The sequence below is a fragment of the Oncorhynchus mykiss genome, chromosome 21 (genome assembly GCF_013265735.2).
Source record: "Oncorhynchus mykiss isolate Arlee chromosome 21, USDA_OmykA_1.1, whole genome shotgun sequence".
Lineage (NCBI taxonomy): Eukaryota > Metazoa > Chordata > Actinopteri > Salmoniformes > Salmonidae > Oncorhynchus > Oncorhynchus mykiss.
Window position 1 is genome coordinate 1,314,155 of NC_048585.1, and position 72,089 is coordinate 1,386,243.

At 48.1% G+C, this 72,089-nt stretch overlaps 3 protein-coding genes across 9 annotated transcripts in view; all 3 read right to left on the reverse strand.

Moving 5' to 3' along the window:
• Nucleotides 1-5,066: 5,066 nt before the first annotated feature.
• On the reverse strand, nt 5,067-34,343 carry LOC110511372 (N-acyl-phosphatidylethanolamine-hydrolyzing phospholipase D). Of its 2 annotated transcripts, none has more exons than XM_036956556.1 (6): nt 34,100-34,343; nt 28,777-28,965; nt 28,348-28,546; nt 26,451-27,100; nt 8,996-9,110; nt 5,067-5,804 (listed from the first exon to the last, which is right to left on the reverse strand). In XM_036956556.1, exons 1-6 carry the CDS (start codon nt 34,207-34,209, stop codon nt 5,676-5,678), a joined length of 1,392 nt encoding a protein of 463 aa, XP_036812451.1. In that variant the 5' UTR covers nt 34,210-34,343; the 3' UTR covers nt 5,067-5,675. The 2 variants fall into 2 exon arrangements, with proteins under 2 accessions (XP_036812451.1, XP_036812452.1); XM_036956557.1 differs by lacking the exon at nt 34,100-34,343 and adding an exon at nt 33,221-33,749.
• Nucleotides 34,344-34,444: 101 nt separating this feature from the next.
• On the reverse strand, nt 34,445-42,877 carry LOC110527029 (N-acyl-phosphatidylethanolamine-hydrolyzing phospholipase D-like). 5 transcript variants are annotated; one of them, XM_036956562.1, is made up of 8 exons: nt 41,213-42,877; nt 40,161-40,446; nt 39,849-39,899; nt 39,297-39,479; nt 38,785-39,161; nt 37,932-38,081; nt 35,253-35,367; nt 34,445-34,751 (listed from the first exon to the last, which is right to left on the reverse strand). In XM_036956562.1, exons 2-8 carry the CDS (start codon nt 40,419-40,421, stop codon nt 34,620-34,622), a joined length of 1,269 nt encoding a protein of 422 aa, XP_036812457.1. In that variant the 5' UTR covers nt 40,422-40,446; nt 41,213-42,877; the 3' UTR covers nt 34,445-34,619. The 5 variants fall into 5 exon arrangements, with proteins under 5 accessions (XP_036812457.1, XP_036812453.1, XP_036812455.1 ...); XM_036956558.1 differs by having other exon boundaries at nt 39,849-39,902; XM_036956560.1 differs by having other exon boundaries at nt 39,849-39,902; nt 40,161-40,559.
• A 6,197-nt stretch (nt 42,878-49,074) lies between these two features.
• LOC118942825 (fibroblast growth factor receptor substrate 2-like) overlaps nt 49,075-72,089 on the reverse strand; it is an 83,189-nt gene continuing 60,174 nt past the window's right edge. Inside the window, exons 1-7 of one of the 2 annotated variants that reach the window (XM_036956564.1) lie at nt 65,757-65,995; nt 63,766-63,863; nt 61,603-61,691; nt 58,607-58,793; nt 54,975-55,133; nt 51,321-51,478; nt 49,075-50,695 (exon numbers count right to left, since the gene is read on the reverse strand). In XM_036956564.1, the coding sequence (XP_036812459.1) occupies nt 49,244-50,695; nt 51,321-51,478; nt 54,975-55,133; nt 58,607-58,793; nt 61,603-61,665 (2,019 nt within the window). In that variant the 5' untranslated portion in view covers nt 61,666-61,691; nt 63,766-63,863; nt 65,757-65,995 and the 3' untranslated portion in view covers nt 49,075-49,243. Of the gene's footprint in view, nt 50,696-51,320; nt 51,479-54,974; nt 55,134-58,606; nt 58,794-61,602; nt 61,692-63,765; nt 63,864-65,756; nt 65,996-72,089 lie in introns of those variants that run through there. The other variant, XM_036956563.1, reaches the window with a different exon arrangement.

Consider the following 72,089-nt stretch of genomic DNA (forward strand, 5'->3'; position numbering starts at 1 on the left):
TCTCCATAGGAGAACCCTTTTGGGTTCCACGTAGAACCCTTTCAATGGAGGGTTCTAAATGGAACCAAAAAAAGGGTTCTGTCTCGAACCAAAAAGAGTTCTCCTATGGGGTCAGCTGAATTAACCCCTTGTGGAACCATTTTTTTCTAAGAATATACACAGAGGCGTTGAAAGGAAAGAGTTTTAAGAAGTTATGTCTAGATTTAAAAGATAGCATGAATATGACTGTCTGAAATAGCACCCATTCCCTTTATAGTGCACTACGTTTGACCACTGAAGGCCACTGGTCTAAAGTAGTGCCCTTATGTAGGGAATAGGGTTCCATTTGAGAATCAGACTAGGACTCGTTTTCAAGAGGCCTTTACTGGCCAGTGAGCAGGTGTCAGTTGGTTGAAGCAGACTAGGATTCGTTTTCAAGAGGCCTTACTGGCCAGTGAGCAGGTGTCAGTTGGTTGAATCAGACTAGGACTCGTTTTCAAGAGGCCTTACTGGCCAGTGAGCAGGTGTCAGTTGGTTGAATCAGACTAGGACTCGTTTTCAAGAGGCCTTACTGGCCAGTGAGCAGGTGTCAGTTGGTTGAATCAGACTAGGACTCGTTTTCAAGAGGCCTTTACTGGCTAGTGAGCAGGTGTCAGTTGGTTGAATCAGACTAGGACTCGTTTTCAAGAGGCCTTACTGGCCAGTGAGCAGGTGTCAGTTGGTTGAAGCAGACTAGGACTCGTTTTCAAGAGGCCTTTACTGGCCAGTGAGCAGGTGTCAGTTAGTTGAATCAGACTAGGACTCGTTTTCAAGAGGCCTTACTGGCCAGTGAGCAGGTGTCAGTTGGTTGAATCAGACTAGGACTCGTTTTCAAGAGGCCTTACTGGCCAGTGAGTAGGTGTCAGTCGGTTGAATCATGAACTCTCCCTCTGTTTCTTCCAGGTCGGTTAAGATAAATATTGCACCGTTATACTGTAGCATTCCACAGTACGGTTCCAGATTCCACATGGAGCAAACACAGTATTTTGATACAAAATATTCAGACATATTATAAGATCACTTTATTGAGGTTTAACTGTTGTTCTTCTTTTCCAACATAAGTCGTTTTTCTGGTTTGATTTGACCTTCCTAAAGCCACGTCGGAGAGAGATTATTGTTTACCTGGTATGGATAACAGAACACCGAGGATGAGTAGTTGACTATTGGTGATGAAGAGGGGTTTGTGTGACTATCAAAGTCATAAATAGTTTGGGTGGGGGGGGGGGGGGGGGGTTGGTTAATGTTGAGTTAAAGACGTTGTTTTATTGGTCCGCGTCTCACTTTAAGGCAGCAGTAGAACGTTGTACCCATCAGGTTTAAACAAGTCTGTAATACATTTAAATACTTCAGTAATGCCCTAAATCGTGATTTAGTCAATCATGCACAGAATCAGAAGACTGACTGGTGGAAGTGGAAGGATAGACCACTTTTTGGCAAAGTCGTCTGTCCTTATTGCGTTTATATGTGAAAGAACTACTCACGAGAAACAACAAAAGTAATTTTTTTGTGATATTAGTAGTGGCACTACTGTTAAATGTAGTATTTTAAGAAGAACAGCACTATTTATGGTCATTAAAATGAACTAGAATGTGTATTGTGCATTATGGTAGCTTTGGAGGCAGCCATCTTGTTTTGTATCAATCTCCTCATGCTCAGAGACAGTCACTCACTTCATGTAAGGGGTTCGACTAGTTTTGGGGGAGTTGTTGAGTGGACTTGCCCAAATCCGAGCCCCCTTTTCTCCTTTGAATGACAAGTCTGCATGGTCTCACCAACAGACATTACCCGCCCATTCCCTCGAATCATACTTTTTTTTATTTTCTATAAAGAAAAACAATTCTATTACTTTATTTTTAATTTCTTGTTTCATTCTTTCATTTAAACCAATTTTTAAAGAGAAAGAATACAATAAATACAAATCTGAATATTCAATCACTTTTTCTACTTCTATTTTCAAAATAACTGAGAAAAAAAAACGAAATAAAAAGTTGATTTGTATATAAGTGATGTACAGTTTGTATCTGTTAATGTCAGTCTGTCTTTGGTGACAGAGTCTGTCTTGCTTATAACGCACGCTACCAGTAAATAAAACATGACAAATATATTTAGACTGTACGGTCCTTGAAAGCAAGTTTTAAATTAATCTGATGTATATTCCTGTAACATTGCATTTTTATCTGAGGAATTATGTTATTAAAAAATTGCTAATAAATTGCATTTCCTACAGCTCCTTTTTGGATTCTCTATCTATTCTAGAGGTTTGGGAGGCATCACAATGCAGAAGTGTAAGTCCAATACTTTGAATAAGTTTAGCCAACATTTTAAACCAACTATTTGTTTAATGGTTTCCCCAAAAAAACTGTATTCCACCTGTGGTTACGATGGTCTGTGTGTTGTCAGTGGGAGAATTTAGAACCCTGTGTTCCTGTTTGAATGTTCCTGTTCTCTTCTGGAATTTCCAGGACAGGATGACGACATCGCATCTAGATGAACTCACCTGTTATTCCTGCTCTGTCGAAGCCACGGTCTGACGTGGCACTGGGAATGACTGTCCTGCTGACAGGCTAAACACACACACATGTACATGTAGTGACTGTTGTGTTAGACAGAAAACCCTTGGACACTGGGTGCAACAGTTACAGGCTCCAAAACTGGCCCCACATTGTATAATCAGTTAAAAGAGGTTTATATAAGCCTTGAACACATTTTCCTTGAGGTACAGTATTAATCCAGAGCTCCAGCTTGTGGCCATGCAGGTACTGTGGACTCTGTGGCCATGCAGGTACTGTGGACTCTGTGGCCATGCAGGTACTGTGGACTCTGTGGCCATGCAGGTACTGTGGACTCTGTGGCCATGCAGGTACTGTGGACTCTGTGGCCATGCAGGTACTGTGGACTCTGTGGCCATGCAGGTACTGTGGACATGCAGGTACTGTGGACATGCAGGTACTGAGGACATGCAGGTACTGAGGACATGCAGGTACTGTGGACATGCAGGTACTGTGGACATGCAGGTACTGAGGACATGCAGGTACTGAGGACATGCAGGTACTGAGGACATGCAGGTACTGTGGACATGCAGGTACTGTGGACATGCAGGTACTGTGGACATGCAGGTACTGTGGACATGCAGGTACTGTGGACATGCAGGTACTGAGGACATGCAGGTACTGAGGACATGCAGGTACTGTGGACATGCAGGTACTGAGGACATGCAGGTACTGTGGACATGCAGGTACTGAGGACATGCAGGTACTGTGGACATGCAGGTACTGAGGACATGCAGGTACTGTGGACATGCAGGTACTGTGGACATGCAGGTACTGTGGACATGCAGGTACTGTGGACATGCAGGTACTGTGGACATGCAGGTACTGTGGACATGCAGGTACTGTGGACATGCAGGTACTGTGGACATGCAGGTACTGAGGACATGCAGGTACTGTGGACATGCAGGTACTGTGGACTCTGTGGACATGCAGGTACTGTGGACTCTGTGGCTCTGGGGTTGAACTCCTGCCTTGCACCACAGACCTCAACTCTTACACTTCAGTGTGGATTTCTGCAACTCTCAATGTCAAAAACACAATGAAAAGAGGTCTGAGTGAGAAGGGGTCTGAGTGTGAAGGGGTCTGAGTGTGAAGAGGTCTGAGTGAGAAGGGGTCTGAGTGTGAAGGGGTCTGAGTGAGAAGGGGTCTGAGTGAGAAGGGGTCTGAGTGTGAAGGGGTCTGAGTGAGAAGGGGTCTGAGTGAGAAGGGGTCTGAGTGTGAAGGGGTCTGAGTGTGAAGGGGTCTGAGTGAGAAGGGGTCTGAGTGTGAAGGGGTCTGAGTGTGTAGGGGTCTGAGTGTGTAGGGGTATGAGTGAGAAGGGGTCTGAGTGTGAAGAGGTCTGAGTGTGAAGGGGTCTGAGTGTGTAGGGGTCTGAGTGTGAAGGGGTCTGAGTGTGAAGGGGTCTGAGTGTGAAGGGGTCTGAGGGAGAAGGGGTCTGAGTGTGAAGGGGTCTGAGTGTGTAGGGGTCTGAGTGTGTAGGGGTCTGAGTGTGAAGGGGTCTGAGTGTGTAGGGGTCTGAGTGTGTAAGGGTCTGAGTGAGAAGGGATCTGAGTGTGAAGAGGTCTGAGTGAGAAGGGGTCTGAGTGTGAAGGGGTCTGAGTGTGAAGGGGTCTGAGTGTGAAGGGGTCTGAGTGTGAAGGGGTCTGAATGTGAAGGGGTCTGAGTGTGAAGGGGTCTGAGTGTGAAGTGGTCTGAGTGTGAAGAGGTCTGAGTGTGAAGGGGTCTGAGGGAGAAGGGGTCAGAGTGAGAAGGGGTCTGAGTGAGAAGAGGTCTGAGTGAGAAGGGGTCTGAGTGAGAAGAGGTCTGAGTGAGAAGGGGTCTGAGGGAGAAGGGGTCTGAGTGAGAAGGGGTCTGAGGGAGAAGGGGTCTGAGGGAGAAGGGGTCTGAGGGAGAAGGGATCAGAGTGTGAAGAGGTCTGAGTGTGAACCACTGTTGTTCACAGGAGGGACCCCGAGTATTCACCCCCATGAGTTCTGTCTGTCAACTATCAGCCCAACCAACCCCATGAGTTCTGTCTGTCAACTATCAGCCCAACCAACCCCATGAGTTCTGTCTGTCAACTATCAGCACAACAACCCTGTGACTCATGAAAATCCTTGAGCCACAGGCTATTCACACTTCAAAACACACCTCTTTGTATGTTTGACGTTGAGAGTTGTACAAAAGACAAGTATTGAACACATAACCTGTGGTGGACAAGGTTTATCAACCCATCTGGGAAGATCCGTCCCAATAGAGAATTAAATGCACCGTTCCTGTGTTCTCAGGAGACGGCCTTCATGGTTAAACACTGCATATGTCACCTCAATCATAAACTCCCTTTTAAATGAAGCTACAATACAGATCTTATGGATTGAATTCAGACCTTTAACGTTAAACACAAACATATAACTCCAATCTAAAAGTGGTCAGTATTGCAGAACCAAGTACTGAAGTTGAGGAATGACTCTGGCCCTACCTAATGACCGAAGAGTGTCCCCCCCTCTCACAAGACAAGTCTGTGTCCTTCAGAGAGCAGAGTTTTAATGACAGCTGTAACACGGAGGAGGGTGAAAACCCCCACATACAACAACGTGTTTCCAGACCTACTAAAACATTATTGCAACGTCCAAGTACTTACAGTATATTACACAGGAACTGTTCAGCATTCGATAACTCCAGAAGATTTGGTTACATAACGCTACAAAATGTGATCGGTGAATGTGCTAGACGATGAAGCCATACACATTGTAGTTGTGCACAGAAACAATGTGTGAGTCGGAGCAGAATGACGTGTGGTGTGTCCAGTGTGTAAAATACACACGTTCATCACGTTGACACGACTGGTGACACTGCAGCTATACGACAACACATCATCTGCAAAACATTTTCAGAAAGGTTTCTTCTTGACAGTTCTGGCGTCAGACATTTGGCATAGAAAAACAACGATTGGATAAATGGACAGGGTGTTCATTTCATAGTCGCCATCATTCAGCTCTCTAGTATGCCATCAACTAGACTGTTGACGATGAGAGCTTATACCATTGATTCAGCTGTATGCTTTACGCCACAGTGTTGTTTTAGTCTTCTACAGCTTGTGGGAGGGGCTTAGGCACCATTTTGGTCCAATCATTCAAAGACTTCCTGGTCTGTGTTCAGCACTCTGGATTCTCCATGGTTCAGGACAAAGAAGTGCTCCACATTCAACCCATTCTTCTCCATGGCCTCCCTGAGTCTCACTGGAGGCTCTAAGTAAAACTGAGAGAGAGAGACAGACATATATTATCTACACTACTGGTCAAATGTTTTAGAACAGCTACTCAGTCAAGGGTTTTTCATTATTTTTACATTTAAGAATAATAGTGAAGACATCAACACTGAAATAACACATATGGAATCATGTAGTAACCAACAAAGTGTTAAATAAAAACATGTTATACTTGAGATTATTCAAATAGCCACCCTTTGTCTTGATGACAGCTTTACACACTCTTGGCATTCTCTCAACCAGCTTCATGAGGTAATCACCTGGAATGCATTTCAATTAACAGGTGTGCCTTCTTAAAAGTTAATTTGTGGATTATTTTTTTTTTTTTCAAGAACTTTTAAAGTTTCTTCAAGTGTAGTCACAAAAACCATCAAGCGCTATGATGAAACTGGCTCTCATGAGGACCACCACAGGAAAGGAAGACCCAGAGTTACCTCTGCTGCAGAGGATAAGTTCAATAGAGTTACCAGCCTCAGAAATCGCAGCCCAAATAAATGCATCACAGAGTTCAAGTAACAGACACATCTCAACATCAACTGTTAAGAAGAGACTGTGTGAATCAGGCCTTCGTGGTCGAATTGCTGCAAATAAACCACAACTAAAGGACACCAATAACAAGAATGAGCAATGGACATTAGACCTGTGGAAATGTGTCCTTTGGTCTGGAGTCCAAATAGGAGATTTTTGGTTCCAACCTCCGTGTCTTTGTGAGAAGCGGTGTGGGTGAACGGATGATCTCCACATGTGTATTTCCCAACGCGAAGCATGGAGGAGGTGTTATGGTGTGAGGGTGCTTTGCCGGTGACACTGTCTGTGATTTATTTAGAATTCAAGGCACACTTAACCAGCATGGCTACTACAGCATTCTGCAGTGATATGCCATCCTATCTGGTTTGGGCTTAGTGGGACTATCATTTGTTTTTCAACAGGACAATGACCCAACACACCTCCAGGCTGTGTAAGGGCTATTTAACCAAGGAGAGTGATGGAGTGCTGTATCAGATGACCTGGCCTCCACAATCCCCTGACCTCAACCAGACAGGTTGTAGTTTGGGATGAGTTGGACAGCCAACAAGCAGCCAACAAGTGCTAAGCATATGTGGGAACTCCTTCAAGACTCTTGGAAAATAATTCCAAGTGAAGCTGGTTGAGAGAATGCCAAGAGTGTGCATAGCTGTCAACAAGGCAAAGGGTGGCTACTTTAAAGAATCTCAAATATATCATATATTTTGATATGTTTAACACTTATTTGTTTACTACATGATTCCATATGTGTTATTTCATAGTGTTGATGTCTTCACTATTATTCTACAATGTAGAAAATAGTACAAATAAAGAAAAACCCTTGAATGAGTAGGCGTTCTAACACATTTGACCGGTAGTGTATTTGACTTGCTTGACAGCGAGAGACTCCAGGGTTTAGGAGTGGACAGTACATGTCAGGCTAGAGAGGCTTTTTTGAGCTGCCTCCCGAAGCAGAAACGTCAGAACGACTAAAGGTTATCTCTCAAAGCCAACAGGGCGACTGCTGCCGGGAACCAAACTACCAGTTTCAACACCACAGAACGATGGTCACAGATAACCAACGGTTCTACCAACAAAGCCATCTGCTGAGGCCAAAGCATCAGGGGGAAAGGTTGAACAATGTCACAGATAACCAACGGTTCTACCAACAAAGCCATCTGCTGAGGCCAAAGCATCAGGGGGAAAGGTTGAACGATGTCACAGATAACCAACAGTTCTACCAACAAAGCCATCTGCTGAGGCCAAAGCATCAGGGGGAAAGGTTGAACGATGGTCACAGATAACCAACGGCTCTACCAACAAAGCCATCTGCTGAGGCCAAAGCATCAGGGGGAAAGGTTGAACGATGTCACAGATAACCAACGGTTCTTCTAATGCAAAACACATTCCTCTGCGTTTCCCAACACGTGCCGATTTCAACTGAACGCAGCAGCAAGCTACCTAAATATGAGTTTTCACATCTATTGTGGGATGTTGAACAATCCCACCTTTGTCTTTAGGCTGAATGGTTGAAAGGGTGTCTGACTGCGTGTTTGTTCTCATCACACAAAAGGACACAATGGAAAATATGTGTTTCTCTCTAAACTGAGTCGAGTCTAAAAATGCAGAGGTCAGATCCACGGTTGACGTGTTGTGACAGGGTTGATTTATTACCATGGACCCAAACTCAGATTTAGAAGGGAAGGCTAAAAACCTAACCTCAGATTTAGAAGGGAAGGTTTACACCCAACCTCAGATTTAGAAGGGAAGGCTAAAAACCCAACCTCAGATTTAGAAGGGAAGGTTTTACACCCAACCTCAGATTTAGAAGGGAAGGTTTTACACCCAACCTCAGATTTAGAAGGGAAGGTTTTACACCCAACCTCAGATTTAGAAGGGAAGGTTTTACACCCAACCTCAGATTTAGAAGGGAAGGTTTTACACCCAACCTCAGATTTAGAAGGGAAGGTTTTACACCCAACCTCAGATTTAGAAGGGAAGGTTTTACACCCAACCTCAGATTTAGAAGGGAAGGTTTTACACCCAACCTCAGATTTAGAAGGGAAGGTTTTACACCCAACCTCAGATTTAGAAGGGAAGGTTTTACACCCAACCTCAGATTTAGAAGGGAAGGTTTTACACCCAACCTCAGATTTAGAAGGGAAGGTTTTACACCCAACCTCAGATTTAGAAGGGAAGGTTTTACACCCAACCTCAGATTTAGAAGGGAAGGTTTTACACCCAACCTCAGATTTAGAAGGGAAGGTTTTACACCCAACCTCAGATTTAGAAGGGAAGGTTTTACACCCAACCTCAGATTTAGAAGGGAAGGTTTACACCCAACCTCAGATTTAGAAGGGAAGGTTTACACCTAACCTCAGATTTAGAAGGGAAGGTTTACACATAGTTTCCTTGACCTTCAGTCTCCAGTTTCAGCTGGGAGGCAGAGCAAAATGTCTTCTTCCTGATCATTAGATTCAGAGAATCTCATTGGATAAGCCTTTCATCTCTGATGTGATAGGACTTCGTATTAAGGCAAACAAAACAACACTTGGAGTGATGCGTACAACTGATGAGTGACACCAAAACCCCCTTTTTTTTTACAGCAGGTACATACAGTATTTGCCTTGTAAAAAGAGATCCAGTCGATCACCCATTCAGAACTGTTAATGCTCACCTCGTAAGCTAAAGCGAAGGTTCCCCAGTGAATAGCCAGGGAGTGTCTGGCCTGGATGTCTTTGTGGATCTGCACAGCCTCCTCCGGGTCCACATGCTGTCCACGCATTACATCTCTGAGGGACGACAAACTTGTGTTTTGTGGGTTTGGCCTAATGAAGGCATAATAAACTTACTGAACTTCAGTTGACTTTAATACATTCTAAGTGAATATACAGTTGACTTGAATAAATTCTAAGTGAATATTCAGTTGAGGGAAATCTAATACTATAGTCCATGATCAAACCCTCCTTCTAGAATTCTACTGAGTGTGCAGGCTTTTACTCCAACCCTGTTCTAAACCTGATTCAGTTCATCAAGGTCCTGATGAACAGCTGATTAGATAAAGCAGGTGTTAGAGCAGGGTTGGAACCAAAACCTGCACTCCCAGTGGATCTCCATGGGGGGGGGGTATGGGCAGCCTTGTACGAAAGAAATCACAGCTGTACACTAGTTTCATACCTGGGCAGGACAGCTCTACACTAGTTTCATACCTGGGCAGGACAGCTCTACACTAGTTTCATACCTGGGCAGGACAGCTCTACACTAGTTTCATACCTGAGCAGGACAGCTCTACACTAATTCCATACCTGGGCAGGACAGCTGTACGCTAGTTTCATACCTGGGCAGGACAGCTCTACACTAGTTTCATACCTGGGCAGGACAGCTCTACACTAGTTTCATACCTGGGCAGGACAGCTCTACACTAGTTTCATACCTGGGCAGGACAGCTCTACACTAGTTTCATACCTGGGCAGGACAGCTCTACACTAATTCCATACCTGGGCAGGACAGCTGTACGCTAGTTTCATACCTGGGCAGGACAGCTGTACACTAGTTTCATACCTGGGCAGGACAGCTCTACACTAGTTCCATACCTGGGCAGGACAGCTGTACACTAGTTTCATACCTGGGCAGGACAGCTCTACACTAGTCCATACCTGGGCAGGACAGCTGTACGCTAGTTTCATACCTGGGCAGGACAGCTCTACACTAGTTTCATACCTGGGCAGGACAGCTCTACACTAGTTTCATACCTGGGCAGGACAGCTGTACGCTAGTTTCATACCTGGGCAGGACAGCTGTACACTAGTTTCATACCTGGGCAGGACAGCTCTACACTAGTTTCATACCTGGGCAGGACAGCTCTACACTCGATTCATACCTGGGCAGGACAGCTCTACACTAGTTTCATACCTGGGCAGGACAGCTGTACGCTAGTTTCATACCTGGGCAGGACAGCTGTACGCTAGTTTCATACCTGGGCAGGACAGCTGTACGCTAGTTTCATACCTGGGCAGGACAGCTCTACACTAGTTTCATACCTGGGCAGGACAGCTCTACACTCGTTTCATACCTGGGCAGGACAGCTCTACACTAGTTTCATACCTGGGCAGGACAGCTCTACACTAGTTTCATACCTGGGCAGGACAGCTGTACACTAGTTTCATCCCTGGGCAGGACAGCTCTACACTAGTTTCATACCTGGGCAGGACAGCTGTACACTAGTTTCATACCTGGGCAGGACAGCTGTACGCTAGTTTCATACCTGGGCAGGACAGCTGTACACTAGTCCATGCCTGGGCAGGACAGCTGTACGCTAGTTTCATACCTGGGCAGGACAGCTCTACACTAGTCCATGCCTGGGCAGGACAGCTGTACGCTAGTTTCATACCTGGGCAGGACAGCTCTACACTAGTCCATGCCTGGGCAGGACAGCTGTACACTAGTTTCATACCTGGGCAGGACAGCTGTACGCTAGTTTCATACCTGGGCAGGACAGCTGTACGCTAGTTTCATACCTGGGCAGGACAGCTCTACACTAGTCCATGCCTGGGCAGGACAGCTGTACGCTAGTTTCATACCTGGGCAGGACAGCTCTACACTAGTCCATGCCTGGGCAGGACAGCTGTACGCTAGTTTCATACCTGGGCAGGACAGCTCTACACTAGTTTCATACCTGGGCAGGACAGCTCTACACTAGTTTCATACCTAGGCAGGACAGCTCTACACTAGTTTCATACCTGGGCAGGACAGCTCTACACTAGTTTCATACCTGGGCAGGACAGCTGTACACTAGTTTCATACCTGGGCAGGACAGCTGTACACTAGTTTCATACCTGGGCAGGACAGCTCTACACTAGTTTCATACCTGGGCAGGACAGCTCTACACTAGTTTCATACCTGGGCAGGACAGCTCTACACTAGTTTCATACCTGGGCAGGACAGCTCTACACTAGTTTCATACCTGGGCAGGACAGCTGTACACTAGTTTCATACCTGGGCAGGACAGCTCTACACTAGTTTCATACCTGGGCAGGACAGCTCTACACTAGTTTCATACCTGGGCAGTACAGCTCTACACTAGTTTCATACCTGGGCAGGACAGCTCTACACTAGTTTCATACCTGGGCAGGACAGCTCTACACTAGTTTCATACCTGGGCAGGACAGCTCTACACTAGTTTCATACCTGGGCAGGACAGCTCTACACTAGTTTCATACCTGGGCAGGACAGCTCTACACTAGTTTCATACCTGGGCAGGACAGCTCTACACTAGTTTCATACCTGGGCAGGACAGCTCTACACTAGTTTCATACCTGGGCAGGACAGCTCTACACTAGTTCCATACCTGGGCAGGACAGCTCTACACTAGTTTCATACCTGGGCAGGACAGCTCTACACTAGTTTCATACCTGGGCAGGACAGCTCTACACTAGTTTCATACCTGGGCAGGACAGCTCTACACTAGTTTCATACCTGGGCAGGACAGCTCTACACTAGTTTCATACCTGGGCAGGACAGCTCTACACTAGTTTCATACCTGGGCAGGACAGCTCTACACTAGTTTCATACCTGGGCAGGACAGCTCTACACTAATTCCATACCTGGGCAGGACAGCTGTACGCTAGTTTCATACCTGGGCAGGACAGCTGTACACTAGTTTCATACCTGGGCAGGACAGCTCTACACTAGTTCCATACCTGGGCAGGACAGCTGTACACTAGTTTCATACCTGGGCAGGACAGCTCTACACTAGTCCATACCTGGGCAGGACAGCTGTACGCTAGTTTCATACCTGGGCAGGACAGCTCTACACTAGTTTCATACCTGGGCAGGACAGCTCTACACTAGTTTCATACCTGGGCAGGACAGCTGTACGCTAGTTTCATACCTGGGAAGGACAGCTGTACGCAAGTTTCATACCTGGGCAGGACAGCTCTACACTAGTTTCATACCTGGGCAGGACAGCTCTACACTCGTTTCATACCTGGGCAGGACAGCTCTACGCTAGTTTCATACCTGGGCAGGACAGCTGTACGCTAGTTTCATACCTGGGCAGGACAGCTGTACGCTAGTTTCATACCTGGGCAGGACAGCTCTACACTAGTTTCATACCTGGGCAGGACAGCTCTACACTCGTTTCATACCTGGGCAGGACAGCTCTACACTAGTTTCATACCTGGGCAGGACAGCTCTACACTAGTTTCATACCTGGGCAGGACAGCTGTACACTAGTTTCATCCCTGGGCAGGACAGCTCTACACTAGTTTCATACCTGGGCAGGACAGCTGTACACTAGTTTCATACCTGGGCAGGACAGCTGTACGCTAGTTTCATACCTGGGCAGGACAGCTGTACACTAGTCCATGCCTGGGCAGGACAGCTGTACGCTAGTTTCATACCTGGGCAGGACAGCTCTACACTAGTCCATGCCTGGGCAGGACAGCTGTACGCTAGTTTCATACCTGGGCAGGACAGCTCTACACTAGTCCATGCCTGGGCAGGACAGCTGTACACTAGTTTCATACCTGGGCAGGACAGCTGTACGCTAGTTTCATACCTGGGCAGGACAGCTGTACGCTAGTTTCATACCTGGGCAGGACAGCTCTACACTAGTCCATGCCTGGGCAGGACAGCTGTACGCTAGTTTCATACCTGGGCAGGACAGCTCTACACTAGTTTCATACCTGGGCAGGACAGATCTACACTAGTTTCATACCTAGGCAGGACAGCTCTACACTAGTTTCATACCTGGGCAGGACAGCTCTACACTAGTTTCATACCTGGGCAGGACAGCTGTACACTAGTTTCATACCTGGGCAGGACAGCTGTACACTAGTTTCATACCTGGGCAGGACAGCTCTACACTAGTTTCATACCTGGGCAGGACAGCTCTACACTAGTTTCATACCTGGGCAGGACAGCTCTACACTAGTTTCATACCTGGGCAGGACAGCTCTACACTAGTTTCATACCTGGGCAGGACAGCTGTACACTAGTTTCATACCTGGGCAGGACAGCTCTACACTAGTTTCATACCTGGGCAGGACAGCTCTACACTAGTTTCATACCTGGGCAGTACAGCTCTACACTAGTTTCATACCTGGGCAGGACAGCTCTACACTAGTTTCATACCTGGGCAGGACAGCTCTACACTAGTTTCATACCTGGGCAGGACAGCTGTACACTAGTTTCATACCTGGGCAGGACAGCTGTACACTAGTTTCATACCTGGGCAGGACAGCTCTACACTAGTTTCATACCTGGGCAGGACAGCTCTACACTAGTTTCATACCTGGGCAGGACAGCTGTACACTAGTTTCATACCTGGGCAGGACAGCTCTACACTAGTTTCATACCTGGGCAGGACAGCTCTACACTAGTTTCATACCTGGGCAGGACAGCTGTACACTAGTTTCATACCTGGGCAGGACAGCTCTACACTAGTTTCATACCTGGGCAGGACAGCTGTACACTAGTTTCATACCTGGGCAGGACAGCTCTACACTAGTTTCATACCTGGGCAGGACAGCTCTACACTAGTTTCATACCTGGGCAGGACAGCTCTACACTAGTTTCATACCTGGGCAGGACAGCTGTACGCTAGTTTCATACCTGGGCAGGACAGCTCTACACTAGTTTCATACCTGGGCAGGACAGCTCTACACTAGTTTCATACCTGGGCAGGACAGCTCTACACTAGTTTCATACCTGGGCAGGACAGCTCTACACTAGTTTCATACCTGGGCAGGACAGCTCTACACTAGTTTCATACCTGGGCAGGACAGCTGTACACTAGTTTCATACCTGGGCAGGACAGCTGTACACTAGTTTCATACCTGGGCAGGACAGCTCTACACTAGTTTCATACCTGGGCAGGACAGCTCTACACTAGTTTCATACCTGGGCAGGACAGCTGTACACTAGTTTCATACCTGGGCAGGACAGCTCTACACTAGTTTCATACCTGGGCAGGACAGCTCTACACTAGTTTCATACCTGGGCAGGACAGCTGTACACTAGTTTCATACCTGGGCAGGACAGCTCTACACTAGTTTCATACCTGGGCAGGACAGCTGTACACTAGTTTCATACCTGGGCAGGACAGCTCTACACTAGTTTCATACCTGGGCAGGACAGCTCTACACTAGTTTCATACCTGGGCAGGACAGCTCTACACTAGTTTCATACCTGGGCAGGACAGCTGTACGCTAGTTTCATACCTGGGCAGGACAGCTCTACACTAGTTTCATACCTGGGCAGGACAGCTCTACACTAGTTTCATACCTGGGCAGGACAGCTCTACACTAGTTTCATACCTGGGCAGGACAGCTCTACACTAGTTTCATACCTGGGCAGGACAGCTCTACACTAGTTTCATACCTGGGCAGGACAGCTCTACACTAGTTTCATACCTGGGCAGGACAGCTCTACACTAGTTTCATACCTGGGCAGGACAGCTCTACACTAGTTCCATACCTGGGCAGGACAGCTCTACACTAGTTTCATACCTGGGCAGGACAGCTCTACACTAGTTTCATACCTGGGCAGGACAGCTCTACACTAGTTTCATACCTGGGCAGGACAGCTCTACACTAGTTTCATACCTGGGCAGGACAGCTCTACACTAGTTTCATACCTGGGCAGGACAGCTCTACACTAGTTTCATACCTGGGCAGGACAGCTCTACACTAGTTTCATACCTGGGCAGGACAGCTCTACACTAATTCCATACCTGGGCAGGACAGCTGTACGCTAGTTTCATACCTGGGCAGGACAGCTGTACACTAGTTTCATACCTGGGCAGGACAGCTCTACACTAGTTCCATACCTGGGCAGGACAGCTGTACACTAGTTTCATACCTGGGCAGGACAGCTCTACACTAGTCCATACCTGGGCAGGACAGCTGTACGCTAGTTTCATACCTGGGCAGGACAGCTCTACACTAGTTTCATACCTGGGCAGGACAGCTCTACACTAGTTTCATACCTGGGCAGGACAGCTGTACGCTAGTTTCATACCTGGGCAGGACAGCTCTACACTAGTTTCATACCTGGGCAGGACAGCTCTACACTCGATTCATACCTGGGCAGGACAGCTCTACACTAGTTTCATACCTGGGCAGGACAGCTGTACGCTAGTTTCATACCTGGGCAGGACAGCTGTACGCTAGTTTCATACCTGGGCAGGACAGCTCTACACTAGTTTCATACCTGGGCAGGACAGCTCTACACTCGTTTCATACCTGGGCAGGACAGCTCTACACTAGTTTCATACCTGGGCAGGACAGCTCTACACTAGTTTCATACCTGGGCAGGACAGCTGTACACTAGTTTCATCCCTGGGCAGGACAGCTCTACACTAGTTTCATACCTGGGCAGGACAGCTGTACACTAGTTTCATACCTGGGCAGGACAGCTGTACGCTAGTTTCATACCTGGGCAGGACAGCTGTACACTAGTCCATGCCTGGGCAGGACAGCTGTACGCTAGTTTCATACCTGGGCAGGACAGCTCTACACTAGTCCATGCCTGGGCAGGACAGCTGTACACTAGTTTCATACCTGTGCAGGACAGCTGTACGCTAGTTTCATACCTGGGCAGGACAGCTGTACGCTAGTTTCATACCTGGGCAGGACAGCTCTACACTAGTCCATGCCTGGGCAGGACAGCTGTACGCTAGTTTCATACCTGGGCAGGACAGCTCTACACTAGTTTCATACCTGGGCAGGACAGCTCTACACTAGTTTCATACCTGGGCAGGACAGCTCTACACTAGTTTCATACCTGGGCAGGACAGCTCTACACTAGTTTCATACCTGGGCAGGACAGCTGTACACTAGTTTCATACCTGGGCAGGACAGCTCTACACTAGTTTCATACCTGGGCAGGACAGCTGTACACTAGTTTCATACCTGGGCAGGACAGCTCTACACTAGTTTCATACCTGGGCAGGACAACTCTACACTAGTTTCATACCTGGGCAGGACAGCTCTACACTAGTTTCATACCTGGGCAGGACAGCTCTACACTAGTTTCATACCTGGGCAGGACAGCTCTACACTAATTCCATACCTGGGCAGGACAGCTGTACGCTAGTTTCATACCTGGGCAGGACAGCTCTACACTAGTTTCATACCTGGGCAGGACAGCTGTACGCTAGTTTCATACCTGGGCAGGACAGCTGTACGCTAGTTTCATACCTGGGCAGGACAGCTCTACACTAGTTTCATACCTGGGCAGGACAGCTGTACGCTAGTTTCATACCTGGGCAGGACAGCTGTACGCTAGTTTCATACCTGGGCAGGACAGCTCTACACTAGTTTCATACCTGGGCAGGACAGCTCTACACTCGTTTCATACCTGGGCAGGACAGCTCTACACTAGTTTCATACCTGGGCAGGACAGCTCTACACTAGTTTCATACCTGGGCAGGACAGCTGTACACTAGTTTCATCCCTGGGCAGGACAGCTCTACACTAGTTTCATACCTGGGCAGGACAGCTGTACACTAGTTTCATACCTGGGCAGGACAGCTGTACGCTAGTTTCATACCTGGGCAGGACAGCTGTACACTAGTCCATGCCTGGGCAGGACAGCTGTACGCTAGTTTCATACCTGGGCAGGACAGCTCTACACTAGTCCATGCCTGGGCAGGACAGCTGTACGCTAGTTTCATACCTGGGCAGGACAGCTCTACACTAGTCCATGCCTGGGCAGGACAGCTGTACACTAGTTTCATACCTGGGCAGGACAGCTGTACGCTAGTTTCATACCTGGGCAGGACAGCTGTACGCTAGTTTCATACCTGGGCAGGACAGCGCTACACTAGTCCATGCCTGGGCAGGACAGCTGTACGCTAGTTTCATACCTGGGCAGGACAGCTCTACACTAGTCCATGCCTGGGCAGGACAGCTGTACGCTAGTTTCATACCTGGGCAGGACAGCTCTCCACTAGTTTCATACCTGGGCAGGACAGCTCTACACTAGTTTCATACCTGGGCAGGACAGCTCTACACTAGTTTCATACCTGGGCAGGACAGCTCTACACTAGTTTCATACCTGGGCAGGACAGCTGTACACTAGTTTCATACCTGGGCAGGACAGCTCTACACTAGTTTCATACCTGGGCAGGACAGCTGTACACTAGTTTCATACCTGGGCAGGACAGCTCTACACTAGTTTCATACCTGGGCAGGACAACTCTACACTAGTTTCATACCTGGGCAGGACAGCTCTACACTAGTTTCATACCTGGGCAGGACAGCTCTACACTAGTTTCATACCTGGGCAGGACAGCTCTACACTAATTCCATACCTGGGCAGGACAGCTGTACGCTAGTTTCATACCTGGGCAGGACAGCTCTACACTAGTTTCATACCTGGGAAGGACAGCTCTACACTAGTTTCATACCTGGGCAGGACAGCTCTACACTAGTTTCATACCTGGGCAGGACAGCTCTACACTAGTTTCATACCTGGGCAGGACAGCTCTACACTAATTCCATACCTGGGCAGGACAGCTGTACGCTAGTTTCATACCTGGGCAGGACAGCTGTACACTAGTTTCATACCTGGGCAGGACAGCTCTACACTAGTTCCATACCTGGGCAGGACAGCTGTACACTAGTTTCATACCTGGGCAGGACAGCTCTACACTAGTCCATACCTGGGCAGGACAGCTGTACGCTAGTTTCATACCTGGGCAGGACAGCTCTACACTAGTTTCATACCTGGGCAGGACAGCTCTACACTAGTTTCATACCTGGGCAGGACAGCTGTACGCTAGTTTCATACCTGGGCAGGACAGCTGTACGCTAGTTTCATACCTGGGCAGGACAGCTCTACACTAGTTTCATACCTGGGCAGGACAGCTCTACACTCGTTTCATACCTGGGCAGGACAGCTCTACACTAGTTTCATACCTGGGCAGGACAGCTGTACGCTAGTTTCATACCTGGGCAGGACAGCTGTACGCTAGTTTCATACCTGGGCAGGACAGCTCTACACTAGTCCATGCCTGGGCAGGACAGCTGTACGCTAGTTTCATACCTGGGCAGGACAGCTCTACACTAGTCCATGCCTGGGCAGGACAGCTGTACGCTAGTTTCATACCTGGGCAGGACAGCTCTACACTAGTTTCATACCTGGGCAGGACAGCTCTACACTAGTTTCATACCTAGGCAGGACAGCTCTACACTAGTTTCATACCTGGGCAGGACAGCTCTACACTAGTTTCATACCTGGGCAGGACAGCTGTACACTAGTTTCATACCTGGGCAGGACAGCTCTACACTAGTTTCATACCTGGGCAGGACAGCTGTACACTAGTTTCATACCTGGGCAGGACAGCTCTACACTAGTTTCATACCTGGGCAGGACAGCTCTACACTAGTTTCATACCTGGGCAGGACAGCTCTATACTAGTTTCATACCTGGGCAGGACAGCTGTACACTAGTTTCATACCTGGGCTGGACAGCTCTACACTAGTTTCATACCTGGGCAGGACAGCTCTACACTAGTTTCATACCTGGGCAGGACAGCTCTACACTAGTTTCATACCTGGGCAGGACAGCTCTACACTAGTTTCATACCTGGGCAGGACAGCTCTACACTAGTTTCATACCTGGGCAGGACAGCTCTACACTAGTTTCATACCTGGGCAGGACAGCTCTACACTAGTTTCATATCTGGGCAGGACAGCTCTACACTAGTTTCATACCTGGGCAGGACAGCTCTACACTAGTTTCATACCTGGGCAGGACAGCTCTACACTAGTTTCATACCTGGGCAGGACAGCTGTACACTAGTTTCATACCTGGGCAGGACAGCTGTACACTAGTTTCATACCTGGGCAGGACAGCTCTACACTAGTTTCATACCTGGGCAGGACAGCTCTACACTAGTTTCATACCTGGGCAGGACAGCTGTACACTAGTTTCATACCTGGGCAGGACAGCTCTACACTAGTTTCATACCTGGGCAGGACAACTCTACACTAGTTTCATACCTGGGCAGGACAGCTCTACACTAGTTTCATACCTGGGCAGGACAGCTCTACACTAGTTTCATACCTGGGCAGGACAGCTCTACACTAATTCCATACCTGGGCAGGACAGCTGTACGCTAGTTTCATACCTGGGCAGGACAGCTCTACACTAGTTTCATACCTGGGAAGGACAGCTCTACACTAGTTTCATACCTGGGCAGGACAGCTCTACACTAGTTTCATACCTGGGCAGGACAGCTCTACACTAGTTTCATACCTGGGCAGGACAGCTCTACACTAATTCCATACCTGGGCAGGACAGCTGTACGCTAGTTTCATACCTGGGCAGGACAGCTGTACACTAGTTTCATACCTGGGCAGGACAGCTCTACACTAGTTCCATACCTGGGCAGGACAGCTGTACACTAGTTTCATACCTGGGCAGGACAGCTCTACACTAGTCCATACCTGGGCAGGACAGCTGTACGCTAGTTTCATACCTGGGCAGGACAGCTCTACACTAGTTTCATACCTGGGCAGGACAGCTCTACACTAGTTTCATACCTGGGCAGGACAGCTGTACGCTAGTTTCATACCTGGGCAGGACAGCTGTACGCTAGTTTCATACCTGGGCAGGACAGCTCTACACTAGTTTCATACCTGGGCAGGACAGCTCTACACTCGTTTCATACCTGGGCAGGACAGCTCTACACTAGTTTCATACCTGGGCAGGACAGCTGTACGCTAGTTTCATACCTGGGCAGGACAGCTGTACGCTAGTTTCATACCTGGGCAGGACAGCTCTACACTAGTCCATGCCTGGGCAGGACAGCTGTACGCTAGTTTCATACCTGGGCAGGACAGCTCTACACTAGTCCATGCCTGGGCAGGACAGCTCTACACTCGTTTCATACCTGGGCAGGACAGCTCTACACTAGTTTCATACCTGGGCAGGACAGCTGTACGCTAGTTTCATACCTGGGCAGGACAGCTGTACGCTAGTTTCATACCTGGGCAGGACAGCTCTACACTAGTCCATGCCTGGGCAGGACAGCTGTACGCTAGTTTCATACCTGGGCAGGACAGCTCTACACTAGTTTCATACCTGGGCAGGACAGCTGTACACTAGTTTCATACCTGGGCAGGACAGCTCTACACTAGTTTCATACCTGGGCAGGACAGCTCTACACTAGTTTCATACCTGGGCAGGACAGCTCTACACTAGTCCATGCCTGGGCAGGACAGCTGTACGCTAGTTTCATACCTGGGCAGGACAGCTCTACACTAGTTTCATACCTGGGCAGGACAGCTGTACACTAGTTTCATACCTGGGCAGGACAGCTCTACACTAGTTTCATACCTGGGCAGGACAGCTCTACACTAGTTTCATACCTGGGCAGGACAGCTGTACACTAGTTTCATACCTGGGCAGGACAGCTCTACACTAGTTTCATACCTGGGCAGGACAGCTCTACACTAGTTTCATACCTGGGCAGGACAGCTGTACACTAGTTTCATACCTGGGCAGGACAGCTCTACACTAGTTTCATACCTGGGCAAGACAGCTGTACACTAGTTTCATACCTGGGCAGGACAGCTCTACACTAGTTTCATACCTGGGCAGGACAGCTCTACACTAGTTTCATACCTGGGCAGGACAGCTGTACGCTAGTTTCATACCTGGGCAGGACAGCTCTACACTAGTTTCATACCTGGGCAGGACAGCTCTACACTAGTTTCATACCTGGGCAGGACAGCTCTACACTAGTTTCATACCTGGGCAGGACAGCTCTACACTAGTTTCATACCTGGGCAGGACAGCTCTACACTAGTTTCATACCTGGGCAGGACAGCTCTACACTAGTTTCATACCTGGGCAGGACAGCTCTACACTAGTTTCATACCTGGGCAGGACAGCTCTACACTAGTTTCATACCTGGGCAGGACAGCTCTACACTAGTTTCATACCTGGGCAGGACAGCTCTACACTAGTTCCATACCTGGGCAGGACAGCTCTACACTAGTTTCATACCTGGGCAGGACAGCTCTACACTAGTTTCATACCTGGGCAGGACAGCTCTACACTAGTTTAATACCTGGGCAGGACAGCTCTACACTAGTTTCATACCTGGGCAGGACAGCTCTACACTAGTTTCATACCTGGGCAGGACAGCTCTACACTAGTTTCATACCTGGGCAGGACAGCTCTACACTAGTTTCATACCTGGGCAGGACAGCTCTACACTAGTTTCATACCTGGACAGGACAGCTCTACACTAGTTTCATACCTGGGCAGGACAGCTGTACGCTAGTTTCATACCTGGGCAGGACAGCTCTACACTAGTTTCATACCTGGGCAGGACAGCTCTACACTCGTTTCATACCTGGGCAGGACAGCTCTACACTAGTTTCATACCTGGGCAGGACAGCTCTACACTAGTTTCATACCTGGGCAGGACAGCTGTACACTAGTTTCATCCCTGGGCAGGACAGCTCTACACTAGTTTCATACCTGGCCAGGACAGCTGTACACTAGTTTCATACCTGGGCAGGACAGCTGTACGCTAGTTTCATACCTGGGCAGGACAGCTGTACACTAGTCCATGCCTGGGCAGGACAGCTGTACGCTAGTTTCATACCTGGGCAGGACAGCTCTACACTAGTCCATGCCTGGGCAGGACAGCTGTACACTAGTTTCATACCTGGGCAGGACAGCTCTACACTAGTTTCATACCTGGGCAGGACAGCTCTACACTAGTTTCATACCTGGGCAGGACAGCTCTACACTAGTTCCATACCTGGGCAGGACAGCTCTACACTAGTTTCATACCTGGGCAGGACAGCTCTACACTAGTTTCATACCTGGACAGGACATCTCTACACTAGTTTCATACCTGGGCAGGACAGCTCTACACTAGTTTCATACCTGGGCAGGACAGCTCTACACTAGTTTCATACCTGGGCAGGACAGCTCTACACTAGTTTCATACCTGGACAGGACAGCTCTACACTAGTTTCATACCTGGGCAGGACAGCTCTACACTAGTTTCATACCTGGACAGGACAGCTCTACACTAGTTTCATACCTGGGCAGGACAGCTCTACACTAGTTTCAAACCTGGGCAGGACAGCTCTACACTAGTTTCATACCTGGGCAGGACAGCTCTACACTAGTTTCATACCTGGGCAGGACAGCTCTACACTAGTTTCATACCTGGGCAGGACAGCTCTACACTAGTTTCATACCTGGGCAGGACAGCTGTACACTAGTTTCATACCTGGGCAGGACAGCTCTACACTAGTTTCATACCTGGGCAGGACAGCTCTACACTAGTTTCATACCTGGGCAGGACAGCTCTACACTAGTTTCATACCTGGGCAGGACAGCTCTACACTAATTCCATACCTGGGCAGGACAGCTGTACGCTAGTTTCATACCTGGGCAGGACAGCTCTACACTAGTTTCATACCTGGGCAGGACAGCTCTACACTAGTTTCATACCTGGGCAGGACAGCTCTACACTAGTTTCATACCTGGGCAGGACAGCTCTACACTAGTTTCATACCTGGGCAGGACAGCTCTACACTAATTCCATACCTGGGCAGGACAGCTGTACGCTAGTTTCATACCTGGGCAGGACAGCTGTACACTAGTTTCATACCTGGGCAGGACAGCTCTACACTAGTTCCATACCTGGGCAGGACAGCTGTACACTAGTTTCATACCTGGGCAGGACAGCTCTACACTAGTCCATACCTGGGCAGGACAGCTGTACGCTAGTTTCATACCTGGGCAGGACAGCTCTACACTAGTTTCATACCTGGGCAGGACAGCTCTACACTAGTTTCATACCTGGGCAGGACAGCTGTACGCTAGTTTCATACCTGGGCAGGACAGCTGTACGCTAGTTTCATACCTGGGCAGGACAGCTCTACACTAGTTTCATACCTGGGCAGGACAGCTCTACACTCGTTTCATACCTGGGCAGGACAGCTCTACACTAGTTTCATACCTGGGCAGGACAGCTCTACACTAGTTTCATACCTGGGCAGGACAGCTGTACACTAGTTTCATCCCTGGGCAGGACAGCTCTACACTAGTTTCATACCTGGGCAGGACAGCTGTACACTAGTTTCATACCTGGGCAGGACAGCTGTACGCTAGTTTCATACCTGGGCAGGACAGCTGTACACTAGTCCATGCCTGGGCAGGACAGCTGTACGCTAGTTTCATACCTGGGCAGGACAGCTCTACACTAGTCCATGCCTGGGCAGGACAGCTGTACGCTAGTTTCATACCTGGGCAGGACAGCTCTACACTAGTCCATGCCTGGGCAGGACAGCTGTACACTAGTTTCATACCTGGGCAGGACAGCTGTACGCTAGTTTCATACCTGGGCAGGACAGCTCTACACTAGTCCATGCCTGGGCAGGACAGCTGTACGCTAGTTTCATACCTGGGCAGGACAGCTCTACACTAGTTTCATACCTGGGCAGGACAGCTCTACACTAGTTTCATACCTAGGCAGGACAGCTCTACACTAGTTTCATACCTGGGCAGGACAGCTCTACACTAGTTTCATACCTGGGCAAGACAGCTGTACACTAGTTTCATACCTGGGCAGGACAGCTCTACACTAGTTTCATACCTGGGCAGGACAGCTGTACACTAGTTTCATACCTGGGCAGGACAGCTCTACACTAGTTTCATACCTGGGCAGGACAGCTCTACACTAGTTTCATACCTGGGCAGGACAGCTCTACACTAGTTTCATACCTGGGCAGGACAGCTGTACACTAGTTTCATACCTGGGCAGGACAGCTCTACACTAGTTTCATACCTGGGCAGGACAGCTCTACACTAGTTTCATACCTGGGCAGGACAGCTCTACACTAGTTTCATACCTGGGCAGGACAGCTCTACACTAGTTTCATACCTGGGCAGGACAGCTCTACACTAGTTTCATACCTGGGCAGGACAGCTCTACACTAGTTTCATACCTGGGCAGGACAGCTCTACACTAGTTTCATACCTGGGCAGGACAGCTGTACACTAGTTTCATACCTGGGCAGGACAGCTCTACACTAGTTTCATACCTGGGCAGGACAGCTCTACACTAGTTTCATACCTGGGCAGGACAGCTCTACACTAGTTTCATACCTGGGCAGGACAGCTCTACACTAGTTTCATACCTGGGCAGGACAGCTCTACACTAGTTTCATACCTGGGCAGGACAGCTGTACACTAGTTTCATACCTGGGCAGGACAGCTCTACACTAGTTTCATACCTGGGCAGGACAGCTCTACACTAGTTTCATACCTGGGCAGGACAGCTCTACACTAGTTTCATACCTGGGCAGGACAGCTCTACACTAGTTTCATACCTGGGCAGGACAGCTGTACGCTAGTTTCATACCTGGGCAGGACAGCTCTACACTAGTTTCATACCTGGGCAGGACAGCTCTACACTAGTTTCATACCTGGGCAGGACAGCTCTACACTAGCTTCATACCTGGGCAGGACAGCTCTACACTAGTTTCATACCTGGGCAGGACAGCTCTACACTAGTTTCATACCTGGGCAGGACAGCTCTACACTAGTTTCATACCTGGGCAGGACAGCTCTACACTAGTTTCATACCTGGGCAGGACAGCTCTACACTAGTTACATACCTGGGCAGGACAGCTCTACACTAGTTTCATACCTGGGCAGGACAGCTCTACACTAGTTTCATACCTGGGCAGGACAGCTCTACACTAGTTTCATACCTGGGCAGGACAGCTCTACACTAGTTTCATACCTGGGCAGGACAGCTCTACACTAGTTTCATACCTGGGCAGGACAGCTCTACACTAGTTTCATACCTGGGCAGGACAGCTCTACACTAGTTTCATACCTGGACAGGACAGCTCTACACTAGTTTCATACCTGGGCAGGACAGCTGTACGCTAGTTTCATACCTGGGCAGGACAGCTCTACACTAGTTTCATACCTGGGCAGGACAGCTCTACACTCGTTTCATACCTGGGCAGGACAGCTCTACACTAGTTTCATACCTGGGCAGGACAGCTCTACACTAGTTTCATACCTGGGCAGGACAGCTGTACACTAGTTTCATCCCTGGGCAGGACAGCTCTACACTAGTTTCATACCTGGGCAGGACAGCTGTACACTAGTTTCATACCTGGGCAGGACAGCTGTACGCTAGTTTCATACCTGGGCAGGACAGCTGTACACTAGTCCATGCCTGGGCAGGACAGCTGTACGCTAGTTTCATACCTGGGCAGGACAGCTCTACACTAGTCCATGCCTGGGCAGGACAGCTGTATACTAGTTTCATACCTGGGCAGGACAGCTCTACACTAGTTTCATACCTGGGCAGGACAGCTCTACACTAGTTTCATACCTGGGCAGGACAGCTCTACACTAGTTCCATACCTGGGCAGGACAGCTCTACACTAGTTTCATACCTGGGCAGGACAGCTCTACACTAGTTTCATACCTGGACAGGACAGCTCTACACTAGTTTCATACCTGGGCAGGACAGCTCTACACTAGTTTCATACCTGGGCAGGACAGCTCTACACTAGTTTCATACCTGGGCAGGACAGCTCTACACTAGTTTCACACCTGGACAGGACAGCTCTACACTAGTTTCATACCTGGGCAGGACAGCTCTACACTAGTTTCATACCTGGACAGGACAGCTCTACACTAGTTTCATACCTGGGCAGGACAGCTCTACACTAGTTTCATACCTGGGCAGGACAGCTCTACACTAGTTTCATACCTGGGCAGGACAGCTCTACACTAGTTTCATACCTGGGCAGGACAGCTCTACACTAGTTTCATACCTGGGCAGGACAGCTCTACACTAGTTTCATACCTGGGCAGGACAGCTCTACACTAGTTTCATACCTGGGCAGGACAGCTCTACACTAGTTTCATACCTGGGCAGGACAGCTCTACACTAGTTTCATACCTGGGCAGGACAGCTCTACACTAGTTTCATACCTGGGCAGGACAGCTCTACACTAGTTTCATACCTGGACAGGACAGCTGTACACTAGTTTCATACCTGGGCAGGACAGCTCTACACTAGTTCCATACCTGGACAGGACAGCTGTACACTAGTTTCATACCTGGGCAGGTACGCGCCGATGGGTATGGCAGCCAGGTCGAACGGACCAAAGCGCCTCCCAATCTCCTGGAAGGACGAGCAGTAGCCGGTGTCTCCAGCAAAGAAGAAGCGGTTGCAGGGCCCCAGGACAGACCAGCTCCCCCACAGCACCTGGTTATCGTCCGTGGGGGTGCGCTTGCACCAGTGCTGCGCCGGCGTACACACAAACGTGACCTCGTCGTGACCTGGCACACAGTTCTCCTCCCACCAGTCTAACTCTATCACATTCTCACACCCGCTCTTCTGCATCCAGTCCATGAGTCCCAACGGCACAAACCATCGGAGATCCCCACCGAACCGCTCGTTCAACTGGGTCACGGTGCCGGCGTCCAGATGGTCGTAGTGGGAGTGGCTGATTACAACCGCGTCGATCCGGGGGAGTTGATCAACCGTACAAGGGGGATCCCGGTACCTCTTGGGGCCCATGAACTGGAAGGGAGACGCCCTCTGGCTGAAGATGGGGTCAGTGAGGATGACCAGGCCGTCCATCTCTACCAGGACTGATGCGTGGCCCAGCCAGGTCACCCTGAGACCAGACCCCACGGCTCCGTCGGCTGCCTCGGGGACACGGAGGAACCAAGGCTCCACTACTGGGAGCTCTTTGTCTAAGACCTGAGTAGCAGAACAACACAGACTTTAATATGGCGCGTTGGTGTGAATTGATTCAGATTCATTCACCAGCTGAGACAGAGGATGAGGAAGAGGAGGGTAAATAAAGGCTTCATCACCGAAAGCTCTTCGTCTTTTCAGCATGTCACTATTGCTTCAGTCATTTTCAAGTCACCAAACAAAATAACCAATTTAAAAAAACTCATTTTCCTTTTTCCTGTTTGAATATGACCCTGGTTGTATGAGTTGTTTGGGGTTAATTTGATTAAATTATATCAGCATAAATCAAAACACAGATGATTAAACACTTTAACACATCTTTCCTCTTCATCAGAAAGATGATGGGAAATAGAGTCGAGTCGGCATTTCATTTTCCTTTTAAATAATTAGGCCTTTCCTTCCTGACCACTACATGTCTAGAAAACAGAGCCTGTGTCTGAGTCTTTTAAATAATCAGGCCTTTCCTTCCTGACCACTACATGTCTAGAAAACAGAGCCCGTGTCTGAGTCTTTTAAATAATCAGGCCTTTCCTTCCTGACCACTACATGTCTAGAAAACAGAGCCAGTGTCTGAGTCGTGAGGTGAGATTGATTTACAGCCGTCTAAAAATACCCCGGGGTTGTTACCAGAGCACAGTGCAGTGTTTATGGAGCGAGAGGCATCCTCTGGAACAAACAGCTAACCTAACTGTGGACATGAGGCGCAGCGTTACAAATCACAGTTGACAAACTCTGACGTGCTCAGTCGGAGATCTGTAATGACAGACCTGAGGAGTCAGGACAGACAGAACAAGTTGAGTCAGGACAGGAGGTAATTGTTGGGTGTGAACTGTGTACAGTAAAGAGTGATTATTATTCAACCTGTGGAGTTGTAGTACAGGTTTAGGTATTTGTGTAATAAGTTAATTATAATAAAGAGTGGACAGACTGGCATTGAGCCCCATCAGGTGTGGTTTGGTCGTCTCCATCAGAGCTGGGTTTGTTTTACAAAGCGTTTTGACAACGGCTGTAGGTGCTAGAAATGGCAGCTCAAATGAGTGAGAGAGACCTATTAGATACGTCAGAGAGACCTATTATATCCGTCAGAGAGAGACCTATTAGACCGATTATATCCGTCAGAGAGAGACCTATTAGACCTATTATATCCGTCAGAGAGAGACCTATTAGATACGTCAGAGAGACCTATTATATCCGTCAGAGAGAGACCTATTAGACCTATTATATCCGTCCAACGTCAGAATGTGTCTCACCTCTTTAGAGCTGGGTACATTACTGTGATCCTTCTCCAGCAGGAAGAAACGCAGCAGGGTGGACCAGGACGGGAACTTCCACGTGGACCAGGGGTTTGTGAAGCGGCCATGTTTGTCCCGGCTCGACCCAGTCACCTCCTCCTCCAACCGGTAGTCCAGACGGAAGCTCTTCCTGGAGGAGCGGGAGGAGCTGCTCTTCCTGGAGGAGTTGATCAATCAAACGGTTTAACTGACTATTGTGTCCAGACGGGAAATTTAGTGCGCGCGCACACACACACACACACACACACACACAGAGTCGATACAGTTAGAAACAGATGATCATTAAAGACACAAAAAAAACACTAAAATATGATGCTGCAACTTCAGGAGCTGGATGGCAATAAAGTGCACGTGAAAACCGCAAAGAAGTTCATGGTCTACCCCTACCGAGGCCCTGCGTCCTGCAGGGTGGAGGTGGGGGGGTCACGGGGCCGGACCACGGCTGGGGAACCCTCCTCCGTCCCTGGGGAATCTCCAGGAGAGACACCCCTCTCCTCCATCAACACCTGGTTCTCATGCACCTCTCCTCCTGCTCCTCCGCTCTCCTCCATGGGGGGACAGTGTTGGGCTCCGGGTCTATAGGGAGGTTAATAAACAAGAAATACAAATAAAAGTTTACAAATATGCTAGGGGGGGGGGGCGGGGGGGTACACAGATATTAATTCAGAAAGAAAAGCCTGCTCATAGTACAGTTAGTGGCTGTTTCTGTGGTTTGTCCCTGGACGGCCGACAGGGTCTTGTGAAATCACAGATGTGAAAACATGCTTATTGTGACACAGTTTAACCCTGTGCAAAGTTCCAAAAGAATCTCCCTCAACAGCCATCACCATGCCGACTGTCTGCGAGATGTCAACAACATGACTTTCACGGTCACCTACAGTATAACCTGGTCAACAACATGACTTTCACAGTCACCTACAGTATAACCTGGTCAACAACATGACTTTCACAGTCCCCTACAGTATAACCTGGTCAACAACATGACTTTCACAGTCACCTACAGTATAACCTGGTCAACAACATGACTTTCACAGTCACCTACAGTATAACCTGGTCAACAACATGACTTTCACAGTCACCTACAGTATAACCTGGTCAACAACATGACTTTCACAGTCACCTACAGTATAACCTGGTCAACAACATGACTTTCACGGTCACCTACAGTATAGGTCACCTACAGTATAACCTGGTCAACAACATGACTTTCACAGTCACCTACAGTATAACCTGGTCAACAACATGACTTTCACAGTCACCTACAGTATAACCTGGTCAACAACATGACTTTCACAGTCACCTACAATATAACCTGGTCAACAACATGACTTTCACAGTCACCTACAGTATAACCTGGTCAACAACATGACTTTCACAGTCACCTACAGTATAACCTGGTCAACAACATGACTTTCACAGTCACCTACAATATAACCTGGTCAACAACATGACTTTCACAGTCACCTACAGTATAACCTGGTCAACAACATGACTTTCACGGTCACCTACAGTATAACCTGGTCAACAACATGACTTTCACAGTCCCCTACAGTATAACCTGGTCAACAACATGACTTTCACAGTCACCTACAATATAACCTGGTCAACAACATGACTTTCACAGTCACCTACAGTATAACCTGGTCAACAACATGACTTTCACAGTCACCTACAGTATAACCTGGTCAACAACATGACTTTCACAGTCACCTACAGTATAACCTGGTCAACAACATGACTTTCACAGTCACCTACAGTATAACCTGGTCAACAACATGACTTTCACAGTCACCTACAATATAACCTGGTCAACAACATGACTTTCACAGTCACCTACAGTATAACCTGGTCAACAACATGACTTTCACGGTCACCTACAGTATAACCTGGTCAACAACATGACTTTCACAGTCCCCTACAGTATAACCTGGTCAACAACATGACTTTCACAGTCACCTACAATATAACCTGGTCAACAACATGACTTTCACAGTCACCTACAGTATAACCTGGTCAACAACATGACTTTCACAGTCACCTACAGTATAACCTGGTCAACAACATGACTTTCACAGTCACCTACAGTATAACCTGGTCAACAACATGACTTTCACAGTCACCTACAATATAACCTGGTCAACAACATGACTTTCACAGTCACCTACAATATAACCTGGTCAACAACATGACTTTCACGGTCACCTACAGTATAACCTGGTCAACAACATGACTTTCACAGTCACCTACAGTATAACCTGGTCAACAACATGACTTTCACAGTCACCTACAGTATAACCTGGTCAACAACATGACTTTCACCTACAGTATAACCTGGTCAACAACATGACTTTCACAGTCACCTACAGTATAACCTGGTCAACAACATGACTTTCACAGTCACCTACAGTATAACCTGGTCAACAACATGACTTTCACAGTCACCTACAGTATAACCTGGTCAACAACATGACTTTCACGGTCACCTACAGTATAACCTGGTCAACAACATGACTTTCACAGTCACCTACAGTATAACCTGGTCAACAACATGACTTTCACAGTCACCTACAGTATAACCTGGTCAACAACATGACTTTCACAGTCCCCTACAGTATAACCTGGTCAACAACATGACTTTCACAGTCACCTACAGTATAACCTGGTCAACAACATGACTTTCACAGTCATCTACAGTATAACCTGGTCAACAACATGACTTTCACGGTCACCTACAGTATAGGTCACCTACAGTATAACCTGGTCAACAACATGACTTTCACAGTCACCTACAGTATAACCTGGTCAACAACATTACTTTTTACTGGTTCCTACTTTGAATAAAAGACACAGTGTCCGTGAAGACTAGCTCACAGTGGACCGCACCTTTAACATACAACTGCCTGAGTCCATTGTTTCAGCTGTGTCTTATCTCTGGACGGGTGGAAAGGCTGCAGCTCAGTCAAATGAAGAGGAAGTTACTGGCCTGCCAAATGCTAACTGACACATACACAATACAAGTCTGGATAATCCAGGTGAAAGTTATGACCCCTTATTGATGTCCCTTGTTAAATCCACTTCAATCAGTGTAGATGAAGAGGAGGAGATAATTGAGACATGGATTGTGTGTGTGTGCCATTTGGAGGGTGAATGGGCAATACAAAATATTTAAGTTCCTTTGAATGGGGTATGGCAGTAGGTGGACCAGTTTGTGTCAAGAACTGCAAAGCTGCTGGGTTTTTCACGCTCAACAGTTTTGCCATGTCTTTGAAGAATGGTCCACCACCCAAAGGACATCCAGCCAACTTAACATGTTTGTAGGAAACACTGGAGTCAACGTGGGCCAGCATCCCTGTGGAACGCTTTCGACACCTTGTAGAGGTGGGGGGGGGGGGTTCCTAATGTCTGGTCTAATCAGTGTATATGTGCCTCCTGCCAATCTATCTCTCTGAGCTACTGTATGGGCCCTCCACTGCTACCAGGAACTATGAAGCCTACAATACACAACGGTACAGGTGAACGATGTCATTTACAAAATTGCCTCCAACACTCTACTCAGCAACTTGGATGTAATCTATCCCAGTGCCATCCGTTTTGTCACCAAAGCCCCATATACTACCCACCACTGTGACCTGTATGCTCTCGTTGGCTGGCCCTCGCTACATTTTCGCCAAACCTACTGGCTCCAGGTCATCTACAAGTCTCTGCTAGGTCAAGCCCCACCTTATCTCAGCTCACTGGTCACCATAGCAACACCCACCCGTAGCACGCGCTCCAACAGGTATATCTCACTGGTCACCCCCAAAGCCAATTCATCCTTTGGCCGCCTTCCCTTCCAGTTCTCTGCTGCCAATGACTGGAACGACTTTCAAAAATCACTGAAGCTGGAGACTCATATCTCCCTCACTAACTTTAATCATCAGCTGTCAGAGCAGCTTACAGATCACTGTACCTGTACACAGCCCATCTGTAAATAGCCCACCCAACTACCTCATATTGTTATTGTTGTTGTTGTTGTTGCTCTTTTGCACCCCAGTATCTCTTCTTGCACATCATCATCTGCACATCCGTCACTCCAGTGTTAATGCTAAATTGTAATTATTTCGCCACTATGGTCTATTTATTGCCTTGCCTCCCTAAACATACTACATTTAAACACACTGTACACAGATTTTTCTATTGTGTTTTGACTGTACGTTTGTTTATCCAATGTGTAACTCTGTGTTGTTGGTTTTTGTCGCACTGCAATGCTTTATCTTGGCCAGGTCGCAGTTGTAAATGAGAACTTGTCCTCAACTGGCCCACCTGGTTAAATAAAAGGTAAAATAACCCCAACCCCATTCCTGTGTCAACCCTGTTCACAGTAGCTTCTGTTTTCAAGGTGTAAGTACAGACTGAAGAGGCTACTGTATAGCTGTCACCTAGGCCCTATAGTGACAAATGTAGAGTAGAAATGCTGTGTAGTTGTCCACTAGTCCTATTTACGGAGTCCCCTTACAACGTAGGTACTCTATACATGTCACGTTGCCTACTGTGGAGCTCTGTTGCACGTATTGGCCTATTGAATGGCTTCAATGGACCCATAATAAACCACCAGCGAAGTACAACACATGTTTCTTTGTTGATCCGACCAAAGAACAAAACAAAACGGATCACTAGAAAGAATTGCTGCTATATCGAGAAGATTTATCGCCATAATAAAAACAGAGAGTCAATAGAAAGAACCTTAACTAAAAAGAGAGAAGGGGGAATGTGGTGAACTAAGCAGAACGGAGACAATCGATCATTCGCAGCCTACGTCACAGTCACAACAACGCAGTCAATAAAATAGTACCTGAAAACGTATAGAATAAAAGTCAAGGGCGACTTGTAAAATCCGTCAGTGGCGCGACATTTCTTCTGATATTGTTACGGCGAGATATCCGCAGAACTGTGTGGGGGAAAAGTGCCCTGCAAGCACCGCCAATGTTCGCACAACGCACTGGTACCAGCCTACCAGGCAAGGCTTCTGACGTCCGTGAAAAACCCTACCATGTGACGAAATTAAAGCAGCCTATTAAAATCCTCCTCTTTCCGATATGCAAGAAACTACGTGCCGAAACTGCTCATTCATTTGCAATTGCAATGAACACATGATTTTGGAAATGTCTAAAAAAAATAGCTTAAAACATTATTTTTCGGAATATCTAAACTAGGCCATTGGTCAATGGTGCACGTATTAATCCTATAATAATGCTCTTACAGACTGGAGATCTTTACCCAAGTGAGCAAAGACACCAACTAGCAGCTGAAAGCTCCAAACATAAATATTTATTGACAAGGCCCAAGTTACAGTACAAAGTGAACGTAACACGTCAGCACAACAGTGCACTGGGACGCGTTCAGTATGACGCAACGTTTTGGGACGTTCAGATAGCCTATTTCTATGTAAAAAAACAAACATGCGCCTGACATGTACAATAAGGAATCACATCAGCTCTATTCCGGACATTTCTATCTGCAACGTTCGAGAACGTTTGGCGACCGAACATGGCCCTGTTTAGCCTATTGGGCGTGTTTACGTAATGAGCTTCAAGTGGATACATTGTAGCAAGTAAAGTCACCCGAGTAGAAGTACCGAGTAGTTCGTCTTCTGTTGAATAAGTTGTGCACTTAAAATAATACACATTGAAACCCTATTTAAAAGTTGTTTTGTACGCTGACAAATAATCACCTTGACAAAGTTCCCTTCGCTGTGTTCAGAACACTTGCGGCTCGGTGAATACACCTTGAAAGTGTCGTTTTCCAAACTCGTGGAGTGAAGATGCATTTGGAAGCAGCCATAGTCGGAATGCGTTGCTTAGTTGACTTGGTCTAGTTGGCCTAACCATAATTGCTTAGATTACAATTATAGAAACATCAAACTAGTAACGGTATTGTGTTTACAACAGGAACTCTTGAAAGTTGGTCACAGTTGGTTTAACAGTAGATTAGCTACTTACTTCCTTACTTCCTTACTTCCTTGCTTGGTCACTATTTAAAGAAACAGCCATGTTGATAAAAAATGTATTTAATAGTGCAATCAATATCACTTGGCATTAAAAACATATATTTATTTTAAAGTTGCAAATATGTACATCAGTGCCCCTTTATCAGGCAAACTATTACTACTATAATGCCAAGCTTAGATCTCTTTGTCAGAAGTCCAAACTCTTTCATATTGCAGCTTCTGGCAATGTAGCCCATCTGATCAGTCAAACGCCCCCTCCTTCTCTTTCTCCCCCCATCACTCTGGATTCTCCATGGTTCAGGACAAAGAAGTGCTCCACATTCAACCCATTCTTCTCCATGGCCTCCCTGAGTCTCACTGGAGGCTCTAAGTAAAACTGAGAGAGAGAGATACAAAGGGAAATATGAACAATATTAGCTAGGCGCTTTCCTTTGCATTGGGTTAAAAATAAATGAGTTGAAAGAAAATTATAGAGAAAGAGAGAGAGCAGAAGAGTTGGAGATGGAGGGAGGAGAGGGAGAGGGGGGAGAAGGAGATGGAGGGAGGAGAGGGAGAGGGGGGAGAAGGAGATGGAGGGAGGAGAGGGGGGAGAAGGAGATGGAGGGAGGAGAGGGAGAGGGGGGAGAAGGAGATGGAGGGAGGAGAGGGAGAGGGGGGAGAAGGAGAGGGCGGAGTTGGAGAGGGGGAGATGGAGAGGGGGAGATGGAGAGGGCGGAGTTGGAGAGGGGGGAGAAGGACAGGGAAGAGATGGAGAGGGGGGAGAAGGAGAGGGAGGAGATGGAGAGGGAGGAGTTGGAGAGGGAGGAGATGGATTTTGGAGGCCAACATATATTGTGGATGTAGGCTTATATAATGGCTGAACATATAGAATGCTCACCTCATGAGCTAATGCGAAGGTCCCCCAGTGAATAGCCAGGGAGTGTTTGGCCTTAACGTCCTTATGAATCTCCACAGCCTCCTCTGGGTCCACATGCAGTGACTTCATTACATCTCTAAAGAGAAATAACAATATATGGATGGATTCATTTGGATCTGGATGGTTAACAGTGTCTATCCATACCTGGGCAGGACAGCTCTACCCTAGTTTCATACCTGGGCAGGACAGCTCTACACTAGTTTCATACCTGGGCAGGACAGCTCTACGCTAGTTTCATACCTGGGCAGGACAGCTCTACACTAGTTTCATACCTGGGCAGGACAGCTCTACACTAGTTTCATACCTGGGCAGGACAGCTCTACCCTAGTTTCATACCTGGGCAGGACAGCTCTACACTAGTTTCATACCTGGGCAGGACAGCTCTACACTAGTTTCATACCTGGGCAGGACAGCTCTACACTAGTTTCATACCTGGGCAGGACAGCTCTACACTAGTTTCATACCTGGGCAGGACAGCTCTACACTAGTTTCATACCTGGGCAGGACAGCTGTACACTAGTTTCATACCTGGGCAGGACAGCTCTACACTAGTTTCATACCTGGGCAGGACAGCTGTACACTAGTTTCATACCTGGGCAGGACAGCTCTACACTAGTTTCATACCTGGGCAGGACAGCTCTACACTAGTTTCATACCTGGGCAGGACAGCTCTACACTAGTTTCATACCTGGGCAGGACAGCTCTACACTAGTTTCATACCTGGGCAGGACAGCTCTACACTAGTTTCATACCTGGGCAGGACAGCTCTACACTAGTTTCATACCTGGGCAGGACAGCTCTACACTAGTTTCATACCTGGGCAGGACAGCTCTACACTAGTTTCATACCTGGGCAGGACAGCTCTACACTAGTTTCATACCTGGGCAGGACAGCTGTACACTAGTTTCATACCTGGGCAGGACATCTCTACCCTAGTTTCATACCTGGGCAGGACAGCTCTACACTAGTTTCATACCTGGGCAGGACAGCTCTACACTAGTTTCATACCTGGGCAGGACAGCTCTACACTAGTTTCATACCTGGGCAGGACAGCTCTACACTAGTTTCATACCTGGGCAGGACAGCTCTACCCTAGTTTCATACCTGGGCAGGACAGCTGTACACTAGTTTCATACCTGGGCAGGACAGCTCTACACTAGTTCCATACCTGGGCAGGACAGCTCTACACTAGTTCCATACCTGGGCAGGACAGCTCTACACTAGTTCCATACCTGGGCATGACATCTCTACACTAGTTTCATACCTGGGCAGGACAGCTATACACTAGTTTCATACCTGGGCAGGACAGCTCTACACTAGTTTCATACCTGGGCAGGACAGCTCTACACTAGTTTCATACCTGGGCAGGACAGCTGTACACTAGTTTCATACCTGGGCAGGACAGCTCTACACTAGTTTCATACCTGGGCAGGACAGCTCTACACTAGTTTCATACCTGGGCAGGACAGCTGTACACTAGTTTCATACCTGGGCAGGACAGCTCTACACTAGTTTCATACCTGGGCAGGACAGCTCTACACTAGTTTCATACCTGGGCAGGACAGCTCTACACTAGTTCCATACCTGGGCAGGACAGCTCTACACTAGTTTCATACCTGGGCAGGACAGCTCTACACTAGTTTCATACCTGGGCAGGACAGCTCTACACTAGTTTCATACCTGGGCAGGACAGCTGTACACTAGTTTCATACCTGGGCAGGACAGCTCTACACTAGTTTCATACCTGGGCAGGACAGCTCTACACTAGTTTCATACCTGGGCAGGACAGCTCTACACTAGTTCCATACCTGGGCAGGACAGCTCTACACTAGTTTCATACCTGGGCAGGACAGCTCTACACTAGTTCCATACCTGGGCAGGACAGCTCTACACTAGTTTCATACCTGGGCAGGACAGCTCTACACTAGTTTCATACCTGGGCAGGACAGCTCTACACTAGTTTCATACCTGGGCAGGACAGCTCTACACTAGTTTCATACCTGGGCAGGACAGCTCTACACTAGTTTCATACCTGGGCAGGACAGCTCTACACTAGTTTCATACCTGGGCAGGACAGCTCTACACTAGTTTCATACCTGGGCAGGACAGCTCTACACTAGTTTCATACCTGGGCAGGACAGCTCTACACTAGTTTCATACCTGGGCAGGACAGCTCTACACTAGTTTCATACCTGGGCAGGACAGCTCTACACTAGTTTCATACCTGGGCAGGACAGCTCTACACTAGTTTCATACCTGGGCAGGACAGCTCTACACTAGTTTCATACCTGGGCAGGACAGCTCTACACTAGTTTCATACCTGGGCAGGACAGCTCTACACTAGTTTCATACCTGGGCAGGACAGCTCTACACTAGTTTCATACCTGGGCAGGACAGCTCTACACTAGTTTCATACCTGGGCAGGACAGCTCTACACTAGTTTCATACCTGGGCAGGACAGCTCTACACTAGTTTCATACCTGGGCAGGACAGCTCTACACTAGTTTCATACCTGGGCAGGACAGCTCTACACTAGTTTCATACCTGGGCAGGACAGCTCTACACTAGTTTCATACCTGGGCAGGACAGCTCTACACTAGTTTCATACCTGGGCAGGACAGCTCTACACTAGTTTCATACCTGGGCAGGTACGCGCCGATGGGTATGGCCGCCAGGTCGAACGGACCAAAGCGCCTCCCAATCTCCTGGAAGGACGAGCAGTAGCCGGTGTCTCCAGCAAAGAAGAAGCGGTTGCAGGGCCCCAGGACAGACCAGCTCCCCCACAGCACCCTGTTATTCATTTACATTTAGGCCATTTTAGTGGACACTCTTACCCACAACGACTTACAGTCGAGTGCTTTCAACTAAGGTAGGTAACACAACCACATGTCACAGTCGAGTGCTTTCAACTAAGGTAGGTAACACAACCACATGTCACAGTCAAGTGCTTTCAACTAAGGTAGGTAGCACAACCACATGTCACAGTCAAGTGCTTTCAACTAAGGTAGGTAGCACAACCACATGTCACAGTCGAGTGCTTTCAACTAAGGTAGGTAACACAACCACATGTCACAGTCGAGTGCTTTCAACTAAGGTAGGTAACACAACCACATGTCCCAGTCGAGTGCTTTCAACTAAGGTAGGTAACACAACCACATGTCACAGTCGAGTGCTTTCAACTAAGGTAGGTAACACAACCACATGTCACAGTCGAGTGCTTTCAACTAAGGTAGGTAACACAACCACATGTCACAGTCGAGTGCTTTCAACTAAGGTAGGTAACACAACCACATGTCACAGTCGAGTGCTTTCAACTAAGGTAGGTAACACAACCACATGTCCCAGTCGAGTGCTTTCAACTAAGGTAGGTAACACAACCACATGTCACAGTCGAGTGCTTTCAACTAAGGTAGGTAACAGACCCACATGTCACAGTCAATGGAAGTAAACCTCTCCTGAATAAAGCAGCTATCTGTAAAGTAAGGAAACCAACCTGTTATCGTCTGTTGGGGTGCGCTTGCACCAGTGCTGGGCTGGGGTGAATACGAACATCACCTTATCCTGGCTGACACCACTGGGGACAGGGACAGGGCTGGGGACAGGGACAGGGCTGGAGACAGGGCTGGGGACAGGGACAGGGCTGGGGACAGGGACAGGGCTGGGGACAGGGACAGGGCTGGGGACAGGGACACAGCTCTCCTCCCACCAGTCCAACTCTATCACGTTCTTACAGCCACAGCTCTGCATCCAACCCTGGAGCCCCAGAGGGACAAACCAACGCAGCTCGGCGCCGAAGCGCTTATTGAGGCTGCTAACTGAACCTACGTCCAGGTGGTCGTAGTGGGTGTGGCTGATGAGCACAGCATCCACCTGGAAGAAGAAAACTGTATCAACTGGAAAAGTCCACGGAGATGTGTTATCTTTTTTTTTATACCGTTGACACACACACACACACACACACACACACACACACACACGTCTCTCAAGTGTTTGGAGGCACCTCACCTTGGGTAGTTGATCTACTGTACACGGCGGGCCCCTGAACCTCTTGGGCCCCATGAACTGGAAGGGAGACGCCCTCTGGCTGAAGATGGGGTCAGTGAGGATGACCAGGCCGTCCATCTCTACCAGGACTGATGCGTGGCCCAGCCAGGTCACCCTGAGACCAGACCCCACGGTTCCTGACACCTGTGGTGTCATGTTATATATATACAGGACCAGTCAAAAGTGTGGACCTACTAATTCCAGCCGCTTTTCTTTATATTCACTCTTCTCTACAAGATGAAATAACACATATGGAATTATGTAGTGACCAAAAATAAAAGTGTTAAACAAATCTAAATATATTTTTAGATTTTGAAAGTCTTCAAAGTAGCCACCCGTTCGTTACCTTGATGACAGTGTTGCACACTCTTGGCATTCTCTCAACCAGCGTTTATGCCACATATGTGTATGCGGTATATTATTGTTGAATTGATCTGTTGTTTTCATGGACTCCTGGGAACAGTATTGCATACTAAAAAGAGATAGACAAGACACAACAACATGGAAACAAACCTCAGGACTCTGGATGAAGGACGGTTTCAGCAGTGGAAGCTCACGGTCTAACTCCTCAAACACAGGGACACACAAACGGTTGGTTTATAACAACAAATACCTGGCTGAAAAGGACTCAGCACACCTCTGATGAAAGCACTTCAACTCCTTGTCTGAGGTTGAAATACATCAGGTCTAAATGAATAGAATTGCATGAGGTTGTCATGCATCATCTACTAGGATACATTTCTATACAAATTGCTAATGGAATGTAGAATTAACAAGCAACAACAACAAGGCAAAAAGCCAATAGGTTAAAGATGGGATTCGTACCTCTTTGGAGCGGGGTAGGTTGCTGTGGTCCTTATCTAGTAGATAGAACCGGAGCAGGGAGGCAGAGGAGGGGTAGTGCCATGTGGGCCAGGGGTTGGTGAAGCGACCGTTCTTCTCCCTCGTGGATCTGGTTATGACTTCTCCCTTCTCCACATCTTGACCTTCCCCGAAAGTCCCCCCTGTCCCCCGGTGGTTCAGGGATGGCGTGTTGGGTGTTCGTGGTTCCTCTCCTGTCCCCCGGGCTTCCCCCTGCTCTGCCATGGCCTCAAGTCCCTGTTCCTCTGGTCTGTGTGGGACACAACATCAAGTTCTGCAGTTGTTGTGGTGCTATATCTCTTGACAGAAGTTATGTGAGTCAACTGGACAGATTTTTCAGACGGGTGCTTCATAAATGTAGAGCTGAAAACCCAAACCAGGAAGTAGAGCTGAAAACCCAAACCAGGAAGTTGGACCCATAAGGTTATTGCTCTATAAAGTCATGGAAGATAGCAACAATACAAGGCACTATATGCTAGCCTATAATAAAATCTTGGCCAACAACTGTTTCTTATTGTTCCTGTAAACTGGTTACCAGTTTCCTTATAACTTCGATAAGTCTCACCTTGTGTGTGAAAACTTTTTCCTGGAGTTCAAAGGGCATCACCCATATCACCCATATCACCACAACGGATTGATTCACAGATTCTGTGTAAATATGAGTCATTCATTTTTGAAAACTTCAAATGGATTACAATAAATCAATTACAACATGATTGAAGCTGCCCGTTATACCAATGATATATCAATACTAACATACGTGGTATTAGTAAGATATAACTATAGAAAACATAGCTAAAACTGGACCCCTCAAAATGAAGACATACATCTATGCATGTCTATAAAACATTCTAATGCAGATATCATGCTTCTACACCTGCATTGCTTGCTGTTTGGGGTTTTAGGCTGGGTTTCTGTACAGCACTTTGAGATATCAGCTGATGTACGAAGGGCTATATAAATACATTTGATTTGATTTGATTTGAAGTACAAACTGACTGTGAATCATCTCTTACTTTATCCTGGTCCAGTCAAGAGGTCTCTCCTGCACCTTATCCCGGTCCAGTGAAGAGGTCTCTCCTGCACCTTATCCTGGCCCAGTGAAGAGGTCTCTCCTGCACCTTATCCTGGTCCAGTGAAGAGGTCTCTCCTGCACCTTATCCTGGTCCAGTGAAGAGGTCTCTCCTGCACCTTATCCTGGCCCAGTGAAGAGGTCTCTCCTGTACCTTATCCCGGTCCAGTGAAGAGGTCTCTCCTGCACCTTATCCCGGTCCAGTGAAGAGGTCTCTCCTGCACCTTATCCTGGTCCAGTGAAGAGGTCTCTCCTGCACCTTATCCTGGCCCAGTGAAGAGGTCTCTCCTGCACCTTATCCTGGTCCAGTCAAGAGGTCTCTCCTGCACCTTATCCTGGTCCAGTGAAGAGGTCTCTCCTGCACCTTATCCTGGTCCAGTGAAGAGGTCTCTCCTGCACCTTATCCTGGCCCAGTGAAGAGGTCTCTCCTGCACCTTATCCTGGTCCAGTGAAGAGGTCTCTCCTGCACCTTATCCTGGTCCAGTGAAGAGGTCTCTCCTGCACCTTATCCTGGTCCAGTGAAGAGGTCTCTCCTGCACCTTATCCTGGCCCAGTGAAGAGGTCTCTCCTGCACCTTATCCCGGTCCAGTCAAGAGGTCTCTCCTGCACCTTATCCCGGTCCAGTGAAGAGGTCTCTCCTGCACCTTATCCTGGTCCAGTGAAGAGGTCTCTCCTGCACCTTATCCTGGTCCAGTCAAGAGGTCTCTCCTGCACCTTATCCTGGTCCAGTCAAGAGGTCTCTCCTGCACCTTATCCTGGTCCAGTCAAGAGGTCTCTCCTGCACCTTATCCTGGTCCAGTGAAGAGGTCTCTCCTGCACCTTATCCTGGTCCAGTCAAGAGGTCTCTCCTGCACCTTATCCTGGTCCAGTGAAGAGGTCTCTCCTGCACCTTATCCCGGTCCAGTCAAGAGGTCTCTCCTGCACCTTATCCTGGTCCAGTCAAGAGGTCTCTCCTGCACCTTATCCTGGTCCAGTCAAGAGGTCTCTCCTGCACCTTATCCTGGTCCAGTCAAGAGGTCTCTCCTGCACCTGATCCTGGTCCAGTGAAGAGGTCTCTCTTGCACCGTATCCTGGTCCAGTCAAGAGGTCTCTCCTGCACCTTATCCCTGCCCAGTCAAGAGGTCTCTCCTGCACCGTATCCTGGTCCAGTCAAGAGGTCTCTCCTGCACCTTATCCCTGCCCAGTCAAGAGGTCTCTCCTGCACCGTATCCTGGTCCAGTCAAGAGGTCTCTCCTGCACCTTATCCTGGTCCAGTCAAGAGGTCTCTCCTGCACCTTATCCTGGTCCAGTCAAGAGGTCTCTCCTGCACCTTATCCTGGTCCAGTGAAGAGGTCTCTCCTGCACCTTATCCTGGCCCAGTGAAGAGGTCTCTCCTGCACCTTATCCTGATCCAGTCAAGAGGTCTCTCCTGCACCTTATCCTGGTCCAGTCAAGAGGTCTCTCCTGCAGGGATTAGAGACGAGCGTAGACCACCTCTAAACAACGACCTCCTCGTGTACGGTAAGACCAGCCAGTCCAGTTCTCCCGAGAGCATTTTGTTTCACACAATTCTTCCTCGTTGCACTTTGTTACTCAGAATGAAGTCTGTCCATATCAATGATTGCCACACTCTTATTGCCGTCACCAGGGAGGCAGTTGCACTGCATGTCCCTTCCATTACCACCAGGGGTCACTCTCCTTACTTCAGTACAGTGTGTGAGAGCTAAAAAAAAACACAAGATAAACCGAAGCAATACAATAAACTATCAATGATAATTATGACACGAATAGAAAAACAACCCAGAGACAACACTTAGTTCCATATTTTTTAATTATTATTTTGCCATGCTACAAAACACAGGGGGTTGTTGGCAGTGATGGAATATTGTATGAACATTGTTGTAGACATCTAAATACACACTATGGTTTTTCCTCCGGTCATAAAATACTAACATTTCTGGTAAACACATTTCCAGAGCAGAAAAATGCAAATATCAAAATCCCCCCCCCCCCCCCCCCCCCCACCCCCCACCCCCCACCAATGTAAAGTCCATAAAATATGAAGTCATTATGTTTTTCAACAGAAGACCCAATGGGCTCTCACTGGTTGAATCAACAAAATGACGTTCAACCAACGTGGAATAGATGTTGAATTGACTGTCTGTGCCCAGTGAGTAGTGAATTGTTTCATTCACTGCGTAGTTCTTTATAGTGTCTGGTGTTCTGAGACCAAAACAGTGGAAGTAAGGAATGTTTACATCGTAAATGGAACCAACGGAACCCATTCTAGAACTCCGTGAAAATCATCATATTCTAGAATTGAAAAAAGGAGTTTGGCAAATAATCTATTTTTCCCCACTAACAGTTCCTTTCTTTAATAAACAATATCTATTAAAGTACTTTTTGTACAATTCCTATAGTTTACGAACTCTTTTAAAATGTAGGTAGAAAAAAAATATAATGCAAGTTAGTACCCAATAATAATGATTTGTACAATATGATACAATGAGAGAACAGGTAACAGAAGACGACACTTTGGAACCCAAACTCCTCCTATGAAACATGGCTGTCGGACAGCATGCTGTGGGAAACACTGTGCTTTTCTGTTTTCCTTGTTCACAACGACGTTCGGAAGGAAAATTCAGACTGAACGAAGACATCCTACAACAACCACCAGGGGGCCCCTGTACAAATGGACTATTGTTTGCAGGGTCGGGGGTCAATTCCCTATCCGTTCTGTCCATCCAGGAAAACAAAACTCAAATTTCAAATTGACTCTCTGAATTGACTGTATAGTGAAATAAACGGGACCCCAAACCTGCTGGAAGGAACCTGGAACATGATGATGTCACACAGGAACACCAACGATGGGATTTGGGTACTTTCAGTACAGCCAGCATGAACAAACCCATTAGTACAGCTGCATTGTGGAACATTCTCATTTGGCATTTATACATACACCCCATCTGTCTGTACACTAGTAGTGGCTAAAGTGACTGTGGTGTACCAAGACGTTGACCCCGAAGACATGGCCGAAGACTCCAGGCTTGGGGTCAATTCCATTCCCGTCAATTCAGAAAGTTCCAATTCCACATGTTCCTCGTTGAAAAGCATCGAAGAGAATTGGAATTTCAGTGTCCTACCTGAATCGACTGGGATTGAAATGGAATTGAGCCCAACCCTGGTAGGCCCACTAACACAACACACCTATTGGAGTCCACAGCCATTAGGGCAACAAGGAAGTCAGCTTCAAATAGTGACACGAGTGTTGACTTCAACACCATTTCAGTTTATGATCAGCACTGTAAAAGATTGGTACCGAGAGAGAGAGAGATTGGTGAGGTCCGTCATTCAAAGAGACCTCGCTGTTTGGCACATCACCTGCAAGCTAAACTTACACAGGCAATCGGGAATAACAGGTAGCCTGGGTACCAGTCTGTTTGGCACATCACCTGCAAGCTAAACTTACACAGGCACTCGGGAATAACAGGTAGCCTGGGTACCAGTCTGTTTGGCACATCACCTGCAAGCTAAACTTACACAGGCACTCGGGAATAACAGGTAGCCTGGGTACCAGTCTGTTTGTGCCGTCATGGCAACGCCCTGTCACTCATTTGTTTGGCTTGACAATGACAGCGAAGGAGTAGACAAGAGCACAGACTGATCTGGGACCAGGCTAGAAGTCAAGGTGTTTCACTCCCTTCTTTAATTAGGTATCAAATGACCTCAGGAATAAAATAGTGTTATATTGGTGTGTACCTGGTACCATCGCTCCCCTTTCAGTATAGCCTGGGTACCAGTCTGCTTGTGCCATCATGACACAGACTGGCACAAACAGGTCTGGGACCAGGTTACTTTCAGGACACAGTGTAACTCCTTGTCATGACACAGACTGGCACAAACAGGTCTGGGACCAGGTTACTTTCAGGACACAGTGTAACTCCTTGTCATGACGCAGACTGGCACAAACAGGTCTGGGACCAGGTTACTTTCAGGACACAGTGTAACTCCTTGTCATGACGCAGACTGGCACAAACAGGTCTGGGACCAGGTTACTTTCAGGACACAGTGTAACTCCTTGTCATGACACAGACTGGCACAAACAGGTCTGGGACCAGGTTACTTTCAGGACACAGTGTAACTCCTTGTCATGACACAGTCTGGCACAAACAGGTCTGGGACCAGGTTACTTTCAGGACACAGTGTAACTCCTTGTCATGACACAGACTGACACAAACAGGTCTGGGACCAGGTTACTTTCAGGACACAGTGTAACTCCTTGTCATGACACAGACTGGCACAAACAGGTCTGGGACCAGGTTACTTTCAGGACACAGTGTAACTCCTTGTCATGACACAGACTGGCACAAACAGGTCTGGGACCAGGTTACTTTCAGGACACAGTGTAACTCCTTGTCATGACACAGACTGGCACAAACAGGTCTGGGACCAGGTTACTTTCAGGACACAGTGTAACTCCTTGTCATGACACAGACTGGCACAAACAGGTCTGGGACCAGGTTACTTTCAGGACACAGTGTAACTCCTTGTCATGACACAGACTGGCACAAACAGGTCTGGGACCAGGTTACTTTCAGGACACAGTGTAACTCCTTGTCATGACACAGACTGGCACAAACAGGTCTGGGACCAGGTTACTTTCAGGACACAGTGTAACTCCTTGTCATGACACAGACTGGCACAAACAGGTCTGGGACCAGGTTACTTTCAGGACACAGTGTAACTCCTTGTCATGACACAGACTGGCACAAACAGGTCTGGGACCAGGTTACTTTCAGGACACAGTGTAACTCCTTGTCATGACACAGACTGGCACAAACAGGTCTGGGACCAGGTTACTTTCAGGACACAGTGTAACTCCTTGTCATGACACAGACTGGCACAAACAGGTCTGGGACCAGGTTACTTTCAGGACACAGTGTAACTCCTTGTCATGACACAGACTGGCACAAACAGGTCTGGGACCAGGTTACTTTCAGGACACAGTGTAACTCCTTGTCATGACACAGACTGGCACAAACAGGTCTGGGACCAGGTTACTTTCAGGACACAGTGTAACTCCTTGTCATGACGCAGACTGGCACAAACAGGTCTGGGACCAGGTTACTTTCAGGACACAGTGTAACTCCTTGTCATGACACAGACTGGCACAAACAGGTCTGGGACCAGGTTACTTTCAGGACACAGTGTAACTCCTTGTCATGACACAGACTGGCACAAACAGGTCTGGGACCAGGTTACTTTCAGGACACAGTGTAACTCCTTGTCATGACACAGAGTGACACAAACAGGTCTGGGACCAGGTTACTTTCAGGACACAGTGTAACTCCTTGTCATGACACAGAGTGACACAAACAGGTCTGGGACCAGGTTACTTTCAGGACACAGTGTAACTCCTTGTCATGACACAGACTGACACAAACAGGTCTGGGACCAGGTTACTTTCAGGACACAGTGTAACTCCTTGTCATGACGCAGACTGGCACAAACAGGTCTGGGACCAGGTTACTTTCAGGACACAGTGTAACTCCTTGTCATGACACAGACTGACACAAACAGGTCTGGGACCAGGTTACTTTCAGGACACAGTGTAACTCCTTGTCATGACACAGACTGGCACAAACAGGTCTGGGACCAGGTTACTTTCAGGACACAGTGTAACTCCTTGTCATGACACAGACTGGCACAAACAGGTCTGGGACCAGGTTACTTTCAGGACACAGTGTAACTCCTTGTCATGACACAGTCTGGCACAAACAGGTCTGGGACCAGGTTACTTTCAGGACACAGTGTAACTCCTTGTCATGACACAGACTGACACAAACAGGTCTGGGACCAGGTTACTTTCAGGACACAGTGTAACTCCTTGTCATGACGCAGACTGGCACAAACAGGTCTGGGACCAGGTTACTTTCAGGACACAGTGTAACTCCTTGTCATGACACAGACTGGCACAAACAGGTCTGGGACCAGGTTACTTTCAGGACACAGTGTAACTCCTTGTCATGACACAGTCTGGCACAAACAGGTCTGGGACCAGGTTACTTTCAGGACACAGTGTAACTCCTTGTCATGACACAGACTGGCACAAACAGGTCTGGGACCAGGTTACTTTCAGGACACAGTGTAACTCCTTGTCATGACACAGACTGGCACAAACAGGTCTGGGACCAGGTTACTTTCAGGACACAGTGTAACTCCTTGTCATGACACAGACTGGCACAAACAGGTCTGGGACCAGGTTACTTTCAGGACACAGTGTAACTCCTTGTCATGACACAGACTGGCACAAACAGGTCTGGGACCAGGTTACTTTCAGGACACAGTGTAACTCCTTGTCATGACACAGACTGGCACAAACAGGTCTGGGACCAGGTTACTTTCAGGACACAGTGTAACTCCTTGTCATGACACAGTCTGGCACAAACAGGTCTGGGACCAGGTTACTTTCAGGACACAGTGTAACTCCTTGTCATGACACAGACTGGCACAAACAGGTCTGGGACCAGGTTACTTTCAGGACACAGTGTAACTCCTTGTCATGACACAGTCTGGCACAAACAGGTCTGGGACCAGGTTACTTTCAGGACACAGTGTAACTCCTTGTCATGACACAGACTGGCACAAACAGGTCTGGGACCAGGTTACTTTCAGGACACAGTGTAACTCCTTGTCATGACACAGACTGGCACAAACAGGTCTGGGACCAGGTTACTTTCAGGACACAGTGTAACTCCTTGTCATGACACAGACTGGCACAAACAGGTCTGGGACCAGGTTACTTTCAGGACACAGTGTAACTCCTTGTCATGACACAGACTGGCACAAACAGGTCTGGGACCAGGTTACTTTCAGGACACAGTGTAACTCCTTGTCATGACACAGACTGGCACAAACAGGTCTGGGACCAGGTTACTTTCAGGACACAGTGTAACTCCTTGTCATGACACAGACTGGCACAAACAGGTCTGGGACCAGGTTACTTTCAGGACACAGTGTAACTCCTTGTCATGACACAGACTGGCACAAACAGGTCTGGGACCAGGTTACTTTCAGGACACAGTGTAACTCCTTGTCATGACACAGACTGGCACAAACAGGTCTGGGACCAGGTTACTTTCAGGACACAGTGTAACTCCTTGTCATGACACAGACTGGCACAAACAGGTCTGGGACCAGGTTACTTTCAGGACACAGTGTAACTCCTTGTCATGACACAGACTGGCACAAACAGGTCTGGGACCAGGTTACTTTCAGGACACAGTGTAACTCCTTGTGAAGGAATAAGACATTATAAAATCTTTTTTTTTTAAATTTATTGCAACAAATCTGCAGCCCTTCTGTCTTCAAATGTTGTGTTTTTTTTCTTCAGTTTGGAGGTAAAACAAAGTATGACAACAACAACAACAACAACAAGGGTCAGGTCAAGGTGCAACTGAAGAACCCGACAGTGGTTCTGTCCCAAATGGAACACTATTCCCTATGTAGTGCACTCATTTTGACCAGAACCCTCTGGGCCCTGGGTCGTTATGTACTCATTTTGACCAGAACCCTCTGGGCCCTGGGTCGTTAAGTACTAATTTTGACCAGAACCCTCTGGGCCCTGGGTCGTTATGTACTCATGTTGACCAGAACCCTCTGGGCCCTGGGTCGTTATGCGCTCATTTTGACCAGAACCCTCTGGGCCCTGGGTCGTTATGCACTCATTTTGACCACCATTTTGACCCTCTGGGTCCTGGGTTCTCAGAGTAGAAGGGCTGATCTAGGATCAGATCCACCCCCCCCCCCCCGTCCCCCCCTGTCCAGGTCATCGGATTCCTTATTGTCTAAAAAGGTCAAACTGATCTTAGATCAGCACTCATACTCTCAGGCACTTTATGAATAGTCCAAGTCTAAAGTAGTGCACTATATAGGGAATAGGGTTCCATTTGAGATCAGTGCTTGGTAGGCTAGGTATGGTAGGGCGTGGTGAAGTTCACATAGGAAGGTCAGTACTGTTGTGTCTGGTTTTCCTAGAGGTACCGTCGTCACGGGGCAGTGCTTTCTGAAGACTCGACATGGCCGCCGTGCGCTCGATGTCGATCATGGCGTACAGTTCGGTCCGCCGCGTGGGGGTGGAGGGTGGGAGGAGGAGACTGCCCAGGCCGACGCCACAGGGAGTGGTGGGGGTCTTGGGTGTCTGCGGCCCGCTGGAGTCCGAACCCTTCTCCATCTCCAACTCAATGTAGTTCAGCTGCCTCAGGGGATCCAACCCCAACCCACACGGTCCGCCCGCCACTCGCCCCGACCGGAAGTCAAAGGTAAAGACGCTGGGGGTCAAACAGACGCCGCTAGAGTCCCGCCCCCGCGGAAGGATCCGCGCAGAGTCCAGTTTGGCGCTGAGCGAGACGTTTACATTCTCTGTGTTGACGTAGTTGTGCATGGGGTCCAGACCCAGACCGTGGTGATGAAGGTGATGGTGATGGTGGTGAGGATGGTGGTGGTGGTTGTGGTAGCCGTTAAGGGAGGGCGTCTTTGGTCCATATCCGTGATACACCTCCTCTTCGTCCTCCTCGTCTCCCTCGGAGAAGCGCCTGGCGGTCTCCCACACCGGTGGCAGCGCCGGGAGGTTCTCGTAGTTAAGGAGCGCCGTGCGCCGCTGGGCGGAGTTGTTGGCATTGTGGGAGGAGTCAGGGAGGGGGATGGCGGGGCGGTTACGCCGGGGGTTGGGGGCTGGAACAGGGGTGGAGACATAAGGATGGGTGGTGTTGCCGTTGTGGTGCTCATAGGTGGAGATGGTGCTGGGTTTGGGCCCTGGGAGAGGTGGAGGGTTTGGGTTAGGAGGAAGAGGGGGAGGGGGCCCGTCTTTGCGTTCATCACTGTCATAGCCCGTATCACAATCTCCTGCCTGGAGACCCAGGGTGGCGCCCACCACACAGCCGTTCCCATTCCCGTTCAGACCCCCAGAGGGAGCTGTCAAGCTGGGCTCATCGTTAGACCCAGACACCCCAAGCTCCATCTCTCCATCCCCAGAACGTCTGGACCCAGCCTCCCTGTCCTCATCCCCAGAACGTCTGGACCCAGCCTCCCTGTCCTCATCCCCAGAACGTCTGGACCCAGCCTCCCTGTCCTCATCCCCAGAACGTCTGGACCCAGCCTCCCTGTCCTCATCCCCAGAATGTCTGGACCCAGCCTCCCTGTCCTCATCCCCAGGGGTCTGCTTCTGCCTCCTCTGAGCCGGGGTGGGACCCAGGATGAATTTAGCCCCTTCTGGCTCCAGCAGCACCTGAGGCTCCGTATCCATGTCTGTCTCCGTGGGAGACGGAGGGGCGGTGGCTAGCAAGGAGGTCGTCTCCGGATTGGACAGCCGCAGTTCCAAGGGGGTGTGGCTGCTGGGGCGAGTGCGCCGGTCATCCTGTATCCCAGGAGTGTTTACGTAGGTGTGGACCTGAGAGAGAGAGAGAGGGGGGGGGTAGAGACAGAGGGAGAGGGAGAGAGAGAGGGAGAGGGAGAGAGAGAGAGAGAGAGAGAGAGAGGGGGGGGGGGGGGGGAGTTTAACAACACACACTGACACATCCCCCTGCTCGGCCTGTATCAGCAACATCTTCCAACTAAATACAAAGAGAAAACAACATCTTCAAACTAAATACAAAGACAAAACAACATCTTCAAACTAAATACAAAGACAAAACAACATCTTCAAACTAAATACAAAGACAAAACAACATCTTCAAACTAAATACAAAGACAAAACAACATCTTCAAACTAAATACAAAGACAAAACAACATCTTCAAACTAAATACAAAGACAAAACAACATCTTCAAACTAAATACAAAGACAAAACAACATCTTCAAACTAAATACAAAGACAAAACAACATCTTCAAACTAAATACAAAGACAAAACAACATCTTCCAACTAAATACAAAGAGAAAACAACAACTCGTTGAGAAATAATCTGATCGTACAACGACAACCAAGTCAACGCTTCTCAGTCAGAGGCATTGAACGATAATGACGATAATAACAGTTCTCCACCAGGGGCCATGACTAAAGGGCTGTTTTCTCACCGACTGGTCTGAGACCAGGAGGGGGTGTGATGACTCCTCTCCCACTGAGGGCAGCCTGGCGCTGCCTACAGACGGGTGTCGGCTAGAAGGGCGCGACGAGGCCTCACCAAACGACGGGTAGCGCCCTATACCGTTCGGTAACGTGGGTACAGAGTAGCCTTGAGATGGGAAGAGGAGACATACAATTCAGGTGTGTGTCAGGAACCAGCAGCAGTGTGTGTGTGTCAGGTCTAACCAGCAGCAGTGTGTGTGTGTGTGTCAGGTCTAACCAGCAGCAGTGTGTGTGTCAGGTCTAACCAGCAGCAGTGTGTGTGTGTGTGTGTGTCAGGTCTAACCAGCAGCAGTGTGTGTGTCAGGTCTAACCAGCAGCAGTGTGTGTGTGTGTGTGTGTCAGGTCTAACCAGCAGCAGTGTGTGTGTGTGTGTCAGGTCTAACCAGCAGCAGTGTGTGTGTCAGGTCTAACCAGCAGCAGTGTGTGTGTCAGGTCTAACCAGTAGCAGTGTGTGTGTGTGTGTGTGTGTGTGTGTGTGTGTGTGTGTGTGTCAGGTCTAACCAGCAGCAGTGTGTGTGTGTGTGTGTGTGTGTGTGTGTGTGTGTGTGTGTGTGTGTCAGGTCTAACCAGCAGCAGTGTGTGTGTGTGTCAGGTCTAACCAGCAGCAGTGTGTGTGTGTGTGAGTTTGTGTCAGGTCTAACCAGCAGCAGTGTGTGTGTGTGTGTGTGTGTGTGTGTGTGTGTGTGTGTGTGTGTGTGTGTGTGTGTGTGTGTGTGTGTGTGTGTGTGTGTGTGTGTGTGTGTGTGTGTGTGTGTGTGTGTCAGGTCTAACCAGCAGCATTGTGTGTGAGTGTGTGTCAGGTCTAACCAGCAGCAGTGTGTGTGTGTGTGTGTGTGTGTGTGTGTGTGTGTGTGTGTGTGTGTGTGTGTGTGTGTGTGTGTGTGTGTGTGTGTGTGTGTGTGTCAGGTCTAACCAGCAGCATTGTGTGTGGGTGTGTGTCAGGTCTAACCAGCAGCAGTGTGTGTGTGTGTCAGGTCTAACCAGCAGCAGTGTGTGTGTGTGTGTGTGTGTGTGTGTGTGTGTGTCAGGTCTAACCAGCAGCATTGTGTGTGGGTGTGTGTCAGGTCTAACCAGCAGCAGTGTGTGTGTGTGTGTGTGTGTGTGTGTGTGTGTGTGTGTCAGGTCTAACCAGCAGCAATGTGTGTGTCAGGTCTTACTAGCAGTGTGTGTGTGTGTGTCAGGTCTTACCAGCAGCAGTGTGTGTGTCAGGTCTTACTAGCAGTGTGTGTGTGTGTCAGGTCTTACTAGCAGTGTGTGTGTCAGGTCTTACCAGCAGCAGTGTGTCTGTGTGTGTGTGTCAGGTCTTACTAGCAGTGTGTGTGTGTGTGTCAGGTCTAACCAGCAGCAGTGTGTGTGTCAGGTCTAACCAGCAGCAGTGTGTCTGTGTGTGTGTGTCAGGTCTTACCAGCAGTGTGTGTGTGTCAGGTCTTACTAGCAGTGTGTGTGTGTGTGTCAGGTCTAACCAGCAGCAGTGTGTCTGTGTGTGTGTGTCAGGTCTTACCAGCAGCAGTGTGTCTGTGTGTGTCAGGTCTAACCAGCAGTGTGTGTGTGTGTCAGGTCTTACCAGCAGTGTGTGTGTGTGTCAGGTCTTACCAGCAGTGTGTGTGTGTGTCAGGTCTTACTAGCAGTGTGTGTGTGTGTCAGGTCTTACTAGCAGTGTGTGTGTGTGTCAGGTCTAACCAGCAGTGTGTGTGTGTCAGGTCTTACTAGCAGTGTGTGTGTGTGTCAGGTCTTACCAGCAGTGTGTGTGTGTGTCAGGTCTTACCAGCAGTGTGTGTGTGTGTCAGGTCTTACTAGCAGTGTGTGTGTGTGTCAGGTCTTACTAGCAGTGTGTGTGTGTGTCAGGTCTTACTAGCAGTGTGTGTGTGTGTCAGGTCTTACCAGCAGTGTGTGTGTGTGTCAGGTCTAACCAGCAGCAGTGTGTGTGTGTGTGAGTTTGTGTCAGGTCTAACCAGCAGCAGTGTGTGTGTGTGTGTGTGTGTGTGTGTGTGTGTGTGTGTGTGTGTGTGTGTGTGTGTGTGTGTGTGTGTGTGTGTGTGTGTGTGTGTGTGTGTGTGTGTGTGTGTCAGGTCTAACCAGCAGCATTGTGTGTGAGTGTGTGTCAGGTCTAACCAGCAGCAGTGTGTGTGTGTGTGTGTGTGTGTGTGTGTGTGTGTGTGTGTGTGTGTGTGTGTGTGTGTGTGTGTGTGTGTGTGTGTGTGTGTGTCAGGTCTAACCAGCAGCATTGTGTGTGGGTGTGTGTCAGGTCTAACCAGCAGCAGTGTGTGTGTGTGTCAGGTCTAACCAGCAGCAGTGTGTGTGTGTGTGTGTGTGTGTGTGTGTGTGTGTCAGGTCTAACCAGCAGCATTGTGTGTGGGTGTGTGTCAGGTCTAACCAGCAGCAGTGTGTGTGTGTGTGTGTGTGTGTGTGTGTGTGTGTGTGTGTGTCAGGTCTAACCAGCAGCAATGTGTGTGTCAGGTCTTACTAGCAGTGTGTGTGTGTGTGTCAGGTCTTACCAGCAGCAGTGTGTGTGTCAGGTCTTACTAGCAGTGTGTGTGTGTGTCAGGTCTTACTAGCAGTGTGTGTGTCAGGTCTTACCAGCAGCAGTGTGTCTGTGTGTGTGTGTCAGGTCTTACTAGCAGTGTGTGTGTGTGTGTCAGGTCTAACCAGCAGCAGTGTGTGTGTCAGGTCTAACCAGCAGCAGTGTGTCTGTGTGTGTGTGTCAGGTCTTACCAGCAGTGTGTGTGTGTCAGGTCTTACTAGCAGTGTGTGTGTGTGTGTCAGGTCTAACCAGCAGCAGTGTGTCTGTGTGTGTGTGTCAGGTCTTACCAGCAGCAGTGTGTCTGTGTGTGTCAGGTCTAACCAGCAGTGTGTGTGTGTGTCAGGTCTTACCAGCAGTGTGTGTGTGTGTCAGGTCTTACCAGCAGTGTGTGTGTGTGTCAGGTCTTACTAGCAGTGTGTGTGTGTGTCAGGTCTTACTAGCAGTGTGTGTGTGTGTCAGGTCTAACCAGCAGTGTGTGTGTGTCAGGTCTTACTAGCAGTGTGTGTGTGTGTCAGGTCTTACCAGCAGTGTGTGTGTGTGTCAGGTCTTACCAGCAGTGTGTGTGTGTGTCAGGTCTTACTAGCAGTGTGTGTGTGTGTCAGGTCTTACTAGCAGTGTGTGTGTGTGTCAGGTCTTACTAGCAGTGTGTGTGTGTGTCAGGTCTTACCAGCAGTGTGTGTGTGTGTCAGGTCTTACTAGCAGTGTGTGTGTGTGTCAGGTCTAACCAGCAGTGTGTGTGTGTGTCAGGCCTTACTAGCAGTGTGTGTGTGTGTCAGGTCTTACCAGCAGTGTGTGTGTGTGTCAGGTCTAACCAGCAGTGTGTGTGTGTCAGGTCTAACCAGCAGCAGTGTGTCTGTGTGTGTATGTCAGGTCTTACTAGCAGTGTGTGTGTGTGTGTCAGGTCTTACCAGCAGTGTGTGTGTGTCAGGCCTTACTAGCAGTGTGTGTGTGTGTCAGGTCTTACCAGCAGTGTGTGTGTGTCAGGTCTAACCAGCAGCAGTGTGTCTGTGTGTGTGTGTCAGGTCTTACCAGCAGTGTGTGTGTCAGGTCTTACCAGCAGTGTGTGTGTGTCAGGTCTTACCAGAAGCAGCAGTGTGTGGTTTGCGGGACATCTCAGTAGTCTCTATAGGGTTGAGCTCCACCACCTGCTCCTCCACTACACTGATGCTGTTGTTGTGCATGATGTCCTGCAGCACGTTGAACATCTCCTCTGCCCTCACACACTTGAAGGCAAAGATACCTGCAGGGAGAGACACAGTTACACAGTGAGACCCCACCGCTCACCACCTTAAAGAGACACATCATATACTGGGTCAGGTACTGGGTCAGCTATACCCTACAGGTACTGGGTCAGCTATACCCTACAGGTACTGGGTCAGTTATACCCTACAGGTACTGGGTCAGCTATACCCTACAGGTACTGGGTCAGTTATACCCTACAGGTACTGGGTCAGTTATACCCTACAGGTACTGGGTCAGGTATACCCTACAGGTACTGGGTCAGATATACCCTACAGGTACTGGGTCAGCTATACCCTACAGGTACTGGGTCAGTTATACCCTACAGGTACTGGGTCAGTTATACCCTACAGGTACTGGGTCAGGTATACCCTACAGGTACTGGGTCAGATATACCCTACAGGTACTGGGTCAGGTATACCCTACAGGTACTGGGTCAGATATACCCTACAGGTACTGGGTCAGCTATACCCTACAGGTACTGGGTCAGTTATACCCTACAGGTACTGGGTCAGCTATACCCTACAGGTACTGGGTCAGATATACCCTACAGGTACTGGGTCAGGTATACCCTACAGGTACTGGGTCAGATATACCCTACAGGTACTGGGTCAGCTTTACCCTACAGGTACTGGGTCAGATATACCCTACAGGTACTGGGTCAGCTATACCCTACAGGTACTGGGTCAGATATACCCTACAGGTACTGAGTCAGTTATACCCTACAGGTACTGGGTCAGGTATACCCTACAGGTACTGGGTCAGCTATACCCTACAGGCACTGGGTCAGTTATACCCTACAGGTACTGGGTCAGTTATACCCTACAGGTACTGGGTCAGATATACCCTACAGGTACTGGGTCAGATATACCCTACAGGTACTGGGTCAGCTATACTACGCAGGTACTGGGTCAGATATACCCTACAGGTACTGGGTCAGCTATACCCTACAGGTACTGGGTCAGTTATACCCTACAGGTACTGGGTCAGCTATACCCTACAGGTACTGGGTCAGATATACCCTACAGGTACTGGGTCAGTTATACCCTACAGGTACTGGGTCAGGTATACCCTACAGGTACTGGGTCAGATATACCCTACAGGTACTGGGTCAGTTATACCCTACAAGTACTTGGTCAGTTATACCCTACAGGTACTGGGTCAGTTATACCCTACAAGTACTTGGTCAGTTATACCCTACAGGTACTGGGTCAGATATACCCTACAGGTACTGGGTCAGCTATACCCTACAGGTACTGGGTCAGTTATACCCTACAGGTACTGGGTCAGTTATACCCTACAGGTACTAGGTCAGATATACCCTACAGGTACTGGGTCAGCTATACCCTACAGGTACTGGGTAAGTTATACCCTACAGGTACTGGGTCAGCTATACCCTACAGGTACTGGGTAAGTTATACCCTACAGGTACTGGGTCAGATATACCCTACAGGTACTGGGTCAGGTATACCCTACAGGTACTGGGTCAGATATACCCTACAGGTACTGGGTCAGCTATACCCTACAGGTACTGGGTAAGTTATACCCTACAGGTACTGGGTCAGATATACCCTACAGGTACTGGGTCAGCTATAGTATTGCGTCTAGGGGAGGGACTTTGGTAGAATGTTCCAGATCTCTTTGTGCTCTTGACAACTCCATTGCTCATTTCCAAGCCAAACATGTTTGCATTACAGCACAAACCGACTCAGTCAGGCCAGGGGTCTGAGGTGGTATAGCCTAGCCTTACCAACTGCAGAAACAGACTGACTACAACCTCACAGCACAGTTCACTGACTACAACCTCACAGTACAGTTCACTGAGTACAACCTCACAGCACAGTTCACTGACTACAACCTCACAGTACAGTTCACTGACTACAACCTCACAGTACAGTTCACTGACTACAACCTCACAGCACAGTTCACTGACTACAACCTCACAGTACAGTTCACTGAGTACAACCTCACAGCACAGTTCACTGACTACAACCTCACAGTACAGTTCACTGAGTACAACCTCACAGCACAGTTCACTGACTACAACCTCACAGTACAGTTCACTGACTACAACCTCACAGCACAGTTCACTGACTACAACCTCACAGTACAGTTCACTGACTACAACCTCACAGCACAGTTCACTGACTACAACCTCACAGTACAGTTCACTGACTACAACCTCACAGCACAGTTCACTGACTACAACCTCACAGCACAGTTCACTGACTACAACCTCACAGCACTGACTACTGACTACAACCTCACAGCACAGTTCACTGACTACAACCTCACAGTACAGTTCACTGACTACAACCTCACAGCACAGTTCACTGACTACAACCTCACAGTACAGTTCACTGACTACAACCTCACAGTACAGTTCACTGAGTACAACCTCACAGCACAGTTCACTGACTACAACCTCACAGTACAGTTCACTGACTACAACCTCACAGCACAGTTCACTGACTACAACCTCACAGTACAGTTCACTGAGTACAACCTCACAGCACAGTTCACTGACTACAACCTCACAGTACAGTTCACTGAGTACAACCTCACAGTACAGTTCACTGAGTACAACCTCACAGTACAGTTCACTGACTACAACCTCACAGCACAGTTCGCTGAGTACAACCTCACAGCACAGTTCACTGACTACAACCTCACAGCACAGTTCACTGACTACAACCTGACAGCACAGTTCACTGACTACAACCTGACAGTACAGTTCACTGACTACAACCTCACAGCACAGTTCACTGAGTACAACCTCACAGTACAGTTCACTGAGTACAACCTCACAGTACAGTTCACTGACTACAACCTCACAGCACAGTTCACTGAGTACAACCTCACAGTACAGTTCACTGAGTACAACCTCACAGCACAGTTCACTGACTACAACCTCACAGCACAGTTCACTGACTACAACCTCACAGCACAGTTTACTGACTACAACCTCACAGCACAGTTCACTGACTACAACCTCACAGCACTGACTACTGACTACAACCTCACAGCACTGACTACTGACTACAACCTCACAGCACAGTTCACTGAGTACAACCTCACAGCACAGTTCACTGAGTACAACCTCACAGCACAGTTCACTGAGTACAACCTCACAGCACAGTTCACTGACTACAACCTCACAGCACAGTTCACTGAGTACAACCTCACAGCACAGTTCACTGACTACAACCTCACAGCACTGACTACTGACTACAACCTCACAGCACAGTTCACTGACTACAACCTCACAGCACAGTTCACTGACTACAACCTCACAGCACAGTTCACTGACTGCGGCACAGCCCGGGATCGAACCCGGATCTGTAGTGACGCCTCAAGCACTGCGATGCAGTACCTTAGACCGCTGCCCCACTCGGGAGTTCCCCTTATAAAATACATTTGATTGATTGATAATATGTGAGAGAAAGTAGGCAATATTTGGCGGTCAGTGCGTACCCTGTCCAGTCTGGCATCGTCGCCCGCTCTCGAAGGAGAAGAGGTTGGAGTCGTAACCGTAGCGACGCAGACAGAGGTAAGGCCACTTGACGGTGTCACGTTTCCTGGTGTGGAGGATAAGCTCCTCCTCTGTCAGCTCCATCAAGCCTGAGCCCAACTCATTACCATCGTCATCCACATTTATCACCTGGGGGGCGGGGGGGGGGGGGGAGCGAGAGAGAGAGACAGACAGAGAGAGAGACAGAGAGAGAGAGAGAGAGAGGGGGGGGGGGTAGAGAGAGAGAGAGACAGAGAGAGAGAGAGAGAGAGACAGAGAGAGAGAGAGACAGAGAGAGATAGGGGGGGATAGAGAGAGAGAGAGAGGGGGGGATAGAGAGAGAGAGAGAGAGAGAGAGACAGAGAGAGAGAGAGAGAGGGGGGGATAGAGAGAGAGAGAGAGAGAGGGGGAGAGAGAGAGAGAGAGAGAGAGAGAGAGAGAGAGAGAGACAGAGACAGAGACAGAGAGAGAGAGAGACAGAGAGAGATAGGGGGAGAGACAGGTGTAGAGATGAAAGAGAGAGAGAAGGGGGGGGCATAGAGAGAGAGAAAGGGGGAGAGAGGGGGGGGGGCATAGAGAGAGGGTGAGACAGAACGGATGAGAAAACCATCAGTGAAACAAGTCTGTGATAAACAATTTGGGATGGATGTGACAAGACACTTCAGAGTCATATTATACTTGAAGAAAGACCCTGAAGTATCCATCCATGTGATCTCTAATGAATGTTTTACCAACGGGGTTACAGAATGACCCGATTCAATGGTTTATCAGAACTACTACTGTAGCTTCTACTAACAGGGTTACAGAATGACCCGATTCAATGGTTTATCAGAACTACTACTGTAGCTTCTACTAACAGTTGACCCTCTATATAGTCTGAGTCCATGGGGAACACTCCACACAGCCATGTACCGTACAGTGTTTAGCAGTAGCACTAGCATCAAGTCTACAGCACAGTGTTAGCAGTAGCACTAGCATCAGGTCTACAGCACAGTGTTTAGCAGTAGCACTAGCATCAGGTCTACAGCACAGTGTTAGCAGTAGCACTAGCATCAGGTCTACAGCACAGTGTTAGCAGTAGCACTAGCATCAGGTCTACAGCACAGTTTTAGCAGTAGCACTAGCATCAAGTCTACAGCACAGTGTTTAGCAGTAGCACTAGCATCAGGTCTACAGCACAGTGTTAGCAGTAGCACTAGCATCAGGTCTACAGCACAGTAGACAAAAGCAGCTATGTCGCAGGCAGAGGGCCAGAGTCAGGCTGACTGGTTAATAATTTGACATGTCAGAAACAGCCAGACCAGTCATCCCGTTGCTATATTACTGGTATCACATGATCCAACCTAGCTGGCCATTAAAGCCAAGCCGTGTCTGGTCTGACTAACACAGTACAGTACCTGTCTGTACACATACTATACTGCAGACAGTCTGGCTGTCCTTGTAGAAGCCCTGGTTAGAACACTACCACTATATACCCTGAGGTAGAAATGATCCTTTACCATGAGGAGGAGGAGGGAGGGACAGAGAGGGGGGGAGAGACAGGGAGGGGGGGTGGGACAGACAGAGAGGGGGGAGGGAGAGAAAGACAGAGAGAGGGGGACAGAGAGGGGGGGTGGGACAGGGGGGGGGGGGGGGGGAGAGACAGGGAGGGAGGGATAGACAGGGAGGGGGGGGTGGGACAGACAGAGAGGGGGGAGGGAGAGAAAGACAGAGAGGGGGGGACAGAGAGGGGGGGTGTAACAGAGAGGGGGGGACAGAGAGGGGGGAGGGGAGACAGAGAGGGAGGGAGGGAAAGACAGAAAGGGGGGGGTGTAACAGAGAGGGGGGGACAGAGAGGGGGGAGGGGAGACAGAGAGGGAGGGAGGGGGGACAGAGGGGGGAGGGAGAGACAGAGAGTGGGAGGGAGGGAAAGACAGAGGGTGGAGGGAGGGAGACAGAGAGGGGGAGGGAGGGAGAGACAGAGGGTGGAGGGAGGGAGAGACAGAGGGTGGAGGGAGGGAGAGACAGAAAGGGGGGGGTGTAACAGAGAGGGGGGGACAGAGAGGGGGGAGGGGAGACAGAGAGGGAGGGAGGGGGGACAGAGGGGGGAGGGAGAGACAGAGAGTGGGAGGGAGGGAAAGACAGAGGGTGGAGGGAGGGAGACAGAGAGGGGGAGGGAGGGAGAGACAGAGGGTGGAGGGAGGGAGAGACAGAGGGTGGAGGGAGGGAGAGACAGAGAGGAGGGAGGGAGGGAGAGACAGAGAGGGTGGAGGGAGGGAGAGACAGAGAGGGGGAGAGAGAGACAGAGAGGGGGCAGGGAGGGAGAGGGGGGAGAGAGAGGGGGAGGGAGAGACAGAGAGGGGGGGAGAGAGAGAGGAGGGAGGGAGGGAGGGAGGGAGAGAGACAGGGGGGAGAGAGCTATGTGCACACTGCCCACAAAATGATGTGGAAACTGAGCTGCACTTCCTAACCTCCTGCCAAATGTATGACCATATTAGAGGCACATATTTCCCTCAGATTACACAGATCCACAAATAATTTGAAAACAAACACAATTTTGATAAACTCCCATATCTACTGGGTGAAATACCACAGTGTGACATCACAGCAGCAAGATTTGTGACCTGTTGCCACAAGAAAAGGTCAACCAGTGAAGAACAAACAACATTGTAAATACAACCCATATTTACGCTTATTTATTTTCCCTTTTGTACTTTAACAGAGGGAGGGAGAAGGCAGAGGGGGCAGAGGGAGGGAGGGGGCAGAGGGAGGGAGGGAGGGAGGAGGCAGAGGGAGGGAGGGAGGGAGGAGGCAGAGGGAGGGAGGGAGGAGGCAGAGGGGGCAGAGGGAGGGAGGGGGCAGAGGGAGGGAGGAGGCAGAGGGGGCAGAGGGGGGGAGGAGGCAGAGGGAGGGAGGAGGCAGAGGGAGGAGGCAGAGGGAGAGAGAGAGAGACAGAGAGGAAAAAGAGAAGGGGACCCACCTTGAATTTGCTCTGATGCTTATCAGGGAAGTCTTTGTCAGGACAGCTACAGTAGCTACCCATGTCTCGTTCAGAACACCATCTGACCTCTACAGGACAGAGGAGAGACAACACAGACGTTATCCCTCAGACTGGAACGGCGACCTGGACAAGCTGACACTGTGAGTATCCCTGGAACCTTTACCATCACGTGTCTGCATTTCAGATCAAACGGATATCAAGACAAATTAACAGCATGGTACTTGCATCGCCAGGGTTGTGGGTTCGATTCCCGTGGGGGACCAGTACGGGGAAAAGTAGGATAATGTATGAACTCACTACTGTAAGTAAGTAACTTTTTTTTTTACACACATTTGCCTTTGGATGATGCTGGACTTCCCCAAAACGGCCAGCAGAGGGCAGGCTGTAATAACACCACCACACTAACTCCCTAATATCCAGGATCTATCTACTAGTCTCTCTAGTGCCCTACATCTAACCACACTAACTCCCTTATATCCAGGATCTATCTACTAGTCTCTCTAGTGCCCTACATCTAACCACACTAACTCCCTAATATCCAGGATCTATCTACTAGTCTCTCTAGTGCCCTACATCTAACCACACTAACGCCCTTATATCCAGGATCTATCTACTAGTCTCTCTAGTGCCCTACATCTAACCACATTAACGCCCTTATATCCAGGATCTATCTACTAGTCTCTCTAGTGCCCTACATCTAACCACACTAACTCCCTTATATCCAGGATCTATCTACTAGTCTCTCTAGTGCCCAACATCTAACCACTACTAGTCTGTCTCTAGTGCCCTATATCTAACCACTACTAGTCTCTCTAGTGACCTACATCTAACCACACTAACTCCCTAATATCCAGGATCTATCTACTAGTCTCTCTAGTGCCCTACATCTAACCACACTAACTCCCTTATATCCAGGATCTATCTACTAGTCTCTCTAGTGCCCTACATCTAACCACACTAACTCCCTTATATCCAGGATCTATCTACTAGTCTCTCTAGTGCCCTATATCTAACCACTACTAGTCTGTCTCTAGTGCCCTATATCTAACGACTACTAGTCTGTCTCTAGTGCCCTATATCTAACCACTACCAGTCTGTCTCTAGTGCCCTGTATCTAACCACTACTAGTCTATCTCTAGTCCCCTATATCTAACGACTACTAGTCTCTCTAGTGCCCTATATCTAACCACTACTAGTCTGTCTCTAGTGCCCTATATCTAACGACTACTAGTCTGTCTCTAGTGCCCAACATCTAACCACTACTAGTCTGTCTCTAGTGCCCTGTATCTAACCACTACTAGTCTCTCTAGTGCCCTATATCTAACCACTACTAGTCTGTCTCTAGTGCCCTATATCTAACGACTACTAGTCTGTCTCTAGTGCCCAACATCTAACCACTACTAGTCTGTCTCTAGTGCCCTATATCTAACCACTACCAGTCTGTCTCTAGTGCCCTGTATCTAACCACTACTAGTCTATCTCTAGTCCCCTATATCTAACGACTACTAGTCTCTCTAGTGCCCTATATCTAACCACTACTAGTCTGTCTCTAGTGCCCTATATCTAACGACTACTAGTCTGTCTCTAGTGCCCAACATCTAACCACTACTAGTCTGTCTCTAGTGCCCAACATCTAACCACTACTAGTCTGTCTCTAGTGCCCTATATCTAACCACTACTAGTCTCTCTAGTGACCTACATCTAACCACACTAACTCCCTAATATCCAGGATCTATCTACTAGTCTCTCTAGTGCCCTACATCTAACCACACTAACTCCCTTATATCCAGGATCTATCTACTAGTCTCTCTAGTGCCCTACATCTAACCACACTAACTCCCTTATATCCAGGATCTATCTACTAGTCTCTCTAGTGCCCTATATCTAACCACTACTAGTCTGTCTCTAGTGCCCTATATCTAACGACTACTAGTCTGTCTCTAGTGCCCTATATCTAACGACTACTAGTCTGTCTCTAGTGCCCTATATCTAACCACTACCAGTCTGTCTCTAGTGCCCTGTATCTAACCACTACTAGTCTATCTCTAGTCCCCTGTATCTAACCACTACTAGTCTATCTCTAGTCCCCTATATCCAGTCCCAGCTAGTTGCTGACATTGACATACAGCACACAGGTCTAACCTATATCCAGTATCCATCAATGTTCCAGGTGCCCTCCCCAGCGCTGGGTCCTGAGTCCTCACCATGGCCTGTCCTCATCATGGTCCCCTCACATCATCCTGCAGAGGAGAGAGAGACAGAGATTCAATATTGATGATTTGTCATTCAAATGCAGTCCAACACACTACAGATGACAGTACATTAGAGAGGACTACAACACACTACAGATGACAGTACATTAGAGAGGACTCCAACACACTACAGATGACAGTACATTAGTAGAGAGGACTCCAACACACTACAGATGACAGTACATTAGAGAGGACTACAACACACTACAGATGACAGTACATTAGAGAGGACTCCAACACACTACAGATGACAGTACATTAGTAGAGAGGACTCCAACACACTACAGATGACAGTCCAGTAGAGAGGACTCCAACACACTACAGATGACAGTACATTAGAGAGGACTCCAACACACTACAGATGACAGTACATTAGTAGAGATGACTACAACACACTACAGATGACAGTACATTAGTAGAGAGGACTCCAACACACTACAGATGACAGTACATTAGAGAGGACTCCAACACACTACAGATGACAGTACATTAGTAGAGATGACTACAACACACTACAGATGACAGTACATTAGTAGAGAGGACTCCAACACACTACAGATGACAGTACATTAGAGAGGACTACAACACACTACAGATGACAGTACATTAGTAGAGAGGACTCCAACACACTACAGATGACAGTACATTAGAGAGGACTCCAACACACTACAGATGACAGTACATTAGTAGAGAGGACTCCAACACACTACAGATGACAGTACATTAGAGAGGACTCCAACACACTACAGATGACAGTACATTGGAGAGGACTCCAACACACTACAGATGATAGTCCAATAGAGAGGACTCCAACACACTACAGATGACAGTACAATAGTAGAGAGGACTCCAACACACTACAGATGACAGTACATTAGTAGAGAGGACTCCAACACACTACAGATGACAGTACATTAGAGAGGACTCCAACACACTACAGATGACAGTACATTAGTAGAGAGGACTCCAACACACTACAGATGACAGTACATTAGAGAGGACTCCAACACACTACAGATGACAGTACATTGGAGAGGACTCCAACACACTACAGATGATAGTCCAATAGAGAGGACTCCAACACACTACAGATGACAGTACAATAGTAGAGAGGACTCCAACACACTACAGATGACAGTACATTAGTAGAGAGGACTCAACACACTACAGATCAGGCTGAGAGTAGTGAGTAAAGCATGGATGCTGCAATTACTACATTGCTTTACAAAACAGACAGAGAGAGAGACGGAGACAGAGACAGAGAGGGAGAAAGAGACAGAGACAGAGAGGGAGAAAGAGACAGATGGAGAGACAGAGGGAGAGGCAGAGGGAGAGACAGAGGGAGAGGCAGAGGGAGAGACAGAGAGAGAGACAGAGGGAGAGAGAGGGAGAGACAGAGAGAGAGAGAGAGAGAGAGAGAGAGAGAGAGAGAGAGAGAGAGGGACAGAGAGACAGAGAGGGAGGGACAGAGAGAGAGGGAGGGACAGAGAGGGAGGGACAGAGAGAGACAGAGAGAGAGGGACAGAGAGACAGAGAGGGAGGGACAGAGAGAGAGGGAGGGACAGAGAGGGAGAGAGGGACAGAGAGACAGAGAGGGAGGGACAGAGAGGGAGAGAGGGACAGAGAGAGAGAGAGGGAGGGACAGAGAGAGACAGAGAGAGAGGGACAGAGAGACAGAGAGGGAGGGACAGACAGAGAGGGAGGGACAGAGAGGGAGAGAGGGACAGAGAGAGAGAGAGGGAGGGACAGAGAGGGAGGGACAGAGAGAGACAGAGAGAGAGGGACAGAGAGACAGAGAGGGAGGGACAGACAGAGAGGGAGGGACAGAGAGGGAGAGAGGGACAGAGAGACAGAGAGGGAGGGACAGAGAGATGAAGTCACCTCACAGAACCCTGCTCGGTCTTGACACTGAGCTCCATGCCAGGTAACAGAGAAGAGGAGATGACAGTGAAGAGGAGGTGTGCTGCAGGTGAGAAGTGGAGGGTGGGGCAATACAAATCAAAACATATAGAGACTGGGTGGACGGTGGGGGCTGACTGACTGGTACCTGAGCGACAGGTAGAGAGTATTAACCAGGTAAATGGGGCGTCAAGATTCTGTGTGTGTGTGTTTGTACAAGCAGCTGTGTGTGTGTGTGTGTGTTTGTACAAGCAGCCGTGTGTGTGTGTGTGCATGTGTGTGTGTGTGTGCGTGTGTGTGCGTGTGTGTGTGCTTGTGAGCGGTACGTGTGTGTATGCATGCGTGCATGTGTGCATATACGTATCTGTGTGTGTGTGTGTGTGTGTGTGTGTGTGTGTGTGTGTCACACCAGACTAATTAGATTGGGAGGCTCCAGGCTATATCTGCTACTCAATCTTTCATAAAACAGAAAAGAATCTGTCCAAGGCGGATGTGTCTTCCTTCAGCACTCTGATGCAGACGCACAGAGAACCACTAGCTCCATATTAGAACCTACGCACAGAGAACCTCTAGCTCCATATTAGAACCTACGCACAGAGAACCACTAGCTCCATATTAGAACCTACACACACAGAACCTCTAGCTCCATATTAGAACCTACGCACAGAGAACCTCTAGCTCCATATTAGAACCTACACACAGAGAACCTCGAGCTCCATATTAGAACCTACACACAGAGAACCTCTAGCTCCATATTAGAACCTACACACAGAGAACCTCGAGCTCCATATTAGAACCTACACACAGAGAACCTCGAGCTCCATATTAGAACCTACACACAGAGAACCTCTAGCTCCATATTAGAACCTTCACACAGAGAACCTCTAGCTCCATATTAGAACCTACGCACAGAGAACCTCTAGCTCCATATTAGAACCTACGCACAGAGAACCTCTAGCTCCATATTAGAACCCACACACAGAGAACCTCTAGCTCCATATTAGAACCTACACACAGAGAACCTCTAGCTCCATATTAGAACCTACGCACAGAGAACCTCTAGCTCCATATTAGAACCTACGCACAGAGAACCTCTAGCTCCATATTAGAACCTTCACACAGAGAACCTCTAGCTCCATATTAGAACCTTCTCACAGAGAACCTCGAGCTCCATATTAGAACCTACGCACAGAGAACCTCTAGCTCCATATTAGAACCTACACACAGAGAACCTCTAGCTCCATATTAGAACCTACACACAGAGAACCTCTAGCTCCATATTAGAACCTTCACACAGAGAACCTCTAGCTCCATATTAGAACCTACGCACAGAGAACCTCTAGCTCCATATTAGAACCTACACACAGAGAACCACTAGCTCCATATTAGAACCTACACACACAGAACCTCTAGCTCCATATTAGAACCTACACACAGAGAACCACTAGCTCCATATTAGAACCTACACACAGAGAACCTCTAGCTCCATATTAGAACCTACACACAGAGAACCACTAGCTCCATATTAGAACCTACACACAGAGAACCACTAGCTCCATATTAGAACCTACACACACAGAACCTCTAGCTCCATATTAGAACCTACACACAGAGAACCTCTAGCTCCATATTAGAACCTACACACAGAGAACCTCTAGCTCCATATTAGAACCTACACACAGAGAACCACTAGCTCCATATTAGAACCTTCACACAGAGAACCTCTAGCTCCATATTAGAACCTACGCACAGAGAACCTCTAGCTCCATATTAGAACCTACGCACAGAGAACCTCTAGCTCCATATTAGAACCTACACACAGAGAACCTCTAGCTCCATATTAGAACCTACACACAGAGAACCTCTAGCTCCATATTAGAACCTACGCACAGAGAACCTCTAGCTCCATATTAGAACCTACGCACAGAGAACCTCTAGCTCCATATTAGAACCTTCACACAGAGAACCTCTAGCTCCATATTAGAACCTTCTCACAGAGAACCTCGAGCTCCATATTAGAACCTACGCACAGAGAACCTCTAGCTCCATATTAGAACCTACACACAGAGAACCTCTAGCTCCATATTAGAACCTACACACAGAGAACCTCTAGCTCCATATTAGAACCTTCACACAGAGAACCTCTAGCTCCATATTAGAACCTACGCACAGAGAACCTCTAGCTCCATATTAGAACCTACGCACAGAGAACCACTAGCTCCATATTAGAACCTACACACACAGAACCTCTAGCTCCATATTAGAACCTACACACAGAGAACCACTAGCTCCATATTAGAACCTACACACAGAGAACCTCTAGCTCCATATTAGAACCTACACACAGAGAACCACTAGCTCCATATTAGAACCTACACACAGAGAACCACTAGCTCCATATTAGAACCTACACACACAGAACCTCTAGCTCCATATTAGAACCTACACACAGAGAACCTCTAGCTCCATATTAGAACCTACACACAGAGAACCTCTAGCTCCATATTAGAACCTACACACAGAGAACCACTAGCTCCATATTAGAACCTACACACAGAGAACCACTAGCTCCATATTAGAACCTACACACAGAGAACCACTAGCTCCATATTAGAACCTACACACAGAGAACCACTAGCTCCATATTAGAACCTACACACACAGAACCTCTAGCTCCATATTAGAACCTACACACAGAGAACCACTAGCTCCATATTAGAACCTACACACAGAGAACCTCTAGCTCCATATTAGAACCTACACACAGAGAACCACTAGCTCCATATTAGAACCTACACACAGAGAACCACTAGCTCCATATTAGAACCTACACACAGAGAACCACTAGCTCCATATTAGAACCTACACACAGAGAACCACTAGCTCCATATTAGAACCTACACACGGAGAACCTCTAGCTCCATATTAGAACCTACACACAGAGAACCACTAGCTCCATATTAGAACCTACACACGGAGAACCTCTAGCTCCATATTAGAACCTACACACGGAGAACCTCTAGCTCCATATTAGAACCTACACACAGAGAACCACTAGCTCCATATTAGAACCTACACACAGAACCACTAGCTCCATATTAGAACCTACACAGAGAACCACTAGCTCCATATTAGAACCTACACACAGAGAACCACTAGCTCCATATTAGAACCTACACACAGAGAACCACTAGCTCCATATTAGAACCTACACACAGAGAACCACTAGCTCCATATTAGAACCTACACAGAGAACCTCTAGCTCCATATTATAACCTACACACAGAGAACCACTAGCTCCATATTAGAACCTACACACAGAGAACCACTAGCTCCATATTAAATTTCAGAAAAAGGTTGTAGAGGCAGTCTCTCTGCTTACAGAAAGGCCTTGGACACATTAGGGATTGATAACACACACACACACACAAAAATCTACTTCCACACAACCCAACAATGGACAGTTAAACATCTGTTTATTTGATATGATACAACAAGCTGATTTAAGATTTGGAGCTACAGTGATTTACTGGAACACATTGAAATGAGTGACTAGCTACATGACACAGCCCAGCTCAGCCCAGCTATCAGGTAACCTGGTTCCCTCAAGGTCGCAGGTTACCCAGACAAAGCAGCCGATCAGGTAACCTGGTTCCATCAAGGTCTCAGGTTACCCAGACAAAGCAGCCGATCAGGTAACCTGGTTCCACAAGGTCTCAGGTTACCCAGACAAAGCAGACGATCAGGTAAACTGGTTCCATCAAGGTCTCAGGTTACCCAGACAAAGCAGTCCAGTTATCAGGTAACCTGGTTCCATCAAGGTCTCAGGTTACCCAGACAAAGCAGCCGATCAGGTAACCTGGTTCCATCAAGGTCTCAGGTTACCCAGACAAAGCAGCCAATCAGGTAACCTGGTTCCATCAAGGTCTCAGGTTACCCAGACAAAGCAGTCCAGTTATCAGGTAACCTGGTTCCATCAAGGTCTCAGGTTACCCAGACAAAGCAGCCGATCAGGTAACCTGGTTCCATCAAGGTCTCAGGTTACCCAGACAAAGCAGCCAATCAGGTAACGTGGTTCCCATCAAGGTCTCAGGTTACCCAGACAAAGCAGCCAATCAGGTAACCTGGTTCCATCAAGGTCTCAGGTTACCCAGACAAAGCAGTCCAGTTATCAGGTAACCTGGTTCCATCAAGGTCTCAGGTTACCCAGACAAAGCAGCCAATCAGGTAACCTGGTTCCATAAAGGTCTCAGGTTACCCAGACAAAGCAGCCAGACAGACTATTACCATTTAAAGTCTCACCATCACCGTGACAACAACCAAATACTCTGGGTGGGTGGTTTCCACTACGTAGTAAACAATGAGTGATTATAGAACCAGAGAGTGTTGTCTTAACAGTGTGTGTGTGTGTGTGTGTGTGTGTGTGTGTGTGTGTGTGTGTGTGTGTGTGTGTGTGTGTGTGTGTGTGTGTGTGTGTGTGTGTGTGTGTGTGTGTGTGTGTGTGTGTGTGTGTGTGAGAGAGAGAGAGAGAACAGGATAAATGATCAACAGTTTAGAGAGCTTCCTGTAGGCTGACTGAGAAATGAAAACAAATCCTCCATGAACCTTGACGCCCCCACATGTAGAGGGGGAGGACACCAAATCTCAAATCTACGCACGCACACATACACACACACACACACACACACACACACACACACACACACACACACACACACACAGCTCTGTGCCATACCACCAGGCGCTGCCTCCAACCAACAGACTCACCTGACGGGGGGGGGGGGGGGGGGGGGGGGGTCCTGGCTCCTCTGGCTGGTAGGTGAAATTACCTCCAGACACAAATCCTGGGTCTGTTTTAGCATTTTCCCCACTAATGGTTAATGTTAGGATTGGGGGAGGGGGAGCTGATCCTAGACCTGTACCTAGAGGAAAGTTATCACCCTCTGACTGGCAAGGCTAATCTAACCCTCCAACTGATAGGAATGTAAAATGCATCAGCATTTACAATCAATGCCGCGTAGGTCTTGGCTGGAAATAGGAGTGCAGAAAGCCTTGTACTAGACTAGAGACTAATAGACTACAAATAGACTAGAGACTAATAGACTACAACTAGACTAGAGACTAATAGACTACAACTAGACTAGAGACTAATAGACTACAACTAGACTAGAGACTAATAGACTACAACTAGACTAGAGACTAATAGACTACAACTAGACTAGAGACTAATAGACTACAACTAGACTAGAGACTAATAGACTACAACTAGACTAGAGACTAATAGACTACAACTAGACTAGAGACTAATAGACTACAACTAGACTAGAGACTAATAGACTACAACTAGACTAGAGACTAATAGACTACAACTAGACTAGAGACTAATAGACTACAAATAGACTAGAGACTAATAGACTACAACTAGACTAGAGACTAATAGACTACAAATAGACTAGAGACTAATAGACTACAAATAGACTAGAGACTAATAGACTACAAATAGACTAGAGACTAATAGACTACAACTAGACTAGAGACTAATAGACTACAAATAGACTAGAGACTAATAGACTACAAATAGACTAGAGACTAATAGACTACAAATAGACTAGAGACTAATAGACTACAACTAGACTAGAGAAACCACATGATGCAACTAGACTAGAGACTAATAGACTACAAATAGACTAGAGACTAATAGACTACAACTAGACTAGAGAAACCACATGATGCAACTAGACTAGAGACTAATAGACTACAAATAGACTAGAGACTAATAGACTACAAATAGACTAGAGACTAATAGACTACAACTAGACTAGAGACTAATAGACTACAACTAGACTAGAGACTAATAGACTACAACTAGACTAGAGAAACCACATGATGCAACTAGACTAGAGACTAATAGACTACAACTAGACTAGAGACTAATAGACTACAACTAGACTAGAGACTAATAGACTACAACTAGACTAGAGACTAATAGACTACAACTAGACTAGAGACTAATAGACTACAACTAGACTAGAGACTAATAGACCACAAATAGACTAGAGACTAATAGACTACAACTAGACTAGAGACTAATAGACTACAACTAGACTAGAGACTAATAGACTACAACTAGACTAGAGACTAATAGACTACAACTAGACTAGAGACTAATAGACTACAACTAGACTAGAGACTAATAGACTACAACTAGACTAGAGACTAATAGACTACAAATAGACTAGAGAAACCACATGATGCAACTAGACTAGAGAAACCACATGATGCAACTAGACTAGAGAAACCACATGATGCAACTAG

Coding starts and splice junctions, on each gene's coding strand:
- LOC110511372 (XM_036956556.1), bottom strand. CDS start 34,209: ATGGCTGCTTCCAAATGCATCTTCACTCCACGAGTTTGGAAAACGACA. Junction 27,101..28,347: donor ATGTACCCAGCTCTAAAGAG/GTGAGACACATT, acceptor TCTGCTACTCAG/GTCTTAGACAAAGAGCTCCC. Junction 5,805..8,995: donor CCTTCGCTTTAGCTTACGAG/GTGAGCATTAAC, acceptor TCTCTCTCTCAG/TTTTACTTAGAGCCTCCAGT.
- LOC110527029 (XM_036956558.1), bottom strand. CDS start 40,421: ATGGCAGAGCAGGGGGAAGCCCGGGGGACAGGAGAGGAACCACGAACA. Junction 35,368..37,931: donor ATCGGCGCGTACCTGCCCAG/GTATGAAACTAG, acceptor ATTTCTCTTTAG/AGATGTAATGAAGTCACTGC. Junction 34,752..35,252: donor CCTTCGCATTAGCTCATGAG/GTGAGCATTCTA, acceptor TCTCTCTCTCAG/TTTTACTTAGAGCCTCCAGT.